Genomic DNA, 72089 nt, shown 5'->3' with positions numbered 1-72089 from the left:
GCCTGTTTTGCAGAGCCGGACACGTTTTCTGTGTTCGAGGACTACTTTGAAGTATTCGGAGGAGGAACCCGTCTTGAAATGCCGAAGACAATCTACGCACCGGACACATCATCATTGAAGCCTGGTTCAGGGGCTACTAGGGGAGTCCTGGATTAAGGGGTCCTCGGGCGTCCGGGCTATGTGATATGGGCCGGACTAATGGGCCATGGAGATACAAGACGAAAGACTTTCCCTGTGTCGGGATGGGACTCTCCTTGGCGTGGAAGGCAAGCTTAGCATGCGAATATGAAGATTCCTTTCCCTGTAAACCGACTCTGTACAACCCTAGGTCCGTCCGGTGTATATATAAACCGAAGGGTTTAGTCCATAGAGGCAGTCATAATCATACAGGCTAGACAATTAGGGTTTAGCCATTACGATCTCGTGGTAGATCAACTCTTGTAACCCCTATATTCATCAAAGTCAATCAAGTAGGACATAGGGTATTACCTCCATCAAGAGGGCCCGAACCTGGGTAAACATCGTGTCCCTGTCTCCTGTTACCATCGATTCTTAGACGCACAGTTCGGGACCCCCTACCGGTTTTGACACCGACACTATGTCCATGGCTCATGCTCATGTATTGTGTGAAAGTTGAAAAGGTTTGAGAACATCAAAAGTATGAAACAATTGCTTGGCCTGTCATCGGGGTTGTGCATGATTTGAGTACTTTGTGTGATGAAGATGGAGCATAGCCAGAGTATATGATTTTGTAGGGATAAGCTTTCTTTGGCCATGTTATTTTGAGAAGACATGATTGCTTTGTTAGTGTGCTTGAAGTATTACCGTTTTTATGACAATATTAAACTTTTGTTTTGAATCTTATTGATCTGAATATTCTTCCCACAATAGAGAGGATTACATGGATAAATATGTTAGTTAGCATTCCACATCAAAAATTCTATTTTTATCCTTTACCTACTCAAGGACGAGCAGGAATTAAGCTTGGGGATGCTTGATACGTCTCCAACGTATGGGTTATGATACGTCTCCGTCATATCTACTTTTCCAAACACTTTTGCCCTTGTTTTGGACTCTAACTTGCATGATTTGAATGGAACTAACCCGGGCTGACAATGTTTTCAGCAGAATTGCCATGGTGTTATTTATGTGCAGAAACAAAAGTTCTCGGAATGACCTGAAACTCCACGGGGCGTATTTCTGGAAATAATAAAAAAATACTGGCAAAAGATCCAGGCCAGGGGGCCCACACCCTAGCCATGAGGGTGGGGGCACGCCTGCCCCCCTGGGCGTGCCCCCTACCTCATGGGCCCCCTGGAGCTCCTCCGACCTCAACTCCAACTCTATATATTCGTGTTCGGAGAGAAAAAAATCAGAGAGAAAGATTCATCGCGTTTTACGATACGGAACCGCCGCCAAGCCCTAGACTCTCTCGGGAGGGCTGATTTGGAGTCCGTTCGGGGCTCCAGAGAGGGGAATCCGTCGCCATCGTCATCATCAACCATCCTCCATCACCAATTTCATGATGCTCACCGCCATGCGTGAGTAATTCCATCGCAGGCTTGCTGGACGGTGATGGGTTGGATGAGATTTATCATGTAATCTAGTTAGTTTTGTTAGGGTTTGATCCCTAGTATCCACTATGTTCTGACACTGATGTTGCTATGACTTTGCTATGCTTAATGCTTGTCACTAGGGCCCAAGTGCCATGATTTCAGATCTGAACCTATTATGTTTTCATGAATATATGTGAGTTCTTGATCCTATCTTGCAAGTCTATAGTCACCTACTATGTGTTATGATCCGGCAACCCCGAAGTGAAAATAATCGGGACCACTTCCGGTGATGACCGTAGTTTGAGGAGTTCATGTATTCACTATGTGTTAATGATTTGGTCTGGTACTCTATTAAAAGGAGGCCTTAATATCCCTTAGTTTCCGCTAGGACCCCGCTGCCACGGGAGGGTAGGACAAAAGATGTCATGCAAGTTTTTTTCCATAAGCACGTATGACTATATTCGGAATACATGCCTACATTACATTGATGAATTGGAGCTAGTTCTATGTCACCCTAGGTTATGACTGTTACATGATGAACCACATCCGGCATAATTCTCTATCACCGATCCATTGCCTACGAGCTTTCCATATATTGTTCTTTGCTTATTTACTTTTCCATTGCTATTGTTGCAATCACTACAAAATACCAAAAACATTACTTTTGCTACCGTTACTTTTGCTATCGTTACCACTACTATCATATTACTTTGCTACTAAATACTTTGCTACAGATATTAAGTTTCCAGGTGTGGTTGAATTGACAACTCAACTGCTAATACGTGAGAATATTCTTTGGCCCCCCTTGTGTTGAATCAATAAATTTGGGTTGAATACTCTACCCCAGAAAACTGTTGCGATCCCCTATACTTGTGGGTTATCAAGACTATTTTCTGGCGCCGGTTCCGGGGAGCATAGCTCTATTCTTTGAGTCACTTGGGATTTATATTTGCTTATCATTATGAAGAACTTGAGAGATCCAAAAACCAAGATTTATCCCTCAACTACGAGGGGAGGTAAGGACCTGCCATCTAGCTCTGCACTTGATTCACCTTCTGTTTTGAGTAAGCTTGCGACACCTAAACCTGCTTCTGCTATTGATTCTGATATGTCACATATTATTGATGATGCCACTTCTGCTATGCATGATACTTATGATGAAACTACTTCTATGGCTGATACTACTGTGCCACTTGGTGAATTTCTTGATGAACAACTTGCTAGGGCTAGAGAGAATGAAATTATTGAAACCGATAATACTGATGAAAGTGATTATGAAGGCTCTCCTAATAAATATGAATTACCTGTTGTGTCTGAGGGCTATGTTATGGATGAAGAAACTAAAAGAGACTTTCTTGCTTGCAATGATAGAAGTGATCTTAAGAAATTATTAGCTAAGCTTAAACAAAAAACTCTGAATGCTAGAATGAAATGTGATCCTGCTTATGCTACTTCACCTATCTTTGTTACTGATAAGGATTATGAATTCTCTATTCATCCTGATATAATTACTTTGGTTGAATCTGATCCTTTTTATGGGTATGAATCTGAAACTGTTGTGGCACATCTTACTAAATTAAATGATATAGCTACCCTGTTGACTAATGATGAGAGAACTCGCTACTTTTATATCCTTAAAATATTCCCGTTCTCATTAAAGGGTGATGCTAAGATATAGTTTAATTCTCTTGATCCTGGTTGTGTGTGTAGTCCCCAGGATATGATTTATTACTTCTCTGCTAAATATTTCCCTACTCATAAGAAACAAGCTGCCTTAAGGGATATATATAATTTTGTGCAAATTGAAGAAGAGAGTCTCCCACAAGCTTGGGGGAGGCTTCTCCAATTACTTAATGCTTTGCCTGATCATCCTCTCAAGAAAAATGAAATACTTGATATCTTTTATAATGGACTAACCGATGCTTCCAGAGATTACCTAGATAGTTGTGCTGGTTCTGTTTTCAGGGAAAGAACATCGGATGAAGCTGAAATTCTATAATATGTTGACAAATGAAAATGGTTGGACACCTCCTGAGCCAACTCCTGAGCCTATTCCTAAACCAACTCCGAAGAAAAGAGGTGTTCTATTTCTCAGTCCTGAGGATATGCAAGAGGCAAAGAAATCCATGAAAGAAAAGGGTATTAAAGCTGAAGATGTTAAGAATTTACCTCCTATTGAAGAAATACATGGTCTTAATTTACCGCCTGTTGAAGCAATATATGGTTTTAATCCATCACCTATTGAAGAAACACATGGTCTTGATAACCCGGCACAAGTAGTAAAGGTAAATTATCTCTATAGATATGATAAAGCTGAAATCCCATTTACCAAGTTTGCTAGCCCATGCTTAGATGAATTTGATAAATTTATGGTTAAGCAAGAAGACTTCAATGCTTATTTCGGTAGAGAATTAAAACGCAGTGCTGATATGCTTGAACACTTGGGTGATTACATGGCTAATGTCAAAGGTGAACTTAAACTTATTAGTAAACATGCTTCTATGGTTACCACTCAAGTAGAACAAGTACTTAAAGCTCAAAATGATTTGCTCAATGAATTGAATAGTAAGAATAATGACTATGCTGTTAGAGTGGCTACTAGAACTGGTAAAATGACTCAGGAACCTTTGAATCCTGAAGGCCACCCTAAGAGAATTGAGCAAGATTCTCAGAGAAATAATATAGATGCACCTAGTCCTTCTAAGAGGAAGAAAAAGAAAAATGATAGGACTTTTCATGCTTCTAGTGAACCTATTGCTGAAACACCTGAGAATCCAAATGATATTTCTATTTCTGATGCTGAAACACAATCTGGTAATGAACCTGAAACTAGTGATAATGTTAATGATAATGTTCATGTTGATGCTCAACCTAGCAATGATAATGACATAGAAATTTAACCTGCTGTTGATCTTGATAACCCACAATCAAAGAATCAACGTTATGATAAGAGAGACTTTGTTGCTAGGAAACATGGTAAGGAAAGAGAACCATGGGTTCAGAAACCCATGCCTTTTCCTCCTAAGCCATCCAAGAAAAAGGATGATGAGGATTTTGAGCGCTTTGCTGAAATGATTAGACCTATCTTTTTGCGTATGCGATTAACTGATATGCTCAAAATGAATCCTTATGCTAAGTACATGAAAGATATTGTTACTAAAAAAAGAAAGATACCGGAAGCTGAAATTTCCACCATGCTTGCTAATTATACTTTTAAAGGTGGAATACCAAAGAAACTTGGAGATCCAGGAGTACCCACTATACCATGCTCCATTAAAAGAAACTATGTTAAAGCTGCTTTATGTGATCTTGGAGTCGGTGTTAGTGTTATGCCTCTCTCTTTATATCGTAGACTTGATTTGAATAAGTTGACACCTACCGAAATATCTTTGCAAATGGCTAATAAATCAACTGCTATACCTGTCGGTATTTGTGAGGATGTGCCTGTTGTGGTTGCTAACGTTACTATTTTAACGGACTTTGTTATTCTTGATATTCCCGAGGACGATAGTATGTCTATTATTCTTGGAAGACCCCTTTTGAATGCTGTAGGGACTGTTATTGATTGCACCAAAGGCAATGTCACTTTTCATGTTAATGGTAATGAGCATACGGTACACTTTCCGAGGAAACAACCTCAAGTCCACAGTATCAATTCTATTGGCAAAATTCCATCAATTATTTTTGGAGGTTTTGAATTTCCTCTTCCTACTGTCAAGAAGAAATACGATATTATTATTGTTGGGGATGTGCATATCCCCGTTGAGGTAACCTAGTGTTATTCGAAAATTCTCCGGTTCCATGTTATTCGGAATGAGTTTGTTAACAAGACTTGATCAACCTTGTTAATGGATTCCTTTTGATGATCATGAGATGGATGAATTTAGAAAACAGAACTCTCTGTACCCTCCTTTTACTTTCTATTATTTATATTAAATAAAATAAAAATAGTATTTTCTGTCTGTTATCTGAATTATCCGTGCAATATAAAAATACCCCGAAAATAAAAGTTCTCCAAATGCCCTGAAATTTAAATATGATTTTTTTCTGAAATATTTGAGAATATTTGGCACTGAGAACACAACAAGGGGGCATCCACCTGGCCACGAGGGTGGAGGGCGCGCCCCCTGCCTCATGGGCCCATGGTGGCCCTCCTCCACTTATTCCTGCACCCACACACTCCTTCTTGCTCCCACAAACACCATTATCCAGCTCAAGCATGAGTTCTAGCTCATTTTGCTGCGATTTTTGATCTCCTTGCTCAAAGCACCTCTCACAAAACTGCTTTGGGGGATTGTTCCTTGGTATGTGACTCCTCCATTGGTCCAATTAGTTTTTGTTCTAGTGATTTATTCATTGCAAATTTTGCTGCCTAGGTGACCATGTTCTTGAGCTTGCATGTCAAATTTATGTGGTTCCAAGTAGTTTTGATGCATGATATAGGCTCTAGGCACTTTTAGGAGTAGTTGTTATCAATTTTGTTGAGTTTGGTTCACTTTTATTTTGAAGCTACTAAAAATTTCAGAAATTTTTCAGAGGAAGAAATATGTTTAGGAAAATGTACCAAGGTGGTTCTTCAAGGAAACAAGGACCCAGGCTTGCAATGTGTGATGTTGATGATGAGCCACCAAGGGACGCTCCAGTGCGGCCTTGTGAATGGCCTTCAGAGGACTTCATGGATCGAGCAGGAATTAAGGAAGAATTTAACGCATATTTGCGTAACGCTGATCTTGTGAGCTTCGAGGAAGAAAAATTCCGTCAGTACCACTATCTCACTAGTTCCTTTGTGAGGAGGTTTGAATTTTCATCTTCACATAATTCTCAAACTGTCTTGTTTGATCTTTATGAAAATTCTTACGCTATGGACTTAGAGGACTTTACCACTGCTTGCAAACTTCCACAATGTGGTAGTACTAGTGAACCTCGCAAATCTGAATTTAGAGATTTTCTTGGTAGTATAACTGTGGGGGAATCTAGAGATATAGCACAAGCTACCATAGGGAGCATTCACTTTCCTGCTGTACATTATTTTGCTCTCTTCATAGGTAGATGCATTAACGGTAAAGATGAAGCATGTCACATGTGTGTCCCTGACCTCAGTATTCTTAGGAGTGCTGTGTTAGGAGATAAATCTTATAATTTGGAAGCCATTGTTGCACATAGGTTGCATCTTAATAGATTTAATGGAGATTTCTTTGGTGGAATTTATGCAACCCGCATAGCTAATTTTCTTGGTATAACCATACGTGAAGATGATATTGAGTTGCCCCCTGCTTATTTGGATTATGAGGCTATGGTTCGTCATCAGTTTGTTGAGAGGAACGATCAGTTCCTCCAGTACCGACCAATTTTTGACAGACGACGCGCCTATCACGTCGCTCTCCCTGCTTCTACTTTCTTTGACTTTCAGGAAATAGGAGATATTTTATAACCAGAGAGGAGGTGGAAGAGTATAAGAGGAGAGCTGAGATAGCTCGCCTCCAAGCTGCAGCCCACGATGCAATGACTGATGCATCTCAGTACGACCCCAACTATTACTATGGATATCCGCTAGGCCAATCGTGGCCATAGACCAACTTAGGCCAAAAGCCTAAGCTTGGGGGGTACGTATTTCTCACCGACATTACATTTATGTTCACACACTCATTGCTAGATGTCGGTGCTCATACTTTTTCATTGTAATATCCATGCTAGTTTATTTCCTTTTTATGCTTTCTTCTTATGTGTTTAATAAACCTTAAGAAAAACCAAAAAAATTAGTTGTAGCTTTTAGCTAGTTTTAATTTCTATGCTTGTAGTAATTAAAAATAAAATCCAAAAAGATTTCCTCTTCTTCTTTTGCTTGTTGGGAGCTTTCTTGTGTAAATAGTTTTATTTCTTTTCTTTTCTTTGGGGGTCGATAGGAGAAGACCATGATTAAATTGTTGAAGTGGCTCTTATATGCATTATTATTGATCTGACAAAAGAGCCCATATTGCCTTGTCTTCTCCTGTTTATTGAATACTTGCAGATTCTAGCATAGTCCAATGCACGCGCACTATTATTATTATCCACATCGTTTGGTCGTGCAAGTGAAAGGCAATAATGATGATTATATGATGAACTTATTGAGATGAGAAAAGCTGGTATGAACTCGACCTCTCTTGTTTTTGTAAATATGGTTAGTTCATCGTTCCTGATTTAGCCTATTATGAATAAACATGTTTGCAATGACAATTAGAGATTATAGTTGCTTATGCCATGCTTAATTAGCTAGGAGCTTATAATGGTTTAGCTTGCGTGCCAACATGCTATTAAAATGGTTGTGATGTGGTATGATAGGGTGGTATCCTCTTTTGAACGATTCGAGTGGCTTGACTTGGCACATGTTCACGCATGTAATTGAAACAAAATCAACATAGCCTCTATGATATTTATGTTCATGGTGCATTATATCCTACTCATGCTTGCATTCGGTGTTGATTAATTTTAATGCATGTTCATGACTGTTGTCGCTCTCTAGCTGGCCGTTTCCCAGTCTTTTTCTAGCCTTCACCTGTACTAAGCGGGAATACTGCTTGTGCATCCCATCCCATAAACCCCAAAGTTATGCCATATGAGTCCACCATACCTACCTATATACGGTATCTACCTACCGTTCCAAGTAAATTTGTATGTGCCAAACTCTAAACTTTCAAATAAATATCCTGTTTTGTATGCTCGAATAGCTCATGTATCAACTAGGGTTGTCCGTATCTTCCATGTTAGGCGGGTTATTCTCAAGAGGAGTGGACTCCGCTCCTCACTCATGAGAAAATGGCTGGTCACCGGGATGCCCAGTCCCATGCTTTATGCAAATCCAATCAAAATAACTGCAAACAAAACTCCGCCTGGGACTCTTGTTAGTTGGAGGCACTCGTTGTTTCGAGCAAGCCATGGATTGATGCTTGTTGGTGGAGGGGGAGTATAAACTTTACCATTCTGTTTGGGAACCACCTATAATATGTGTAGCATGGAAGATATCGCCATCTCTTGGTTGTTATGTTGACAATGAAAGTATACCGCTCAAAATATTATTCATCTTTATTTCAAAACCGTGGTCTGGCACCTCTACAAATCCCTGCTTCCCTCTGCGAAGGTCCTATCTATTTACTTTTATGTTGAGTCATCATCCTCTTATTAAAAAGCACCAGTTGGAGAGCACCACTGTCATTTGCATTCCTTACTGTTAGTTTACATTGAGTATGACTTGACTGGATCTCTTTTACCATGAATTACAATGTCTAGTCAGTCCTTGATCTTTAAAGGTGCTCTCCATTTATGTTTTGCGGTCTTAGAAAGGGCTAGCGAGATACCATCTTGTTATATCATATTATGATTATTTTAAGAAAGTGTTGTCATCCGAGATTTATTATTATTGCTCGCTAGTTGATTATGCTATTGATATGAGTAAACATGAGACCTAAGAGTTATTGTGAATATGGTTAGTTCATAATCTTTGCTGAAAACTTGAATGCTGGCTTTACATATTTACAACAACAAGAGCAAACAGAGTTTGTAAAAGTTTTTCTTTATCATTTTCAGTTTGTCAACTGAATTGCTTGAGGACAAGCAAAGGTTTAAGCTTGGGGGAGTTGATACGTCTCCATCGTATCTACTTTTCCAAACACTTTTGCCCTTATTTTGGACTCTAACTTGCATGATTTGAATGGAACTAACCCGGACAGACGCTATTTTCAGCAGAATTGCCATGGTGTTATTTATGTGCAGAAACAAAAGTTCTTGGAATGACCTAAAACTCCACGGAGTGTATTTTTGGAAATAATAAAAAATACTGGCAAAAGATCAAGGCCAAGGGGCCCACACCCTAGCCACGAGGGTGGGGGAGCGCCCCCTACCTCATGGGCCCCCTGGAGCACCTCCGACCTCAACTCCAACCCTATATATTCGTGTTCAGAGAGAAAAAAATCAGAGAGAAAGATTCATCGCGTTTTATGATACGGAGCCGCCGCCAAGCCCTAAACTCTCTCGGGAGGGCTGATCAGGAGTCCGTTCGGGGCTCCAGAGAGGGGAATCCGTCGCCATCGTCATCATCAACCATCCTCCATCACCAATTTCATGATGCTCACCGCTGTGTGTGAGTAATTCTATCGTAGGCTTGCTGGACGGTGATGGGTTGGATGAGATTTATCATGTAATCGAGTTAGTTTTGTTAGGGTTTGATCCCTAGTATCCACTATGTTCTGAGATTGATGTTGCTATGACTTTGCTATGCTTAATGCTTGTCACTAGGGCCCGAGTGCCATGATTTCAGATCTGAACCTATTATGTTTTCATGAATATATGTGAGTTCTTGATCCTATGTTGCTAGTCTATAGTCACCTACTATGTGTTATGATCCGGCAACCCCAAAGTGACAATAATCGGGACCACTTCCGGTGATGACCGTAGTTTGAGGAGTTCATGTATTCACTATGTGTTAATGCTTTGGTCTGGTGCTCTATTAAAAGGAGGCCTTAATATCCCTTAGTTTCCGCTAGGACCCCGCTGCCACGGGAGGGTAGGACAAAAGATGTCATGCAAGTTCTTTTCCATAAGCATGTATGACTATATTCGGAATACATGCCTACATTACATTGATGAATTGGAGCTACTTCTGTGTCACCCTAGGTTATGACTATTACATGATGAACCCCATCTGGCATAATTCTCTATCACCGATCCATTGCCTATGAGCTTTCCATATATTGGTCTTCGCTTATTTACTTTTTCGTTGCTATTGTTACAATCACTACAAAATACCAAAAACATTACTTTTGCTACCGTTACTTTTGTTATCGTTACCACTACTATCATATTACTTTGCTACTAAATACTTTGCTGCAAATATTAAGTTTCTAGGTGTGGTTGAATTGACAACTCAGCTGCTAATACTTGAGAATATTCTTTAGCTCCCCTTGTGTCGAATCAATAAATTTGGGTTGAATACTCTACCCTCGAAAACTGTTGCGATCCCCTATACTTGTGGGTTATCAGGTTGGCACACGTTTCCGTCTTGACTCTTCGGTAGAAACTTTGGGGCACTCTTTGAAGTTCTTTGTGTTGGTTGAATAGATGAATCTGAGATTGTGTGATGCATATCGTATAATCATACACGCAGATACTTGATGTGACATTGGAGTATCTATGTGACATTAGGGTTTTGGTTGATTTGTGTCTTAAGGTGTTATTCTAGTACGAACTCTAGGATAGATCAAACGGAAAGAATAGCTTCGTGTTATTTTACTACGGGCTCTTGAATAGATCGACCAGAAAGGATAACTTTGAGGTAGTTTCGTACCCTACAATAATCTCTTCGTTTGTTCTCCGCTATTAGTGACTTTGGAGTGACTCTTTGTTGCATGTTGAGGGATTGTTATATGATCCAATTATGTTATTATTGTTGAGAGAGCTTGCACTAGTGAAAGTACGAACCCTAGGCCTTGTTTCAATGCATTGCAATACCGTTTTCGCTCACTTTTATCATTAGTTACCTTGCTGTTTTTATATTTTTAGATTACAAAAACCTATATCTACCGTCCATATTGCACTTGTATCACCATCTCTTCGCCGAACTAGTGCACCTATACAATTTACCATTGTATTGTGTGTGTTGGGGACACAAGAGACTCTTTGCTATTTGGTTGCAGGGTTGTTTGAGAGAGACCAACTTCATCCTACGCCTCCCACGGATTAATAAACCTTATGTCGTCCACTTGAGGGAAATTTGCTACTGTCCTACAAACCTTTGCACTTGGAGGCCCAACAACGTCTACAAGAAGAAGGTTGTGTGGTAGACATCAATGGTTCATGGCAAATTTAAGTCATTGATCACGCATTTTTAAAGTAAGACGGTGAATTTCTTCTTAATTATGAACCATGTCAAAATTATTTTGCGGATAATCAAATTTTAGTAATTCACCATGGCAATTTTAGTTTATTAATTTCCTTTTATGTCAAAATTTACTTTAAACATACAAAAAAGGTAGTTGAAACATAGCATGGCAACTTTAATGTAAACACCATGGCAATTTATGTGCAATAGACATGACAACTTTTAACAAAAAAAGTTGTCAACATATTGATATGAGATCTAGTTTCGAAGATCTCGTCGCGACGGATTTAATGGTGAAAACAGATTTCAATCGGACTTTTCATTTAAAAGATTAAACATTTTTAAAACTAGAAATCCCAAAAGATACCCACATGCATGCAGTGACCATGGAAATCTGTTTTGTTATAAAGACGTGCAGTTCGCCTCCCTCCCTGCCGCACATGTGGCAGATATCAGCGTCCAAGTATCCCAAAACCACATTCATAGACACTAACTGTAAGCTCAGATCTGAAACTGATTTCTGAACTCCGCCCATAGCAACATTCAAACCATTTTGCTTTACTCCAACAGTGGGTACCTCAGTTTGTAGAATAGTCATATCGAAGCGAAGAGATGATGTTCCTTTCCGATAATCAAGTACATCCTTCATCATGGCCAGGAGATCCCGGACAATGAGAGGACTATAGCTTTCAAACTCGCCCTATTTTCGCCTTCTTGCTTCGACAAAAATCAAGAGCTATTATACCAGTAATTTTAATCCCACCTCTTCAAAATGCAAATGTCATGGGTAATCTGTACGCACAGATGGCTCTTCAAGCTCGTCCGCGAGAAACGATCGTTCTCCAATACCTGGTGCCGCCGCCGATTCTCCAGGGAGGTAGCCCATACCATTCAGAACAAACTTGTGAGAAACCAGTTGACAACTAGTGAAACACTGAACCACAAATGCAACTCCTAAACATTGAACCACTAGTATTGAACAGATGCAGGGATATTAACAGGCACCGCTTCTCATAGATCGCAAAAACTAACCTAAAGGTTAGTTGATGACGACATCAATACCACTATTACACCCACAACCCCTGCTGCTATACATACTGTACCAATTACTAGACCTCGCGCATGCCAATTAAATTACTAGGTACTTTCTTTTCTTGGTAATGATTCTAATGTTCATGAGAATATGATGCTGTCTAAATTGGGTATATTTGTTTTGCTTACAAATGAAGGGCCTATCTTGGAGAAGGATGAACATTGGAGGAAGAACAAGCATGGAGATGATCGCAAGCGCAAGGGGAACAAGGACAGAGTTTCAAGTGATGATTTCGGGACTTTGAAGCCACCGTAATGAGTGCATGAAGGCTTGGACGAAATATACAAGATGCCACTTCACAAATTTCGTCTAGAGGCTATTATAGGTGCTGCGTCACCTTATTATTGGGCCAGGCCCATGTAATTTTGAAATACAGAAGTATAGGCTGTTTTTAGAGTCCGTATGTGTGCAGAAAAGAGAGTTAGGGTTGGTTTCGGACCCCTCCTACAAGGGGCCACGAAATTTCCCCTCTCTTCCTCCATATATACAGCCCTTAGGGCGTCGTTTAGACTTTAGATTTTGTTTAGATTAAAAGTTCACCATAGCTGCAACTTCGCGTACTTCGTTTGTGTTCAACGACTAGACCAAGGCGTCACAGAACCCTACCTTGATCAATAAAGCTTTCATCTTATATTCGCAATATCCATATTGCAATCTTAGTTTCTTGCTTGTTCTTCGTTTGCTTGTAGGAAATAGACCCTCGTGGTCAGGTTGATCGTGCTCCGGCGTGGTCAATAACCTCTCGGAATTGGTTTAGTGATTGATAAGGCGCGACATCCTCGCACGTTCGTAGTTGGATCATCAAAGTCTACTCCACCATAAACAATAGCCGCCATCTCATCAAAAGATGGAACACCTTTGCATCTCTCAAGTGGTATCAGATTTTCAGGTTGCTCGATGAGATTTTACAATTTTTCGTACTTTAGATCGAGTCTGTTCTTCGTACCTACAGTCCGTCTGTTCTTCGTACCTACAGTCCATGAAAAAGCCAAAAAAATAGGGTTAGTTCATTATATCCAAACCAATCTGAGCCTTTGCATAATCTTTTTAGGATTTTGCATTGTTGAATTTGTAGTTGCATCGTCGTGTCTAGTTGTTGGTTTTAGCATCTAGTCCTTTAGAGTTTCGAGTTCTGTCACAGTTGTCACGCCGCCGCCGCACCATCTTCGTCGCTACTGCCACCACCACTGCTACCATATACCACCGCCGCTGCCATATCCGACCACCACTGCCATATACCACCACCGCTACCATGTCTGACCACCACTGCCATATACCACCACTACAAAAAAATACACTTCCGTGATGATGCGTGTTTGTCACAGTAGGTCGCTTTTTTTTGTCATGCATGTACATCCATGACAAATTTATGACAGAATCAAGATAGTCATACCTGTGCTGTCGTAGAAGTGTTACATGACATTACCAAAATTATCATCACGGAAGTTTCCACTTCAATGACAATAAATCGCGTGTCACAGAAGTGCTTTCGTCAAGGGTGACCGACATGTGGCATCCACCGTAATGGAACGCTGTTAAGCTATCGGGTTAGGTTTTGGATCCGATAACCCGTTAACAGCCCCGACCAATGGGAAATTTCCACATGTAAAATTCTTATTGGCCGGACGAAACACGTTTCAGCTCGTTAGTGGGTCAGATAGGCGCCTATGATATGTCGACATGTGGCACGGCCCAACCAGTTTAAATGGGCCGGCCCAACTGAAGGCCCACAAGATTTTGCGGACCATAATGGGCCGGCCCAGCTAGAGGCCCACGAGATTTTGTGGACCGTAATGGGCTGGCCCAGCTAAAGGCCCACAAGATTTTGCGGGCCATAATGGGCCGGCCCAGGTAAAGCCCACAAGATTCTTGCGGGTCATAATGGGCCGGCCCAGCTAAAGGCCCACGAGATTTCACCGACATTAATGGGCCGGCCCAGCTATAGGCCCACAAGATTTTGAGGACCCTAGTAGGCCGGCCCATTAACTGGCTGCCATGTTTTGGGCCAAATGCCGGCCCATATTTGATCTGGTTCATTAATGGCCTGCCACGCTCCGGGCCTAATAGTGGCCCATATGAGATCCGGCCCGTTAAAAGCCTACCACGTTCTGGGCCAAATTACGGCCCAGATCAGGTCCGGCCCTTTAAGAGGCTTTGGGCTCAATTATGGCCCATATCAGATTCGGCCCGTCAACTGGACAATATGCTTTTGGGCCCACTTGCTAAAGGCCCACTTAGTAATTCGGCTTGATATTAGTTTTGGCCTGTTAAGGGCCCATTTAACATTTCGGCCCTATATTAATTTCGGCCTGTTAAAAGCCAGTCATATAGTTGGGCCTAACTACGGCCCTGTTTGCATCCGGCCTGCTCACAGCCGATATCTGATTGGGCCAAACAAGGACCAAGACAATTTTGGCCTGTTAAAAGCCCGTGATTTGATTCGCACAATCATGGGCCGGGGTTCATTTCATGCTGCTGCGTAACTAGTATGAATTAAGAACAAAGCTACTCTATACAAGAAAGAAATTACGGCATAGTAACTTAGAATAAACCTACACTATACAATAAAGGGTTTAAGGTATATTACATCCACTGGGCATTGAAGTTCACCACCAGTGATCATAAAGCGCAATGTAGAAGCAAATTACAAAAACTGGGCACCATTGCAGCATAACAAAATAATACTAAACCGAGACCACTTCCAAGACAGTTCAAGAAAGGTTAGCCTTGCGGGGGAACTGCTGCGCAAGCTGCTGAGCAAGGCTGTGAGACCGGGCTAGCATGTCGGTCATAGCTTCCAGGTGTAGCTGTTTAGCGATGAGGTTCTCATTGGTGTTCTCCGCAATCTTTCTTAGAGATAGGACTTCAAGTCGAAGTTGAGTTGCAGAATGCCTTTCTGCTAGAACTTGGGACTGAAGAAGTCGAACTGATTCAGACAACGAATTCTGTGAGCTTGTCTGACTGTTAGTGTCAAGTAACTTGAACACTGCATCAAGACAAGACTTTGGGGTTGTCTCGCTATCTTCAAGATGTTTTGCCTTCTTTGCTGCAATATATGTTGGGTTTGTCTCACAGCCTTCAGCAGAATTGTGCATGCCATCAGGCATATCACCCTGAAACAAAGCAGAGAGATGATAGGTTTTCCACATGTATAAACAAAGATGATAACTGTTCTGTCAATTCTATCCAATTTCAAATTAGAAAATAAAGAGTATGTTCAAAATATCAATAGCATAATTTGGCATTGTTCATAATGCGGGGAGCTTCACCACACTACTGGATTACCATGTCAACATAACAAGCATAGATGAAGGGCAAATAAAATCATTGTATCTATTTTGGATAATGTGCATGGCATGTTGTTCATATCATCAGCCACATCAGTAAGATAAAATAGGAGATGACAAGGTGCAAACGTGGGCTGCTTCACCACACACTGGATTATAGATCCACAAAAACAAGCATACATATAGGGAGTATTAAGTAATGTGCATGGTATGCATAAGGAATTTGGTTTTACAAGTAAAACTTAGAACTTACGGTTCTTACGAACATGCATTTTGGTAGAAACAACAAACTAAATAGCAATAAACGATAGGGAGTATGAGCAAATTAAACAGCAGTTGAGGATAAAGGGTTTAGAAGGATTGACTTACATTAACAGTTAACACTGGCTTCATAATGCCCTTCTCCATGTCAAGGGAAGGATAAATCAAGAATTTCAGAACAGAATCTTCTTCATAAGCATTGCTTGTACTCTACATTTTGTAGAGAGTAATCATAGATATGATAATACTGGAAGGGGTAGAGGATAATGAAGATAAGATGCAGATTGATGCTACATAATCAACTACCAATCCCTGGAAGTACAAGCGTTACAGGACAAAATGTACTGACAAGAGAAATGGGCTACACTTCTGCACTGGCATTGTCTGTGTATTCTACTTGTTGGTAAGATTAAATATAGATCTGATCTTTTTTAGTAAATGGTGGGCGAGGGAGATAACATGCAGAATGCTACAAAATGAACCAATCCCTCTTCCCATAATACAAGAGTGTTTTGAACACTGGTGTACTGTACGAAACGTTCTTATATTATGGGACGGAGGGAGTAGCTGTTAATGTAAGTATAGTGATAGACCACGTTCAGTCCTTACAAGAGGACTGCAGAGCTAAACCTCTTCAAAAGCATTGGGTTGATTCTAAATTTATGTAAGAGTCTGTACGGATCTTATAATGTCCACCAAATGGACGATTACGAGGCTAACATGTGCAGTGATGCTACATAATCAAACAGCTATGAAAGTAAATATGGTCATACAAGGCAAGAGGTACTCACAAGAGCAATGCAGTGTGCAGTATAGTTGCGAGATTCTGTGGTCCCTTGAGAACGAATGTTCTTCTGCTAACAGTTTTCGTACAACTGAGACATTAAGGCAAATGCAGAAATGTAGTTCAAATTGTGATGTGATATCATAGACAGTACCTTACGCTGCAGCCGAGACCAATGTGTAACAAGATTATTCCAGTCACCGTCGGATAAATGTAGCACTGTAGACTTTATAGAAATTTTGTTCAGAGGCTTGCCATCGAAGTGCGCTTGCCTTAGGTAGGAACGATACTTCATCAATGAGTGCTTGAAAAGCGCAAACAACCCTTGCTCGTCATCACAATCCAGTTTGCGCCTCGCCTATTTAAAAGAATGAAATCTGGTGTCTTCTGTCAGCAGAAACATATGCAGTAATGACCATGAATAACATTAGTACATTACTTACGCGTAAGTTGCGGAGGAAGACTGGAAATTGTTCTCTGTCTGCGGTATGATCTTTCCATGAAGGAAAGATGCGCACAAAGTTCCTGACAACAACATAAGCTTCGTCTTCTAAAACTGGGAAGAAATGGAACAGGGGTCCTATTTGCTGCAATTGGGGCTCTCTCTGGTTCGAAAAGGGATTTGGAAACTGGATTTGGTGTACTCTTTGCTGGAATGGGGGTTTTGCGTCGTACAGCTGGTGCTATGTCAACTGGCATAATCATACTGTTTGCTGCAGTTGGAGTCTGCTGAGTTGGGGCATCAGAAATGACCAGTGTAGTAGGGCTAGAGTCTGCTAGAGTTGGGGTATTTTGTGGGTCAGGTGATATTGCAACTACACCTAATGGGCTATTTGATTTATCAGGTGCCTCTACCTTTTCCAAATACTTTGCTTGTGCTCCTCCACGATCAGCAATCGCCCTCTTCCTTTTGAACGTCTGATACACAAGAACAACATTTGAATGGATAAATATGGTATGATGACAGATGGAATATGTACTGAAAATGGATAGGCAGGGCGCATTCACATACACGATGCGTAAACTAAGCTAATGGCAGTTCAACAAAGTAGAAGCAATGCAAAGCATCAGTTGCAAGATATGTGCGAGCAATGTAACCTTGGAAAGTTAGAGCAAGTACCTTGATGGGTGAATAAGATAGGGCATCTTCCTATGACTCCTCCACTAGGGAGCTACATTGACTTAGGTCTCCCTCTAGCTCAGAATCACTGTTAGGATCATATTCTGAGCATGAATCTGTAGGTGGAGAGTGTTTGCATTGCATTGCATCCAGACTTGATTTCAGTCCCTTAATGCCAAGTTTGATAGCCATGGCATTGTTCTGCTTTATTCTTTTCATGCGCGCAAGCTCATAATCATTATGATGCTGTTCAGAATCTGAGATTCATGAAAACATAAAAAGTAGTCAGATTATCTATGGAATGCATTGCGGTTTTAACTCGGAGAGTGTCTCCCTATAAACCCCTGCATATGCAAAGTTCACCTCTCCAACCGTGCTGACCAGACCACACACAGAGATACACACCCGAGCGGTGAACATGCATTTTCAAAACTAATTTAGGGACATTTAGCTGACCAATTAAACAACTCTATTTTAATAATATCATATTCGTATTTGAACAACTAAGCTTGTTTAGCTTGATGGGTGGAGCAGTGTTATTATGAAACGAAGCACGCATTCTGATCGTATAGTGATCATAAAAGGGGGAAACTCTAAGCATATATTTTTTAGCAAAAGAGGGTTTCCCCTCTGATTTGTATTAAAGAAACCACCACGGAACCAACATGATCAATTAAACCCTAAGCATGATCAATTAAACCGTATTATGGTTGTGCCATGGCAGATTTGAAGCTGCAAACCGGAGAAATGATATTTAGCATCCATTGTTTGCTTCGAACTAAGAACTAAATTCTAAGAGATGAAAAGAAAGTAGAGTAACCAAGTTAAGATCTATTTTCTGGTTGAGATCAAAAAGTTGAGGAGATATGAAGTACCACCTCTCTTGCGGCGCTGTGTAGGCATCGGGGGTGCGATGGCTGTCGGTGGCGTTGAAGCAGATCTGCGACGGTAGACGGGTGCATCGTGGGATAAGTCCCGTTGCGGTGGAAGAGAAGGTCATGTGAGCGGCCCCGGCAAAGAGGACGACGGCGCCGATGAAGCGAGAGGACGCGATGCAAGGCTATTGGTCTGTCGCCATGGATGAGAAACGTCCATCTCTAGTAGTGGACGACGCGGTCTTGGTAGGCGCTCCGGCATGGTGGAGGACGGTGGCGATGGATGTGGTGGAGGACGGCGGCGATGGATGGGGTGGCGGACGGAGGCTGGTGTGGGAATGGGGTGTTCTAGCACGGACGGTGTATGAATGGGAAAATGGAGGGAGAGGTACGGGGAACCATGTTTTTGGGACGCGCCTGTCTGAAATATGGGGAAGTTATGAACTTATCCCCCATTTCAAATTTGGACGTCTCGTTGGTTGGGGATAGGACGGTAATCTCGCATCTCCCAAATATTTGCCGGTAACTATTTCAGGCGAGGAGAGGGTGTTTTGCCGCCCACGGTGTATGAACGGGGCTGACAGGTAGGGCGGTTGTGTCACGTCTGATGGAAGTTACACATCTGCCCCTATTTAAAATATTAGCCTACATCTATTTCGGACGAGGAGAGTTTGTTTTCCCGCCAACCATGTATGAATGGGGAATGGAGGGAGAAACAGAGGTCTTTCGGACGAGCTTGAATCAAATGAGTTTTGCCGCCCATGTTTGACGCCCACCGTGTCGGAATGGGCTCAGAGGCGGTCGTGTCACGTCTAATTGAAGTTACTAACCTACCCCTATTTAGAGCAGTGGAAATCGGGCCGATGGATTGTCCGTGTAATGGGTAGATAGTAATTTCCATCTCCCAAACACTTGGCTTCGGGCAGCCGATGTGGGAGTGGACATTTTGCTGTTTCTTTCGAATTTTGGGACAATAAGCATCCACGTTTACCCTGGCAACTAAATTCGAATCCATTTTGTATTCCTATATGAATCTTTATAAATCATTCTATGTGTTTTTATATATCTTCAAAAGGACGAAAAAGATGTATTCCACTGTCATATATGAATATGGTTTACAAATGCCGATACTCAAATTCAGAAACTAGAATCTAGTTTAAGGTGAATTCGAATATTTGGAACACTTCATGTCCAACTCAAATGTCACACACAGCATAATGTGTACTCCCATTTAGATATGTACACAAGCGATGTATCAAGATTCAAATACCGAGTCAATCAACCAAGAATGTACGGAACTAACAGACATATAAACACTTATAGAGTATATGGATCAATAATATCAACTAACATACATAAGCCAGGCCGCTGTACTTTTTTTGGCTACAACATCATCCTTTTTTTAGCCAGCATCTTGGCCCTTTGCGATGCGTGCCACTTATGGTCCATCTATACTAGTATTGTTGAATGCACATTCACCCCGATTGGCATATTTGTAGGTCTGGCACAGCAATCCAAATGAAATGTCTCCGAGTCTTATCAATTAATACAAACTTGTGCTCAAATAAAATTACAAACAAAAAAACAAAAAAACAATTATTACATGATCTCTAAAACAAATGGTTTGATTGATTACATGAACAGACAACACAAAGGTTATTCAACTATGGAAAGAACATTTCACCTATGATTTACCAAGTAGGAATTTAATTTCCTTTTTTCCTTCAGGACCTTAACAATCTGGTCAGTCTCAGCTTGCTTCATTTTGAAATCCACCAAATATTTAATGGTTGTCTTGAGTACTGCTTGTGATTGTGCTATTTGCTTCCTCAACATGTCAACTTCATCTCTAAGTGCGGAAGCAGAATCTCTTTCTACCACTAGTTTAGCCTCTAGAGCATCAGCAGTTGGCAATTCATAATGCACGATTGGGCCGGTGCCACTGCTGTGGGATGATGCAACTTCCATGGGGACCTCACTCTTTGATCTTGGGCTAACCTGTTTTGCCATTAAAGTTCCGATTGGATTCAGAAAAGTTGAAGTTAGCAAAACATCTCAACTGGGAGTTATAACAGCAAACCAGTTAAACAAACAAGGAATTAAAGAGTTTCAATTGGATGCTGAAAAGTAGTTATTAACATCATTGTAACCCGCTGTTGCAGCAGCAAAGCAGTTAAACAAACAAGTAGATATTTAAGTTAAGGCAAACAGGTAATTCTTAACAGTAAGTATCAAACACACAGATAGGCGCGGTCTACAATATGATTAACAGGTTGTGCCATTATGTAATCAGTAGCAAACTAAATTAAGCCAAGCAACATAATTGAACAATTTTGCAATAAGTCGCTAACTAAAATTCCGAGAAGCAGGTAACTGAACTTACGCTAGTTCTTTGTACAGGCACACTGCAACTTCTTTTTCGCTTACATGGTTGTACGAAGGAGTCCATGGCATAAATTGCTTGGATACGTAGTCCCAATACTTCTTTCTTCCCACACTGCATGGGTAAGTCGAATGGTTAATCTGGTAAGATGGTGCGTCCTTGATATGTTATATGAGGACGTGTAGTCAGACTAGTTGTAGCCAAACACATCACACTGGCTTTTACTGCATATTTCATGCGATTACTTTTGGCATATCGAGATCTAAGCAATCTACAATAGGATGAAAAGACTGGCATCCTTCACATTATTGGCGAACTCAGTTCATAGAAACAAGCAATTCAACCATTCTGTGGGTAAATCAAAAGCGCCACTGGAATATTTTTCACTATCCAATCATACACGCAAAAAGGGGCGACGCCACCATAGGGGCTGGTATGGGCAGCCGCCTCAGGTGGCTGGAAAGTGTGCACCTAGTTTGAGTCGTCTAGGTTGGCCCACGCTAGTTTTGTTCGTCCCAACGCACGAGCAGGCAATGTAAAAAATGAAAAAAAATCAATTTGGATGGGCCAATAACACAAGTGCAAGGCAGGCCCTATAGTAGGCTCGCGGCCCAAACGAGTGCCTCCCATATCGATCGACAGCAGGAAAAATCCCAATTCATTCACTCCAGCCTCCAGTCTAGTTCGCTCCTAACCTAGCCGCCGATGGACAGACCGACACAGCACTTCCTCGCGCCCTCATTGGAGGGCGGTCGCCGGGCTTCAAGCGAACGGAAGGACAAGAAGATGAAGATCCAACCCTGGGTGTAGCCTGCGTGGGAGGCAGCGGCGGCAGCACGGGCATGGCATCGAGCGTGCGCAAATGGACAGTCGCTAATTGCAAGAGTAGCATGCGCAACGAGCAGGTACATCACATCCCTGATTATATCTAATTCAACTCTTCAATTTCTGGCCAATAGTTAAAACTAACGGTGTTGTAAAACTGCTTGTATGTAGGGAATCTATGACAAAATGAAACCAATTTCTACTTATTTTATAACTCCCCCAATCAATAATAAACTGACTGAATCTGATGTGTCTAATCAAGTTTCCGGTGCAAAGATACAAGCCCATGTTGTTCTTGAGCCTGAAGTGTCTAATGAACAGACTGCTAATGAAGGATTTGATGCAAACATTTTACATGCTCCTGGTGATGAACATATAGTGTCTAATGAGGGATCTAATGCAAGCATTTTGCAAGCTCATTGAAGGATTTAGTGTCTAATGATGATCTACTATGTTGAGAGAGATGGAGATTTGCAGGCATTGATGACAAGCAAATTATAGTGCATTTTCATAGCTTGAGGAAACATCGAGGCCATCTACCAGAAAGTCCCCGTATCATGACAACATAGCATAAATACTTTTCTAATCTGTTGTTTGAAACTATTGGCATACTTGTGCAGGATAGATATATTGATATGCAGTTTGCGCACTGGTTATACGTGCAATTACACTTCGATATTTTCAGCCAGAGAACGAATAATTCAAGCAGGTACAGACCATGTTTGTAGTCCTTGTACACCATGTTGCATTTTGTGTTTTTTGGTGCTTGCATCATTTAGTGTTTATAATCTGAACTACTTTGGATCATTAGCTGGTTTTCAAAGTGCATGTAGCTTCACATTTCTCAAGTTATGTTGATTTCTGGAGTGCAAGTGCCTTCGTATTTTTTAAGTTAAATGTTCGCCCCTGGTAACTTGAATTCATGGATCAGCCACTGCACACAAATCATACATGAATGCCAGTACGAATTAAATGATATGCAGGGACTTACGCTAGCTCGTTGTACAGGCTCACTGCAACTCTGCTTGCGCTTGGGATGTTCCATGTACAAGTCCATGTTACCACTTGCTTGGATGTGCAGGCCTTGTGCTCCTTGCATCCCCCTCTGCATTTTTGACACGGCGAATCGTTGATCAAATAAGAGGAATCGACCTTGATGTTGTACCGGAGGACAGATACTCACAAGGTTATACGGGTGTGCAAGATGTGTACCAGATCCCGTAGCGCCATCATGCTTCGCTAAAATATGGATTTGCTTGTTTCAGATGATATCTCCAGAAGAAATAAGAGTTAAGGTCAGAGTTGCATAGGCGTGTAAGCTAAGAGAGCAGTGAAAGGATATCCAAACATCGTCGGAACAGTGCACAAGGGAGTGATGTGTGGATACCTAGTTCGGGTCGGCGTTTGGGCATGCTCGCCTAGCTAGAGTGCGGGTCACTTCAGAGTCGTTGAGGGTGATGCGCTGGCGTTGGCTGGCCGCGCACGGATGCAGATCTTGAGTGGTAGCGGAGCACTACGATGCGGTGGACGAGACCGTTGGTGAAGCCCCAACGGCCTTGGGGGGCGGAGGTGTGACGATGTGCTCGGTGAAGTAGCCCCGGTGAGCTGGGAGACGACGTCGGTGAAGCGCACCTGATGTGGTGGAACTCGGTGTCTGTGAGGCACGTCGGTTGCGGCGGTCGACATTGTCGGTGGACCACCCGGTGCGGTGGACGAGGGCGTAGATGAGGTAGCTCCGGTGCAGTGGTGAAGCGTGACCGTCGTCTTCGTCGTCGTCGTCCGGCACAGAGGTGGGGAATGGTGGGGAAAGAGACGAGACGAGGCGCGATTCGAGGGTTGGCAGCGAATTAGGGATTTGAGCAATCTGGGCGCGGAAGGGGGCGGTGGAGAAGAGAGATTTTGCAGGGCTGGAATTGGGGCCGCCAGATATTTCAATCCGAAACATGGAAGCGCGAACTTATATTGTCGTCGTCCTTTTTGGGGGGGAGGGGGTGGGTGGCTGGGTGCTACGCGTCCGTCCGACACACGCAACCACCCCGACAGGACTATGCTTCGGTGCCTTAAGGCACCTGCCTTTGTGTCCATGACATATGGGCCCAACAGGTGGCTGGCCCACATGTTAGTGACGCAAAGGCAGTCGCCTTTAAGGCACCGAAGCAGCGTCCACAACGACACGACCCTGGTTTGCCTGGTGCGCCTACATTTGAGAATGCAAACGAATCTTCTTTCATTTGCAAACGAATCTGTATGTATTACCATGCTCGTGTTTTCCTTGCAATAATTAGTCATTCGAAACGAGATACTCCATCCATTCACTTTTGTAAGTCATTTCAAACAACTTAAAATGAACTGTTTTGCACATTGTCTGGAATGTCTTCAAGGTCTTATAAAAGTGAATAGAGGGAGTACTATAAATTAATTAATGAGGAGTTATTTGAAAAAAAATCAAAACGGTACCCACGCTAATGTGGATTAGAGTGTGTCTCACATAATTAGTTATTTGAATTAGAGTGTGTGTCACGTAGTTAGTTATTTGAATTAGAGCGTGTGTCACGTAGCGATCTCCAATTCTAACGTGGATTTCGCATTTCACTGTATCCACGCTACTTTTTTAATACAAATGCATATGTATATGATGAACACCATGGTAGTGAGAAAACTTTTGGATGGATTCAAACATATGACCTACAAAATAGCACAACAAACTGAGTCAATGTCAACTTTTTGAAACTTAGTATGGCACGAATTCGAAATAATTATCCGTATGCCTGCTCCTCGGTTCAAATCTTACAATGTACACCGAATTGAAACATCGATATTAAGTCTCATACTATGTACATTCAAATGTTGTTTTTAGCCCCCCCCCCCCCCGCACAAATGCTACATACTTCCTGTATCGGTCAATCTTCCTCTCCTAACCACCTTAGGAAGCTATCGGTTTCCAACACACGTTCATTCTTTCTCTCCATGTTTCGATCTCTAAGTCTCTCAACTACACAACCCCTTTTCCCACTCTGTTACCAAATGTATTTACCTCACACACCCGCCCTTGCACCCCATGCCGAGCTCTCTCCCCCCCCTCTCCCTCTCACCCTCTCGCTCTAAATACATGCATTGCCTATCTAGCCCCCCAACCTCTCGTGCATGCGCATGCACGCACGTTGTATATCTAGGTCACTCCCTCGAGATTGTCTCACTCTTTCTTCCGCACGGCGGGCCACACTCGCTCAATCTCGCTCTCTTTATCCGAGTCTCGTTTAACCTCATTTTCTTTCACACACAAATGATATATCTCCCTGTTCGTGCCTCAATCGACACACTCTATACTCTCTCACACAGATTGTCTATCTAGGTCAGTCCATCCAAGCCGCCACCACTCTTTCGACCTCATGGTGTTGTAACACCCTGGATGTAATTTTCCCAATTTGTACTCCAACTCTTGTCGTTTCCGGTGTTAAGTTATTTTATTTTCTCGGGTTCGGGTTCTTTGTCTCCGTGTGTTGTATCATTGTCAGGCATCTCATATCATGTCATCTTGTGCATTGCATTTGCATGCGTGTTCATCTCATGCATTCGAGCATTTTCCCCGTTGTCCATTTTGCATTCCGGCGCTTCGTTCTCCTCCGGTGGTCAATTCTACCTTTCTTTCGTGTATGGGGATTAAACATTTCCGGATTGGACCGAGACTTGCCAAGCGGCCTTGGTTTACTACCGGTAGACCGCCTATCAAGTTTCGTACAATTTGGACTTCGTTTGATACTCCAACGGTTAACCGAGGGACCGAAAAGGCCTCATGTGTGTTGCAGCCCAACACCCCTCCAATTTGACCCAAAACCCACCTAAGCTTTCTCCATCATCTAGAGCGTTCGATCACGATCGCGTGGCCGAAAACCGCACCTCATTTGGACTCTCCTAGCTCCCTCTATGCCTATAAATAGGTCCTCCTCGAAAATCTCGGATCCCCCTCCCCGAAACCCTAAAAATCCACCTCGCGCCGCGCCGGACGTGTCCGTTCAGGCCGGACACGCCGCCGCCGCCCGCCCGCGCCTATCAGACGCCGCCACGTGTCCACGCCGCCGCCTCCCACTACGCGGCCCGGGAAGCCCAAGGCCGGCCCCCACGGGCCCAGTCGCCGCCGCCCGCACCCGCGTCGCCCCGCCGCCGTCTCCTCCCGAGCCGGCGCCGCGCCCCGCCGCCTCCGCCGCGAGCGCCGCCGCCCGCCAACGCCGCGGCCGCGCCGCCCCTGCCTCCCCAACGCCGCGGCCGCGCCGCCCTTGCCTCCCCGCGCCGGGCCAGGCCGCTCCCTCGCCTCGGCCTCTCCCTCCTACTCCGGCGCCGCCCTGCACCCTCCTCCGGCGAGCTTCGGATCCGGCCGGCTACAGTGCCCCGACCGCGCCTCGATTTCCGCGCTGGGTCAAACCCTAGATCTCTGGGTGATTTTTTTTCACCAAGTCCCGGAGATTTTCTAGTCCAAGTGCTCATGTTCATAGCACCATAACTTTGCATCCGTAGCTCCGATTCATGCATATAGCATATCAAAATGTTCAACTCAGAGAGTACATTCATTTCATTCCATTGCATATTTTCATTTGAGTTCATCTTGATGCCCGAAATGCTGTTAGAAGTGGGCTACTTGAGATAATTGTCAGATCTGCTACTCCATTTAGGTTTTTGTCATTTTTTCCATGATTAACGTGTGCATGATATGCCCTGATGTTCTACATATGTTTTGTTAAGGGTTTTGTCATCTTTCCAGAGGTGCAACCCATGTATTTTTGTGATGAGTATGGTGACTAGTGCAAGCTTGCAAAGCGAGGCACTCGGTAATTCTGTTTTCAGGGACTTAGCAATTCCACTAAGTCCTGGAACTTGTTTATCACATATTGCCTTATGTTCCTGTTGTTTCCTAGTGATCCGTGCCTCTTTTGAGGATGATCAGTAAGGATGTTTTGTTAATCTTGTAGTGCTCTATCCATCCATGTCTTTGTTTGCAATTATGGAGCACCCTAGCTTGAGTCAATCGAGCTCTACTTTTGCTACTTCGTGAATCTGGGCAGATTGTCAACTTGTTTGCAATTTTGCCAATGATGTTGTAGTTGATCCGTGCATGCTATGCTATTGTTCTTGCCATGTCTAGCTTGCATTTTGAGTGTTCTTGATAGATGTATGCTTGTCTTGCCATGACTTGCTCCGTAGTGAGTGCATCGAGCTCGTAAACATGCCCACTTGAGATATGTTTCAGCATGTGCCAGTTTTCACTAAGTCTGAAAACTGATTATGTTTTTGCTATGTTCATATGCTTGCAATTGTATTTTCTGATCCCTTTTGGCTCAAGGTCACTAAGGGACTTTTGTTAAGCTATTTGAGTAGCTCCATGCCATGTTTTACTTTGCCATGTTCAGGTCCTGTAGCATGTAGTTTTGTTGCTCCGAAGAGTGCTACCTGATCTGAAATTCCAGACAAGTGTTAATTTCACTAAGTCTGATATCTGTTTTCCATATGCATTTTTGCCATGCTTGTTTGAACCTGTTAATGGATGATTGGCCATAGCTTAGTGCTAGACTTTTGTTAAGATTCTTGAATGCATCCCTGCCATGTATTTTGTTGTCATGTTTGGGTGCTGTAGCATGTTCATCTCATTGCATTTAGATGGCTACTTGCTGTAAATCGCAGACCGGTGTCATTTTTGAATCGCTTGCCATTTCCAAACCGTAACTCCGATTCCGGTGTTCTTTATATAGTTTTCAAGAGATTTCATCTCATCTTTCCAGTGGCACACTTGGATTTACAAGTTAAGGCCAGTTTCATGCATTTCCTGTCATATCTTGCATTATGCATCCCGCATAGCATACCATCTTTGCATCGTTTTGTTTGAGTCTTGCACGTGGTTGATTGTGCCTTTGTTGCTTGTTTGTCTTGTTGGGTAGAGCCGGGAGACGAGTTCGCTAGCGAGGAGCCCGTTGAGTTTGCTTTCGAGGATCCAGTCAACTCTGACAACTGTGCAGGCAAGATGATCATACCCTCGAAATCACTACTATCCTTGCTATGCTAGTTTGCTCGCTCTTTTGCTATGCCAATGCTATGATGCCTACCAATTGCTTTCAAGCCTCCCAAAAATTGCCATGTCAAACCTCTAACCCACCATGTCCTAGCAAACCGTTGATTGGCTATGTTACCGCTTTGCTCAGCCCCTCTTATAGCGTTGCTAGTTGCAGGTGAAGATTGGAGGTCGTTCCTTGTTGGAACATTTACTTACTTGTTGGGATATCATTATACTGCTATGTTATCTTAATGCATCTATATACTTGGTAAAGGGTGGAAGGCTCGGCCTCTCGTCTAGTGTTTTGTTCCACTCTTGCCGCTCTAGTTTCCGTCATATCGGTGTTATGTTCCCGGATTATGCGTTCCTTACGCGGTTGGGTTATAATGGGAACCCCTTGATAGTTCGCCTTGATTAAAGCTTTTCCAGCAATGCCCAACCTTGGTTTTACCATTCGCCACCTAGCCTCTTTTTCCCTTGGGTTTCCGGAGCCCGAGGGTCATCTTATTTAACCCCCCCCCCCGGGCCAGTGCTCCTCTGAGTGTTGGTCCGACCAAGTAGACTGCGGGGCCACCTCAGGGCAACTTGAGGTTTGGTTTTACTCGTAGGATGTCTCATCTGAGTGTGCCCTGAGAACGAGATATGTGCAGCTCCTATCGGGATTTGTCGGCACATTCGGGCGGTGTTGCTGGTCTTGTTTTAACCTGTCGAAGTGTCTTGAAGAACCAAGAAACCGAGTCTGATCGGAACGTCTTGGGAGGAGGTCTATTCCTTCATTGACCGTGAGAGCTTGTCATGGGCTAAGTTGGGACTCCCCTGCGGGGATTTGAACTTTCGAAAGCCGTGCCCGCGGTTATGGGCAGATGGGAATTTGTTAATGTCCGGTTGTAGATAACTTGAACCTTAACTTAATTAAAATGGATCAACCGAGTGTGTTACCGTGATGGCGTCTTCTCGGCGGAGTCCGGGAAGTGGACACGGTGTTGGAGTAACGTTTGCGCAGGTTGTTCTCTAGTTTCTCGCTCGCGCTTTGCCTCCTCTTCTCGCTCTCTTTTGCGAAGTAGGCAATGCAGTTGACGGGTGACCTTGACGAGCGGTGACCGCGGGAATTGAACCGTGCTCGGCACGGTAGGTAACGTTGTTTAGTTACTAAAGCATCCCTCTATTGTTCATCGGTAGTCATTATGGACCGGAGACATGAGGGGAATTTCCTAGGGCTGGAATGCTGGCCTCCAGATATTTCAACTTGAAACGCTAAGGCTCGACTGGTTGGGGTAATGGGGTTGCCTAATGTGCGTACCACACACGCCACCGAAGGACATGAGCCCGCTTTTTTTAGGATCAACACGAGCCAAGGTCTGGCTGGTACGCCGTTGGGTCCTACCATTCGAGAATACGAAAGGAACCTTTTAAATTGCCGAACAAATCTATGTGTATTACAATACCCGTATTTTCCTTGCAAATACTAATCTCAACGTGGTAATTGATTTATGACGAGTTGTTGAATTAGAGTGAGTTTGTGATATAGTGATCTCAACGTGGATTTCACATTTCATGGTATCCCTACTAAGTTTTCCAATGCAAATTCAAATTTAAAAGATGAACAACATGGAGGTGAGAAAACTTTGTATGTATCAAGCATATGACCACACACACACACCGAGAGACACACACGCACGAACACAACAACAATCCAATAAGTATAGTGCATCTATTTTTCCAAACCATGCATGTATGACACGAATTCAAAAATACTCCTTCTATTCCTAAATATTAGTCTTTTAGAGAGTTCAACAAGTGACTACATACGGAGCAAAATGAGTGAATCTAGACTCTAAAATATGTCTATATACATCTGTATGTGCCAGTCCATTTGAAGCCTCTAAAAAGACTAATATTTGGGAATGAAGGGAGTAAAATGTAAGACATCCATGGTCCTCAGTTCAATATTTAAAATGAACATGAAACTGAAACATGAATATTAAGTCTATTACTACAGTACATGCAAATGTTCTGTTTAGGCGGAGCTATGATTGTCGGGGGTCAACCCCTCGACCTTAGATAAAATTGTGGAGCTCTGTTTAGGGTTGTTTAGATTATATTTGTCCCCACCCTCCCAGCCACCGATTGGTTGTGCACCCCCACCCCTCCTCCATGGGAGAATATCATGTGCCCCCATACCTTAGATGCTATATGCCGATACGAGTTGCTTGGAGCTTGTAGATGTGAGATATAGCAGTTCACATGATGTGTCTTAATATTTCTGCAGGAAACCTTGATGAGTTTGAGAATTGCACACAATTTGTACAAAAACTACTTAGATGCCCTTTGATCCCATATCCAACGACCTCGAAGCTCGTATCACCGTAGCATCTAAGATGAAGGAGGACATCATATTCTCCTGTATGTAAGAATATCATGTGCTACCATACCTTAGATGCTTTGGTGATACAAGCTCTTCGGAGGCGTTGGATTTGTGACCCAACACCTCCTCGGTGGTTCGAATGGTTTTTTGCAGAAAAGCCCCAAAAGAGTTCGGCCACTGCTTACAAGCACAAAGACTGCTCAGATGCCATTGGATCTTAGATCAAACGACCTCCAAGCTCGTATCACCATAGCATCCAAGCTGCGATAGCACCTTATGTTTTCTCGCACGGGAGAGTATGAGGTGCTCCCGCACCGTAGATTCTATGGTGATACGAGTTCACTGAGATCTAATGGCCCACAATAGGAGGTTTGAATGTTTTTGCAATATATGGCTGATAGAGTTTGGGAAATGCGCAGAAAGTACAAGTACTACGCATGTGCCATCTGATCACTGATCATACGACCTAGATGCTCATATCACCGTAGCGGGTAATTAAGCTACGGGGAGCACCTAATATGAGCATCGGGGAGCCGTTGGATCGAAGATGCAGCGGCACACACGAGGCCTGAATGTTTTATTTGCAAAAAAAACTTTGGAGAGTTTGGAAATTGCGCATAATTACAAAGACTACTCCCAAGCCATTGGATCTCACTTCCAACGGTGTAAAAACTCGTATCACCATAGTATCTAAGCTGCGGGGTGGATGTGATATTCTATGTCGTTGTCATTTTTGTTCGTAAACTTGCAAAATACGTGTAACTCGTGTCGTTACTTGTCTAACCGCGCAAAGTGTTTGTTCAAAAAAACCATCCTACACTGAAATATCGGAACAACACACGAGGGTCCCACTTGTCATTAATCAAATTTGGACCTAAAACTAACAAATCTGAAAGACGAGATTCGAACTGGCAACCTGGACTACAAAGCGTAAGTTGATAGCCTGAAAAAACGAACGGTTGTTGGCTTTGTCCCATAACTTGATTTTATTTATACAGTACTTTCGTTGAGTAGAGTAGAGGGAGTGCCTCGTCAACACGTGCATGACCGTTGTCTCACTTACTGGTGGGTCCTAGGTCTGCGATCTCAATCTCTCTTCTCTCCATCGTCTAACCTTTGCACGGGCACACACGAAGAGCGGCGCTAGCTTGCCGTGGTGTTATTACAACTAAAAAAGCTTGGAAAATAGAAGAATCGCCTAGAACAAGAGACGTTGTGGCTGGTCGAGACGGAGCTAACCACATCTATCCTCCGTGCCATGTTTGCATGATGAAGCTGTGTGGCTAGTGGGGTGTTTTCGACCGACTGGCTGGGTCCCGAGGTCGAACCATAGGAACTACGTCTGATACAATATATTTTTACACACACATTTTTCCTCCGTGCCGAGACGTGGCACATCCTACCGCGCGGTTTCGGGGTCCTCCCGGGTGGTGCACGCACATATTCTTCCTAACGTGGGATGTCCTACCGCGCGTTTTCTGGGTCCTCCTCGGTCGTAGCACTGAAGCAAGTAAATGAGTCGTCAAATCACGAAAGACCACCTTTCCCGCCGAGTACATCAGTGAAGCATGGTGGCTAGCTAGTTGGGCTAGTTCGACCAATTAGCTAGGCCGCCGCCACATTTGTTTTTTCACCCCTTTTTTATCTACTTGCCGGCAGGTAAATATAAATATCCACCGTGGCGTTGCTCTGGTGTTTGGGTGCGGCAGGATTTTTATTTTTTTGATTGGCGGGAGCAGGCGCGGCAGGATTTTTAATTTTTTGATTGACGGGAGCAGGCGCGGCAACAATTAGTCACGATGACTCCGCCTGTAAAAACCCACCGCTCCCTGATGTGAGAAGTCGTCAACTGGTGTTTTACCGTGGTGAAAACCAAAAGATTCCCTGCTCCCTCCGCCTTCCCATAGATTGCATTGCCTTTCAACCGTTTCGCCCCCTTTGCTTCCTCTCCCCATTGCTTCTACCTGGTGCCATGGCGGCGCAGCAAATCATGGAGTTCGAGGTGAGGCTCCTGACACAGGAGCTCCATGCCAAGGATGCGGAGCTCAGGGCCAAGGACGTGGAGCTCCGTGAGCTCAAGGAGGAGAGGAGTGCCATGCTCCTCCGTTATGTGCGGGAGTTCACGGAGCTTCAAACGCGGTAGGCGTCCACCACAAAGATGCTTGAGGCATCGGCGGCGTTGCTGCAGAAAGCGGGAGATACGATAGGCCGTCAGGGGAGCCGGCTGGAGCGCGAGCGAGCCAATCGTGACGAGGTCCAGGATCGCCTCAGCCACTTGGTGAACCAAGTTGCCACGCACGTGTTGCGGCTGCGCGATGCCTACCATCGTGCCAGCGCGATGATGCCGGCCGTCGGGCTAAACCCATTCGACCACCCGGTCGACTTCAACGAGCTGCGGCTTCGTGACCTGGTCTCCTTCTTCACCTATATCTCTGAGGAGCTGAGCCGTCTCCGCGCGATGGTGGGGGCTGAGCTGGACAAGGAGGGGTTGCGGGCTGCCGTCGCCGTTGTCGGGCGAATCCTTTCAGGGCTCCGTCACCGGAATCCATTCGTGACATTGGACGCCGTCTTTGATGAGCTGGCTCCCGTCGACTGGGAGCGGGCTCTGCGGGCGGTTGCACCCTGCATCACCAACGTCGTGCGCCTCGAGAAGCAGAGGGACTTCGGTGGTGTTTAGGCGCCCTCTGCATGGGCATGTCCATGTCTCGGGGCAACATGACCGTTGGATCAAACTCAGACGGTGCAGATCAGTCACTGTAGCACAAAGCGTGTGGGTGTGTTTGGTTGCATTCTCATCTCAATATAGTTGTTTCCTCTTCGTGTAATTGTTACATATAGGAGTAGTTGACATGCGGACAACATCATTTGTTATCGTCATATCTTACTACACTAGCAACAAGATTGTGTAGTACTGACGTATGAACCACTGCACATGCCTAGTAGTGGAGCACTGTGTATGTTCAAGTGGCTGCCGTGTTTCGCACTCCTCCATCGTAAGAGTGGAAACGCTTGTTGTAATCATTTTTTCTTTTGAAAAACAGTGGACACGCTCTACCGTGCGGATCCTCCTCCAGCCATGCACTAAATTACTCACTTTCACCGACGTGTGGGACAGCCAGCATCGGGGTCCACCAACCATGCACTAAATTACTCCGTAGTAGAGTGATGGTAGACTACCCCGATCGAAGCGCCGCAGTAATGCCCAATGAGCCGTCAAATCACAAAACCCCTCCTTTCCAGCAGTAAGTTGGACGGATGAAGCAACCATCATTTCACTCTTCTCTCTCAGCTTCCTCTCTACCCAACCCTCGCTTCCGCCTCATCTTGTTCCTCATTTCTTCAAGAAAACCCCGACCTGCTTCTGCCATTGTTCTTCTCTCCCAAAGAAGGAAAGGTGAGCGCATCAATGGTGTTGATTCTGGCCAAGGCCCGGTCTTGCAACCCCGAGACTGATCCTATAACTCCCTCTCTTTTCTTCTTTTGGGTTTGTGATTATGGTTTCTTTTCTTTTATTTCTATTTGACAGTTTCTTGATAGACGCTGGAGCACCGGCCAAAGTGATGTCTATGGCTCTGGCCAAAACCGTCGAGGCTCATGGTACGAAGAAGCGCAAGCACCCCGCCGAGACTACTGCAGACAAGCTCAAAGCCATCGCCCTGTCCAAGCCCCCCTCTCCGGGATCCCTCATTAAGCAAGTCCAGGTAATATCTCTTCTTGACGATCTTTTTCTCGATCTTGATCGTGTTTTTTCATCTAACACGCAGTAGTAGTACTAGTAGTACAACTTTCTGGGTGATCTTGCATGTGATTTTTGTGTGCCAAATGACGGTTCTAAATTCCTCTTTTGACCAAAACATGCGAGAGGTTGACACTGATTTCTTATAGATTACTTTCAACTACTCCCTCTGTCCCAAATTTCTTGTCTTAGATTTGTCTAGATAGGGATGTATCTAATACTAAAATGTGACTTGATACATCCGTATCAAGACAAATCTAAGACAAGAATTTTGGGACGGAGGGAGTACTTTATGAACATCAATGCTACCTTTTAAGAGGGTATATTTGCCTCAGTAACTTGTGTTATGGATTTTGCATGTAATCCCTCTGCTCTCATGCCTTTGAAGACATGTTCTAGTGTCTTTGTTCACTCATTTCTGTGCGTATATGTAGTCATATATGGAGTATAATATCGAAAATCATCTTATATTTCTGAACGGATGTAGTAATAAAATATGGTTTCTGTTTGAATTAGAACCAGGTCCGCGGTGGAGATGAAGTTCTCAAAGTCATGCCGTGTGAACTGGAACACCTGATGATGAGTTCTACTGCTGAACTATCTAGCTGCTGTGTCCTTGTCGCCACATGTCCTGAACTAGTGTTTTCCTGTAGCATTGTTGTCAGACGTGTTCTCAAGGCTGTACTTGACCACAACAATTTCCTGGTTGTGCCTTCGATTACGAAGGGTGTGGTTCTTGTAAAGCTTCCCAACAAATCTGATGCGGTCTGTCTTCATCATCATGTTTATGAGTGGAAAGACCACTCTGTTAGGTTCTCCAAGGTTGACAAGATGGTGATGGTGCGTGTAGACATCTCACACGAAGTCCATGGCCTAGTCAGTTATGCGGGGTTCATCCTGTAGGTCGGTGGCAAGAAATAGTCTGCAGAGTTTAGTTAGTGCAACTTTGCTTGTCTGTAGTAAGTACTATTGTTCAGTACTTGATTTGTGTTTGTGAACCCTGTATTGTTTATTAGTACTGCCGCTTTTGGTGTGTGGTCAGTCCTGAGAACGGTCTATGTTAATGTCTGTCCACTCGATTCAGTCTGTATATTTTGAAGTATCCAAATCATATTTTTTGTGAGGACGGTTTATCAATTATGGTTACACTCCAATATCTGTATGCATTGTAGGGTTTATCGCACCCACCAGGATTTCCAGTCCCATGGATGTTCGATCCATACGATTTGTCACAACCTTTGGACTGTCCTGCTTGTGGGAGTAGGCAGGGCCCCTGCATGCCACGCGTAGTTGGACGATCAATCTTCTGTTTAGTACTTCAACATAGTGATTTCCTAGTAAGGATTCACTCGTGTCACATCAAGTAAATCTTATTGATTTACTGTCTAAATCTTATTGATTTAATGTCATGTTTTCTTTCTTTTCCTGCAATTTTACGATGCAGGTTTTTCCATGTGACATTCATCACAGAATAAACCGTTTGGTTTGCTCTACGATGGCTATTTTTGCAGGTTTCATTTCTTATGTCGTGTCAGTAACGAAGGCACTGTCCATCACTTATATTACTGGAAAAAATTGGATCAGTCTGTTGTCTGAGTACAAGCTGAATCCCTATGATGAACTGCAGTTTGGTTTAACAAAAACGCCACAATTAGTCCTTCTCGCGTTTAAAAGAAATGAAGAAAAAAACTGGATCACGGTCACGGATCCTAGTCAAGTTAGAAAGCTGATCATAGCAGACCAGACACGATTGCCGCTGTCTCGCACAGATCGAGCACCGGCAGTTGCTCTAGCGCTGACAGCGGCAGGAGCTCAGTTTGATCCAGCTGAGGATTGGGCACCGACCGCATCAGCGGATCAGTCTGATCTACCGGAGGATCGGTCATCGACACCGGCACCTGCTCCGACACCGGCACCAGCTCTACAAGGAGCACCATCTCCGGCAGCAGCGGCGGCTTCAGCACCTGCACCAACACTTGCACTTGCATCTGCTCCGGCCCGTGCAGTTGCACCGGCAACAGACTGGGCTACAGTTCGCACTTCATATACCAAAGTCCTTACAAAAACCGACATGTCCACCTTGTTGGTAAGCACTGGCCGTCCAAGTGCTTCGTTCTTTTTTCTTTCCATGTTGTTTCACATGATTCACTGTGTTGATCTAACTGTTTGGGTATGTCTTCTTGTTTGCAAACAGAGAATTCCTAGAGCAATGAGGGAGTCGTTCAACAATCCGGGCGACCGCGGCCAAGTTTCTCTTACCATGCGCAACCTTGGTGTGAATGAACCTGCTCAATATACCGTAAGTACAAAGGATGGTCGCATGATGATTGATGCTAAAGGATGGTCAAGGTTCAAATCTAAATCATATCTTGCGGTAGGGGATGATGTCAAAATCGAACTTTCTTAGCAAGGAGAGCTGGTCCAAATCAACTTTGAAATTAGCAGCACGCAACTGCCGAACTGATCTATCCTCCGAGAGATTTTGATGTAATAATCTGGCATGCTGAAACAAGTGTCCAGTGTGTATAAGTAGTACGACAGTATTATTTATCACATGGTATATCGTTGATAGAATTGCAACTCTGATTGCTGGTTAGGAACTGTCGTTCGATTTCATTCCAACAGCTGTCGTGCTTTATTCAATTTTGTGTACTCGCCTTGCAACAGCATCTAAAACCAGCGTCGTACCGATCGCTTGCAATATGAAAAGCGCTGAGGTAGAACACATGGGCCCCCAAACATGCAGGGTCGACCTACGGCCCAAAGTCCAGAACCGTGAGCCTATCTGAGTATTATATTCTCAGCTGAACCCCCATAAAACCCCCATAATTCCCGTGCGTTGCAGAGGGAGTATATTTCTCGGCAAGGTGAGCCTGTGATATAAAAGATTTGTATATTTCTTTACAGAGGGAGTATCTCTCTGTCAAAATATATATTTATGTGTAACTAGTTACTCCTGTCTTTCTACTTCCTTTTGCTGATATGTGGGGCAACCGGCAACGGGGTCCACGTGCCATATGCACAAATTAGAGTGCACAACTTCACGGTAGACACACCCCGGTTGTAGCGCCGCAGTAATGCCCAATGAGCCGTCAAATCACAACCCCCCCCCTTCCAGCTTTAGCAGTAAGCTGGACGGACGAAGCGGCAATATTTCACTAGGCCTGAAAACCCTTCTCCCCCGTCTGCTTGTTCAGAGAAAACCCCCTCTCGGCGATTGCATAGGGTTTTCTCATGGAGAACTAGGTATGAATTCTTCATCCATCCCCGATAAACCCAAGTCCCTTGGTCGCAGGTAATCCTAGGATGGCGGCCGCCGCCGTTGATGCATTTTTCTTCCTACTGAATCTAGTGTGTTTCATTTGCAGTGCCCAAAGTGCGAGTACCCTACAGGTTTCTGCGCCCTCGGCGAGACGCCACACTTGTTCCTTCTCATCCTAACACAGCATTTTGAAACGCGCACAGTATGTTCCTAGAATCCTCTTTTCTATCCAGGAGGGTGGGGTTTTTTTGAACATGCTGTGTTCTCATATTATTTTTCCTGCAGTGTATTATTTGCTCTTCCAGAACACATGTACTCAAGATGCTCGGCCTTGCCATAACTGAATACACTAGTTTAATGGTCACAGTGAAGACAAGCCATGGATATAAGTTCTGAGATGGGTTCATGAACCAAGAAGACCGCTGCTTTTTTATGGCCGAACTTGGATAAACTTTCTCAAGTGTTACAGACTGAAAGTTGGCGCACGAATGTTGATGGAAATAGCAGAACCTGGTCTCATCTTCACTGCGATCTTCCACCCCGACGTCGTTCCAATTGTTCATCCATGTTAGTTTTGTATCTGGTTCTTGCTTGTTGCCTCGATTACTTCTTAATCCACCTATTTTGTCTAACTAATCACAATTTAACTTTAGAAGTAGCAACGAATCTCTCACGAAGATGCTACTTTTAACTAATATTTTCTTATAATTGGTGGCACGTGTAGGTTTCTTCAGAGTTAAGCAGTCTGCTCGTTTGTTACTCTGTAATAACTCGGCTGTTACTAATGGCACTGAAGTTGACTGGATCGACATCCACAAGTTCCTACACTTTATTGATCATCTTGAGGTCCTTGTGGGGTGTTTCAATGGTGGAAGGCCACATGGGATATGTGTGCCACTGCTGCACTCGTTGAACAGGTCCAACTGTGTCGAGAAACTTATGGTACGAGCTATTTTCTGTTATATATGTTGTTCATAAACTATTGCTTATACACAGTTTTACAGCTGTGATCTTCTTGAAACAGGAACTGCCGAGTTCTATTGTTCCTATACAGATGCCTGACCATGGTCGGGTCAGACTTGCGCTTGGTCACAACATGATGTATATGTCGACCTACTCAATTCCCCTTGGAGGTGAAAAGATACTTATTCATGGGTGGTCTCAAATAATGAAGGCCCGTCCATCTGGGAGAATAGGACAGAAGATTATGTTCATGCTTTTCCATGGCTCTAAAGCGAATATCCTATTTATTGACCACGTTGCGAGATGAAGCCACTTCCAGAAGGTTGTGGATGCGCGGGGTGGCGCCTGGACCTTGTCCTGGGGCTTTGCGGCCTCACCCTTGGTTAACTGTAGGCAAAGTAGCAATGTTCGAGGCGTGCTTTGTACGGTTGAACCTGTATAAGTACTCATACTGCTTTCAGCTTTGGTTGTTAAGTGCCCCTGATGGTTTCAGTTAAGGTTGTTAAGTACTCCTGCTGCTTTTACAGTCTGTCATGTTTCTTCAGTCCTGTCTTCATCCAGCCGCCAAAACCAAACCAGCGCCGGGGGGGCCGCCTGCTTCCGCCTCCCACGGCTGGTTGCGCCTCAGCGCACGCATCGCCGCCCCACCGTCTCCTAAATCGTTAACACCGACGTCCTCCGCGAGCTTTGGTGCGCTCATCGAGGCGCCGCCCTCTAGCGTTGTCAACATGGTCAACAAACAACAGGAATCGGCAGAAGTACGTGGAGAGGATGACAGTAGGGGCCCACCACGTCAGCGTATGGAAAAATAAAATGCTTCCTCCTAGTGTTTTCCTGACATCTGGGACCCACAACATTGTGAGCGTATATAGTCAATAGACAAGAGAACAGCACAAGATCGGCTGACACCTGGGACGTAGCTACTCGAGCAGTATTTTTTTGTTTGGTATTGTTGAGACGGAGCAGGGTTTGAACTGGGCTGTGGCCCGTCTAGCCCAGGCTTATATTTTATGTTCACCATGTGACCAGCCCAACTATTTTTTTTGTGAAAATGAGCCCAGTTTATTTTTTCTGAAGAATACCCAATCCAGGCCTACTTATTTTTCTACGCCCTGATGGGCCGCAACTCTTTCAAGACGCCTGCAAATCTTGAAAGTAATATGAAATGGGTTGTAAATATAAAAACAGATGACAAATTGGCAATTACTTTATAATTTCTGAATTTTATCACATTTTCAGATTCCTATTTCACTGGGCATTAACCTAATTTCAATATATCTTCAAAGTACTTTAAATCTGGCTGGACATTTCGGTATTAAAAATAGTTTGGAACCGACAGAAATATGCAAAATTGGCCCTGGCCAACCAAAAAAATGACTGCAATAAATTGCATAAGAAGTTTCCATGAGCTATATATAAATTATTATATATAGCCCTGGTGCGCTCGGCGCGGCGTGGTTAACGTGGTCAAGGAACGGCTTCCATCGGACGTGGACTGTACGTGGAGAAGCTGACAGCTGGGTCCACGGCCGCAGTAAGGAAGTGCCTCCTTATTACGTGCAAAATAATTATTCCTCCACCTGACAGCAGGGACCCACCGAACGGGCCACCAGTATTTTGCGAAAAAAAATTGTTTCCCCCTGACCGCTGGGACCCACCGGACGGGCCACCGTATTTCGCGAAAAAAAACGTTCCCCCCGCTGTCAGCTCGGACCCACCGGAAGTGCCTCCTTATTACGCACAAAAAAATGAATACTCCCCCAGCTAGCTGGGACCCACCTTGGTGGGAGGCTGACTTGTGGTCCTACTAAGTTGACGGGGACGAAGGGCTTTGTCAACTTAGTCAATATGAACGATTCTAGCTCCATTGACCGTACGATGTCCATCCAACGGCCGTAGTGCTTCTTCAACCTCTGGTCTTCTTGCTCCAGCCGCCCAAAGCAGCGCCGGTCGTGCCGCATGCTCCTGCCTCCCACGGCCGGCTGTGCTGCCGCAGAGGCCTCACCGCCCCCTACTATTCCCACCGCTGGCCAGGCCCTGCGGCGGCGGCAGCCTCACACCGCAGCCGAACTAGTGAACCCTCGTACTCCTCCCCCCGCGCGCGCGGGCTTCCACTGCCGCGTCTTCCCCGGCTCCCCATCGTCCCCTTCCTAGGCCTCACCATCGTCCACCGCCCTGGTGCTCTCGGCGCGGCGTGGTCAACGTGGTCAAGGAACGACTTCCATCGGACATGGACTGTACGTGGAGAGGCTGACAGCTGGGTCCACGGCGGCAACAAGGAAGTGCCTCCTTATTACGCGGAAAATAATGATTCCTCCACCTGACAGCATGGACCCACCGGACGGGCCACCGTATTTCGCAAAAAAAATGTTTCCCCCCTAACTGCTGGGACCCACCAGCTACACCTTCGCACGCAAGGAAGTGCGTCCGGGCAAAAAAACGATTTGCCCCCCTAACTGCTGGGACCCACCAGCTACATCTTCGCACGCAAGGAAGTGCGTCTGGGCAAAAAAAACCAAAACGATTCGCCCCCCTGACTGCTGGGACCCACCAGCCCCCCGATCGCTGGGACCCACTAGCTACATCTTCGCATGCAAGGAAGTGCGTCCGGGCAAAAAAAAACGATTCACCCCCTGACTGCTGGGACCCACCAGCTACATCTTCGCAGGCAAGGAAGTGCCTGACAGTCGGGACCCACCTGGTCGAAGCGTATGTAGCGTTGACATTCTGGTCGCGAACGTGTACGTACATACTGGTCGATGTAGAGGCACGCACGTGTCGTAGTAGAGGCGCGCACGTAGCATGTACACGTACGTACAGCGGCCAGGGTGCAAGAAAGAAAATACGGCCACGTATGTGTACATATGGGCGGGGTCTCGAACGCGTACTCGCGCATATGTACGGCGAGGGCTCGTGTACATGGCTGGGTCGGAACGGAGAAACAGCGTCGTCGTCGTGTTCAGGGGTCGGAACGGAATGCGTGGTCGTGTTCATCAGGAGGGCTTGGACGGAAGAGGCGATGGAAACAAGGCCTGGCGTACCGCACAACGGAGGAAAAGGACCTCCTACGGTCGAAACGGGGGTCCTGTTGATCGGGATGGATGTGGCGTACCGCAAAACGGAGGAAACGGACCTCCTACGGTCGAAAAGGGGGTCCTGTTAATCGGGAGGGGTGTGGCGTACCGCAAAGCGGAGGAAACGGACCTCCTACGGTCGAAACATGGGTCCTGTTGATCGGGAGGGGTGTGGCGTACCGCAAAACGGAGGAAACGGACTTGTGTTGGAGCACTACGGTCGAAACGGGGGTCCTGTTCATCGGGAGGGGTGTGGCGTACCGCAAAACGGGACTCCACGGGATACTGTTCATCTCCACCATCAACCCCCTCCAGCCTCCACGAGCTACTGTTCATCAACCGTCGACCTCCTCCAGCCTCCACAAGCTCCTGTTCATCCAGCCTCCACCGCGCGCTACTCCACCGGCTACTGTTCAACCACCCCTCCGCCGTCTACTGTTCATCCAGCCCTCCACACCATGGGGTCCTATTCAACCACCCCTCCACGGGCACCCCTCCACCATCTACTGTTCATCCTGCCCTCCACACCACGGGGTCCTGTTCATCCACCCCTCCACGGGCACCCCTCCACTGTCTACTGTTCATCCAGCCCTCCACCACACCACCGGGTCCTGTTCATCCAGAGGCAACGCCACCGCTCACTGTTCATCCAACCCCCCCCCCCCCCCCCCCCCCCCCCCCCCCCGCAACGCTCACTGTTCATCCCATCGATCGGCTTCAGTTAGCAGCAGTAGCCAAGGAATCGCTCGATCGGGTTCAGTTACCAGCCATCGATCGATCGGGTTCAGTAACGTGTAGCCTACAGTGCAATCACTCGGGTTCAGTTAGAGCCCAACGCCTCGCTCGGGTTCAGTTAGAGCCAACGCCTCGCACACACGCGCGTGCGTGTACGAGAGAAACGCACATCGCTCGGCCCCCGACCTCCCACCGTAACCGGGAACTCCCCGAAATTTTCCTCCCCCTCGCTTCTACCACGGTTTTTTCCGTCATGGACGGCCCAAAGAATGTCATGCAGCTGCGTCTCCGGCCCGCCCAGGACGTGATTTTTTGTCATAGAAGTAGGAGCCCACCACATCTATGATGATACCGGGTTTTGTCACAATTATCGTCATAGAAGTGTCATATGTATGACAGAAAAAAAATTCGTTTGGCCCCAAAATGTCACGGATGTATCTTTTTTTTTGTAGTGCACCACCCCTGCCATATACCACCACCCCTGCCATATACCACCACCACTGCCATATAGCACCAGCCCTGCCATATCCTACGACCATATATGCCCCACCAATCTAAGTTCTTTTCATATTAGGTTTGTTTTTGAGATCCATCTATTTTCCGATTCGTCTTTCCTTGCCTGAGTAGGTTTTGGAAAAAAAAGAACAAAAGTCTAGAGACCCCATGGCAGTTTTTAGGACAAAATTTCAGCAATCGAAAATATTTTTACCCTATCCTATTTTTAGGTCCCAAGGAGCGTTTTGAGACACTCGCCATCATAGTGATTTTTTGTCGCACTTTTTCGTCGTCGCTACCCTACTTTCCAAAAAAATAGTCAAAAAATGTTGTGCATATCCTATTATTTTGACTTGGGAAGAGTTTTAAGATACTCGCCATTATAGTGATTTTTCGCAAAAAAGGAGCGCAAAAAAGAGCGAAAAAAATCCAGAGTGTGCTTATCCCTTGTTTACGTGCCGCGCCGTGATTTTGTTAGTGTTCTAGGCTCACGTCTCTAGTACGGTCTAGCCTACGACCAGCACAATACCGTCGTTGAGTGTTTATTCTATTGGGGAATGCAGTAATTTCAAAAAAAATCCTACGCACACGCAAGATCTATCATGGTTATGCATAGCAACGAGAGGGGAAGATTGTTGTCCACGTACCCTCGTAGACCGTAAGCGGAAGCGTTATGACAACGCGGTTGATGTAGTTGAACATCTTCACGATCCGACCGATCCTAGCACCGAAGGTACGACACCTCCGTGATCTGCACACGTTCAGCTCGGTGACGTCCCGCGAACTCTAGATCCAGCTGAGAGTCGAGGGAGAGTTTCGTCAGCACGACGGCGTTATGACGGTGATGATGAAGCTACCGGAACAGGGCTTCGCCTAAGCACTGCAACGATATGACCGAGGTGGATTACGGTGGAGGGGGGCACTGCACACGACTAAGACAATTGTCAACTTGTGTGTTCTAGGGTGCCCCCTGCCCCCGTATATAAATGAGCAAAGGGAGGGGGGCGGTGGGCTCATAGGGTGTGCCCCAAGGGGGGAATCCTACTCCTACTAGGAGTAGGCTCCCCCTTTCCTAGTCCAACTAGGAGGGGAAGGAAAGAGGAGTAGGGGAGAAGGAAAGAGAGGGACGGCCCCCCAAGCCCTAAACCAATTAGGTTTGGGCCTAGGGGGCGCGCCCCACAGCTCCCTTGCCGCCTCTATTTCCACTAAGGCCCATGAAGGCCCATTGACCCCCCCCCTCGGGGGGGGGGGGGGGGGTTCCGGTAACTCCCCGGTATTCTGGTATTTATCCAATGACCCCGGAACCTTTCCGGTGTCCGAATATAACCTTCCAATATATCAATCTTTATGTCTCGACCATTTCGAGACTCCTTGTCGATGTCAAAACCGGCAGATCTCGGGTAGGGGGTCCCGAACTGTGCGTCTAAGGCAGATGGTAACAGGAGGCAGGGGACATGATGTTTACCCAGGTTTGGGCCCTCTTGATGGAGGTAAAACCCTACGTCCTGCTTGATTGTTCTTGATGATATGAGTATTACAAGAGTTGATCTACCACGAGATCAGAGAGGCTAAACCCTAGAAGCTAGCCTATGGTATGATTGTATGTTGTCCTACGGACTAAAACCCTCCGGTTTATATAGACACCGGAGGGGGCTACGGTTACACAAGGTCGGTTACAAAGGAGGAGATATACATATCCGTATTGCCTAGCTTGCCTTCCGCGCCAAGTAAAGTCCCATCCGGACACGGGACGAAGTCTTCAATCTTGTATCTTCATAGTCCAACAGTCCGGCCAAAGGATATAGTCCGGCTATCCGGAGAGCCCCTAATCCAGGACTGCCTCAGTAGCCCCTAAACCAGGCCTCAATGATGATGAGTCCAGCGCGCAGTGTTGTCTTCGGCATTGCAAGGCGGGTTCCTCCTCCGAATACACCACGGAAGAGTTTGAATACAAGGATAGTGTCTGACCCTGCAAAATAAGTTCCACATACCACTGTAGAGAGAATAATATTTCCACAAATCTAATCTGCTGACACGTTTTGACAGCATGACATCACGCCACGGCTCGGTCATCATTTGAACCGTTTTTCTTCAACCAGACCCGCACATAACGCGAGGCGGTTTCCTTGACACGTCTCGTCAAAGCAGAGATCGTGTTCCCCTTATCACGGGATTATCATCAATACAAACGTGGGTAACCCAACCATGCCTGTTGGTATGACTCCTAGATCTTAGGTAAGTCTCAAACGACCATGAGGAGGACGCCTGATATTCACCCCCTTTATAAAGGGACAAGGCTTTTTATTTTTTCCCGCCCGCGTTCAATCGAATCCTTCCCCCGCCTCGAGTTCCAACACCCAAAGCTCAAGTCAGGTGCTTCAGACCTTCAATCATGTCGGGATCCAGCGTTCAAGGCCGGTGGATGCCTTCCTCCATCACGGAGGAGGACATCAAGAAGTTGAGGGAGGCCAGATATCTGACCGCCGAAATTTCGCATAGGCTGCCCGCCCGAGGGCAGGTCGTCCCTACTCCCGAACCCAACGAGAGCGTTCTGTTTGTCTCCCACTTCCCCCGAGGACTAGGCCTCGCTCTGGATCCCTTTGTTAGGGGTCTTATGTTCTATTACGGGCTGGATTTTCACGATCTGGCCCCGGATTCCCTTCTTCACATTTTGTCATTTATCATCGTATGTGAGGCCTTCCTCCACATTACCCCTCACTTCGGCCTGTGGCTCAAGACCTTTTATGTGAAGCCGAAGATGGTCGAGGGGCAGTACGCAGCGTGTGGAGGTGCTTTAATAAGCAAAATTGCTGACGCTCCATGGCCAAAGGGTTCCTTTCCAGAGGTGTCCGGATTGTGGCAGCGGGAGTGGTTTTACGTCACAGCTCCCTGAAGTGCCAAATGGGTAGCTGCCCCCACCTTTCACTCGGGCCCCCCACCACAACTGATGTCATGGATCAGCAGGGGGCTGAGCTGGGGTCCAGCCAAGGACGTGCCAATACTGCAGAGCCGTATCCGAGATCTCTTCGGGGGAGATTTCAGTCTGGTTATGATAATGCAAGTTATGCTGGTTCGCCGAGTCCAGCCTTGCAAACGACGGCCCCTCCGCATGTGGGAATTCAACCCGGAAGGACCACGCACTATTCAGCATTTCCTCGGCATGACGCACGAGGAGATGTACAAATCGTTCTTCGGACCCCTAATAGAGTGTCCGGACACTACCGAGGACGTGGGCCTGAGCTGCAACCGCCCCGCTGACCAAGTAAGTAATCCCATGGACGAACACACTGTCCTTTTATTTATCATGACATTATTATGACGAATCGCTCTTTGACCAGGACTGGATAACAAAGGCGAATATGATCCGGTGTTCGGCCCCCCTTCCTGAGGGCTTGGACAATCCGGTGCTGGAAAAGATGCTCGAGCCAGCACCTTGTCTAGGGCCTTCAAAGGAATATGAAGGGGGAATAAAGAGGGCGAAAGCGGGCCTCCATCGCTACCTATTCCAATCGAGGGAATGAGCGCCTTCACGAGGGAGGATAACCAAGGGGAAGAATCTGACATTCTCTCACCCCAGGGAAGGAAGAGGACTACCTCTGAAGATCCGGAAACTAAGGTTTCCAAACGAGAGAAGAAATCTCCGCCAGAGGGCCCTGCCTCGAAGGGTATTCTTGCCGCACAACGTCCGCACGGGGATCAACCCTCTACCGAGCTGTAAGTAATCAAAAAGTACTTAATAGTGAAGATATCCTACCTTACTTCCGAAGACAATAACCGATGCTTATAAATTGTAGTCTGGATCGCAGCTCTTCTCGATAGAGTTCATCTTGGGGGGATCTTCTTCCGGAGATGATGGAGAGCGAAACGCCTCCCCTGGACTCCCCAGCTCAAGAAGCGGGCGACCTTGAAGTGTCATCGCGAAGGGTATCTCCGGATCCACTAGGGCCAGAGGATAACCCTTTGGCTGCCCAGAATCCCCAGTATCTGGCTCCTGAGGGGAGCGACAGCAAGGGTCCGTATAGTGTGCGGTCGGACGCGCTGAAGGATCTTCTGGGGCAAGCTGTCATCTCGTAAGCGCATCGTACGCTAATGGGTACGGTAATTGAAAGGATTTCATCCGCTGAAAGCGGTTTGCACAAAGCTTTTATGAGTCTGCTGAAAGGCTTCGAGGTACGTGAAATAATGTATGCCTTTAACGGTACCGCATACGCTAGGTATGCCCATGCAGATAGTAGCCCCTAAGACTCTGGTTGTCGTCAAGAACAGTGGCAAACACAGGATCATAGTCCCAGGTAATAACCAGACCGCCTTTATGTGCAGGTGGTTGAAGCGCCGGTGGCTAGCCGGACTGATGGGTTTGCCGAACTAAAGCGGCAACTGGATGCGGCAGATGCCGACATTGTGCTTGTCAACAAGCGGCTTGACGAGGCACAGGGTGAGTGATTTTTCTGGTGATCGTCACATAATAAGAGCAGCATGATGCCAGTATCTTTAATATGTTGTGACTACAGATGGAGCTGCCACCATGGAGACCCTTCCGGCGGAGCTTGCCTGAGCCAAGGAGCAAGCAAGGAGTAGCTATGCGGCCGCTTTAATGGCGGCCGAAGAGTTAAGGGCCGAACAGGCCGCGCATTGCGAGAGCAAGGAAAAAATAGCCAAGATGGTTGTAGAGTTAAAAGATGCTGTTGAGCGTTACCAGCTTCTTGAAGAAGAAAACCGGGCGAAGGCGACGGACTTGGAGAGGGCCCGGGTGGCTGCCAAGGAAGCCCGCTCCAAAATTAGAGCAATGAAGGAGGAGCTGAATCAAGCTGCAGATATCGTGTCTGGGAAGCCCTTCTTGTTGTGGACTAAGTTCGGAGATCCGAAGTATGCTCCTCTGGACTGGCTATGGAGTTCTGCGGATGCGTACATGGATTTGGCTGCAAGTGCTGCTGATGCAGCCGAGTACTTCAAGGATCAGAAAGGTCCCAAAGTGGAAAAGCTATTCTGGTCACAGTTTCACGCTCTAGTCCGTCCGCTGCTGCTAAATGAGCGATTGACCGGTTGGGCCGAGCTCCATAGGTTGTCCGGACTTGCCATGAGGTCCGTTGTGGATCACCTGTGGCCGGGAGGGCCAAGGCCGAATAGCTACTTTAGCTTAGTGCAATAATTCCTTGATGTTGTGCCATGCATCGATGCTGTAAAGATATCGGCGTGCATAGAAGGTGCGCGGATGGCCCTTGCCCATGTCAAAACATATTGGGCGGAGATGGAGGCCACCACTGTTACGGCACAGGGTTCGGCCATAGGCCGAGTGGCTGCCGAGCACTACTTTGAAGAAGTCCTTGAAGGCGCTCGTTCGATAGAGGCTCAGTGCTCGAAGAATATTATTTTCCAGTGACATGTAGTCCCATTGTACAAACAATGTTTTTCTGAATTAATCAAGGCTGTATTTATACTTTTGCCCGAAAGTACTATGATGCCTCCTGTGCGGCCGTTTATGTATATATGTATATAACCTGAAAGTTCGCAGTCGTCGGCTTTCGCCCCCACGCATATAATGCGGGGGTGTTCACAAAAGATGCATATCCACACTTGATTCAACGTCTTGGTCCGTTAAGGAGGCGATAGCGTAGCGAACTAGGCAATCGAACTATATTGCTTTAACACTTTCACTTAGCCATAGGAGTTTGACAGTGGGGCTACTATATAGCCCCTGGTACTTCTGCGCTCGTCCGAATACGGGGCACGTTCGTACATGACTGAGAAACGGCCCTTCGTTAATGCGGAGGAATCTCAAAGATTCCGATTAGTCATTGAGTGGTTGACCAGTCTCTCACTATATCATGACAGTCAGTTTTCGGCTTTCTCTACTGAGGTGCTCATCCGGATGAACCAGGGCACAATCGCAGTAGTTCTCCCAGTGCTACCTTAGCCGATATAACGGAATGTAAGGTACCAAAACGTGGGAGCTGGGCAAACCCAACATTTGACCAAAGACATGATTCGGAGCTGATGCATATAGGGCCAAACTCGCGACGCCGAACACTCCCTAAGGTGTTTGGTCTTTATAACATATACCGGGCTAAACAATGCCCTTTATAAGAAACCCCATGTGTCTAGGTACGTGCAAAATCCTGGCGTGGCCACATGCCAATAACGCCGGCATCCTTCTCGGTTGTGTGGAGTATCCGGAGGATGTGAGCAACAAGAGACAGTAAAAAGGTTTACGCAGGGCCTTAATCTAAAAAGAAACCTTTGGCGGGTCCCTGCTGCACGTCTGCGCCTGTATCTCCGTTGTGCCGTGTCCTGGACGGGTGTAGCACGATTGTCACCTGCAAAAGGAAAGAACTTAGGTGAAAGTTGTCGTGCCAAAAGGAAGAATGAATTATCAAAATTCCAGAGAGGCCTAGTTGAGCCGGGCTGGCCCTGGTTACACGCGGGAAGCCCCTGGTATCGTTTTATGAGGGTTCGAAAACCAATCTCATGCATGTATGATGGAACGCCGGACTCGTCTAACCGTGTCTGTGGTCTTGATGACCTGCCATTTTTCCTGGTTGGTGAGGTCGTCTAGTGTGCGGCTGTTAGAGCCGCCGCGTCCTCTTTCATACATAAAGAACGGTTGGTGTTTCCGCTAACTGTAATGACGCCTCGTGGACCGGGCATCTTGAGCTTGAGAAAAGCATAATGCGGTATTGCGTTAAAATGAGCGAAAGCCGCCCTTCCGAGTAGTGCTTGAAAATCACTTCGGAATGGAGCAATGTGAAAAGTTAACGTTTCACTTCGGAAGTTATCGGGAGAACCGAATACCACCTCTAGTAGTAGAGAGCCCGTGCAGTGGGCCTCTTGGCTTGGTATTACTCCCTTGAAGGTAGTATTACTGTGGCTTATTTGTGTCGGGTCTATCCCCATTTTGCGGACCGTGTCCTGATATATCAGATTTAGATCAATGCCGCCATCCATGAGGACCCTTGTGAAATGGTACCCATTTATTATTGGGTCTAACACCAAGGCCGTCAGTCCTTCGCGCCGGATATGTGTATTGTGATCCCTACGATCAAGAGTGATCGGGCGGGCCAACCAGGGGTTGGACCTAGGGGTGACGGGCTCTATGGCGCGTGTGCATCGGAGTGCGTGATTGCTTCTCCTCTTTGTCACATGGATCACATTTACTGTTTTAACCTCTGGTGGGAACTTTTTCTGTCCTCCGGTGCTTTGCTGGCGAGGTTCATCCTCGTCTTCGCTTGGTGTCTCTTCCCCTTTGTGTTCGGCGTTTAGCTTACCGGCCTACTTGAAAACCCAACATTCTCTATGGGTATGATTTGCAGGTTTGTCTGGGGTGCCGTGAATCTGACAGAGTTTGTCAAGAATTTTGTTTAGGCCAGATTGTCCTTCTCTAATGCCTTTGAAAGGCTTTTTCCGCTGACCTGGTTGGGAGCCCCTGAATCCGGCGTTTACCGCCGTGCTATCTGGGCTACCTTCTTTATTTCGACGCTTGTTTTTGTTGCGTGGTGGTTTACCATTGCCATCCCTTACTTCGGATGTGCTTGGGTTGCTGGTGCTGCTACGGGCCAACTAGTTGTCCTCGCCTGCACAAAAGCGGGTCCTGAGGCTTGTTAGGGCTGCCATTGTTCTCGGTTTTTCTTGACCGAGGTGTCTGGCGAGCCATTTGTCTCGGACGCTGTGTTTAAAAGTTGCTAAGGCTTCGGCGTCCGGACAGTCGACTATTTGGTTCTTGGTGAGGAACCTGTTCCAAAGCTTTCGGGCGGACTCTCCGGACTGTTGGATTATATGACTTAAATCATTTGCATCCGGAGGTCGGACATAAGTCCCTTGAAAATTGGCCCGGAAAGCGTCCTCGAGCTCCTCCCAACTTCCAATTGAGTTTTCGGGGAGGCTTTTCAGCCAGTGCCTAGCTGGCCCTTTAAGCTTGAGGGGCAAGTATTTAATGGCATGGAGATCGTCTCCACGAGCCATATGAATATGGAGGATAAAGTCCTCTATCCAGACTCCCGGGTCTGTGATTCCATCGTACGCCTCTATGTTCATTGGTTTGAATCCCTCTAGGAATTCGTGACCAGCACCTCATCAGTGAAACATAGTGGGTGTGCGGCACCCCTGTATTGGGATGCACCATAGTGTTCGGACGGTTGTAGTATTCAGTGTTGGTTGTGTACCGTAGCGCGCTTCCTAGATCCATAGATAGATCTGGTCGCGCCGGGTTTTTGACGCAAGTTCTCACGTAGAACGTGTGTTGACTTATGCGTGATTTTGCTATCCGCTCTATCGCGTTCATAGGGTGGTGGATCCGGCTGGTTGGCCATATCACTTTTCGGTTGTATGGGCTCTAAGGCCTCATCGTCGAATTCCGGTAATAGCTTACGCTTTGGATAGCTATTTGGATGGTAACTTCCACCATACTTTGTTACTTTGTTCCACTTGCTGTTGAGCGTATCTTGTGCGACCTTGAGCCTTTGCTTCTGTTTCTTCAGGCTTCTCGCTGTGGCAGTAAGCCTTCTGCGGAGGTTCTCTTGCTCCAAGTGTGTTTCCGGGATGATGGGTGCATCCTCGTCCGGACTGTTTTCTTCCCTAGACGGGGATTGATGAGGCTTATCTTTGGCGTCATCGTGTTCGGACGTCGGATCCGTACTATGTTTACACTTTGCATCTTGATCATTTTCTGCCACCGGGGTGGTGCAGTTGTCGTCTCTTCCAGAGTCACGTGGACTATTATTATCGCTGTTTTTGCTATGGCGGGACCTAGAGCGGCGCTGCTGACGTCGGCGCTTGGGTTGCTTCTTGGAGGGGTCATCCTCCGCTTTCTCATCGTCATTGGCTTCGTTGGGGGTGTCCACCATGTATATGTCATGTGATGAAGTAGCGGTCCAGCGCCCTGTGGGCGATGGTTCCGGTTTGTCTCCTGCATCGTCGTCCATACCGTTGATGTCTTCGGAGTCGAAGTCGAGCATGTCGGTTAAGTCATCAATAGTGGCTACTAAGTGGGTGGTGGGTGGGCAGCAAATTTCTTCGTCATCCGCATCCCATTCTAGCCGGACATAGTTCGGCCAGGGTTCTCCTGACAGGAAGAGGGACCTTAATGAATTTAGCACATCTCCGAAAGGTGAGTGCTGAAAGATATCCACGCAGGTGAACTCCATGATCGGTACCCCGTCGGTTTTGACCCGTCAGTTTTGACAGGCACAGATGTAGGCGGCTCAGAGTCCGTGGCTGGGGATAAATCCAGTGGTTCGGCGACACGGCTCTCGTACGGGGTGAAGTCAGTGTCCAGCTCTATCGCCACTGAGAGTGCGGCCTCCATGGCGGGGTCCATCCCTCCGCTCTCGGATGGCGTGACTTGCTCTGGATTAAAGGCCGGAGTAGCTGCGGATGCGATCTCCCGAACATTGTCTGACGGTAGAGTTATGTCTTGCTCATCGTGACTGCGCGTCGCGTCCGGCATGGGCTCGAATCCGCTGAAGATCAAGTCTCCGTGAATATCGGCCGTGTAATTCAAGTTTCCAAATCTGACCTGATGGCCAGGGGCGTAGCTCTCCATCTGCTCCAGATGGCCAAGCGAATTGGTCCGCAGTGCAAAGCCACTGAATACGAAGATCTATCCGGGGAGGAAAGCCTCACCCTGGACCGCATCGCTAGCGATGATGGAAGGAGCCATCAAGCCTTATGGTGACGACACAATGGAAATCTCAATGAAAGCACCAATGTCGGTGTCAAAACCGGTGGATCTCAGGTAAGGGGTCCCGAACTGTGCGTCTAAGGCGGATGGTAACAGGAGGCAGGGGACATGATGTTTACCCAGGTTCGGGCCCTCTTGATGGAGGTAAAACCCTACGTCTTGCTTGATTGTTCTTGATGATATGAGTATTACAAGAGTTGATCTACCACGAGATCAGAGAGGCTAAACCCTAGAAGCTAGCCTATGGTATGATTGTATGTTGTCCTATGGACTAAAACCCTCTGGTTTATATACACACCGGAGGGGGCTAGGGTTACACAAGGTCGGTTACAAAGGAGGAGATATACATATCTGTATTGCCTAGCTTGCCTTCCACGCCAAGTAATGTCCCATCCGGACACGGGACAAAGTCTTCAATCTTGTATCTTCATAGTCCAACAGTCTGGCCAAAGGATATAGTCCGGCTGTCCGGAGACCCCCTAATCCAGGACTCCCTCACTCCTCGTCATGTCTGTGATCTCATCCGGGACTCCGAACAACCTTCGGTACATCAAAACACATAAACTCATAATACAGATCGTCATCGAACGTTAAGCGTGCGGACCCTACGGGTTCGAGAACTATGTAGACATGACCGAGACTCATCTCTGGTCAATAACCAATAGCGGAACCTGGATGCTCATATTGGCTCCTACATATTCTACGAAGATCTTTATTGGTCAAACCGCATAAGAACATACGCGGTTCCCTTTGTCATCGGTATGTTACTTGTCCGAGATTCGATCGTCGGTATCTCAATACCTAGTTCAATCTCGTTACCAGCAAGTCTCTTTACTCGTTCCATAATGCAACATCCCGTAACTAACTCATTAGTCACATTGCTTGCAAGGCTTATAGTGATGTGTATTACCGAGAGGGCCCAGAGATACCTCTCCGATACACGGAGTGACAAATCCTAATCTCGATCTATGCCAATTCAACAAACACCATCGGAGACACCTGTAGAGCATCCTTATAGTCACCCAGTTATGTTGTGATGTTTTATAGCACACTAAGTGTTCCTCCGGTATTCGGGAGTTGCATAATCTCATAGTCATAGGAACATGTATAAGTTATGAAGAAAGCAATAGCAACAAACTAAACGATCATCGTGCTAAGCTAACGGATGGGTCAAGTCAATCACATCATTCTCTAATGATGTGATCCCGTTAATCAAATGACAACTCTTTGTCCATGGCTAGGAAACTTAACCATCTTTGATTAATGAGCTAGTCAAGTAGAGGCATACTAGTGACACTCAGTTTGTCTATGTATTCACACATGTACTAGGTTTCCGGTTAATACAATTCTAGCATGAATAATAAACATTTATCATGATATAAGGAAATATAAATAACAACTTTATTATTGCCTCTAGGGCATAATTCCTTCATATTCAACTTTGCATCTTTGAATTGGTTATTACTGACACTTTTTGCTACCATATTATAAGCCTTCCCAGGTCCACATACATCTACGTCGTGCGTTTGACTCTCCCTGGTAATTCTCTATCCAAGCTTTGAGAGTTTTGGCTACAACGGTTGCCAATCACCACCTGTTGCTTGGTAAGAACTGGTAAGAATTTGAGATTCGCTTGACGGATTTGTGACTTTCCACAACACCACCACCACTTCCTAGCAGTCTATAGGACATATTCTTGTGTTTTTATCTTGCTGCTAACCATGCCAGGATCACAAGCGGATGAGCTGGTCTGGGAGAACATGACGAACAAGGAGCTCCATCATAAATTCCAGGAAATGTTGGGTCAACGGGTAGAAGACGTGATGGCCAGTTTTGGCAAGGCATTAGCGAGGATTGATGACGTTGAGAAGAAAATTGACAACAACTTGGATGCCAAGTTTGCTGAAGTGCTTGCGCATCTACCTCCACCTACTCCCTCTACTGCACCATTGCAACAACAACAACAACAACAACAACAACAACAACAACCTCCACGTTGCGAAATAGCCCTCCGCGGAGCGGGCCATGTTAATCTTTTGCCTGGACAAAATTCTCATGCCGCTGCTACTGTTGTTGATGCTTCTATAGCTCTTGCTGCTACTGCAGAGGTGTAGGACTATTACGAGGATGAGGTTGATCAAAATCAGAACTACATGCAACCACCAGCACCAGGTCGACCTCAAGCATATAATCACAATGGTAGGGCTACATCACCACCTCAGGTACAGGATTATGACCATATTCCTAAACTAAAATTGAATATTCCAACGTTTGGGGGTAGATACATTCCTGATGTATATTTGACTTGGGAGTTAGAAACTGAACAACGGTTCACATGCTTACAATATCCTGAGCAAAGATGTGTTGCTGATGTTGTTTGTGAATTCACTAGTTTTGCTTCTGTTTGGTGGTCTAAATATTGTAGATTATATCATGATAATATTCCTACTAATTGGGCTACTTTGGAAACTGCTATGCGTACTCGTTGGGCTCCACCATATTATCAACATGAATTGCTTCAAAAATTGCAGCGCTTAAGACAAGGAAAATATTTTGTAGAAGAATATTACCAGGAATTACAAACTGGCATGATTAGATGTGGTATTGTTGAGGAGAATGAAGCTATGCTTGCATGTCTTATGGGTGGATTAAATAGAGAGATTCATACTATTCTAGAGTATAAGGAGTATAATAATATCACTCGTTTATTCCATCTTGCTTGTAAAGCTAAACGTGAAGTGCAGGATCGACATGCACTGGTGCGAACTAACTTTTCTGTAAGTCGACCTTCATCGTGGACACCGCATGCATCCTCTACTTCCACACATTCTACTGCACCGACACCTCCATCAGCTGTCACCTCCAGCCATCAACCTGGCAATCAAGTCGGGTTTGGCCGGGTCGACCTATACCAGACCCATGCCCGACTCCACTATCGGGTCAATCATCAACCCATCACCCTACCCATGGGTCCAGAACGGGACCCATGCCCGAACCCACCGGGTAACCCGACCCAGTCGGGCACCCATCGGGTATGGCAGCACAGGCCATTTCAAATAATAGTTTATGATCAATTTTTCTTGCCCAACATTTTAAGGCAGGGTCTTTCAACCCAAACTATTTGTCATTTAATAACAAAGCGTTTATGCCATACGCCACAACCAGTAACTAGGTAGCCAGCCTCCTCCTAGTTGTATAGTGCTGCAGATGCTTTCATTCTTCCTAGCTGGTCGAGGTGGTACTAAACTATGCACCTGTGAGGTAGTAGTGTGGTGCGGCTAGTTATCTGCATGGGCCAATCTCAAAACAAATTTTGTCCCAGTGTGAATGAAAAAAGGAGCAATGCCCAGGGTTTGGGCTCGTCTTGGACCCCCAGTTAACTGCATGTGAAAGCACTTGGGCTGCATGTTGTGGGCTGACCAAAGATTACTCTATTTTGCTGGGAAAGCTGGCAGCTAGTTCTGAACTATATAGTGCAGGCTAGTCGATGATATTTTTAGAGAAAAATGTCTATATAAAGTGACTTTATTCAAATAACAATCAGCATGTAAAACAAATAAATATGATTATTAATATTAATCGGGTGACCCATCGGGTGACCCATGGGCACAAACCTGCGCCCATACCCTACCCACTACTAAACGGGTTACCCATGGACAAGACCCATGGGTGAAGATGGCGACCCATACCCTACCCATTCGGGTAGGGTGCCCATGGGCGGCCAAACCCATGGGTTGGATTGCCGGGTTGAGCCGTGATACAAGGAAACAGGCACAACCATCACTATCTGCCAAGAGCACACCTACCGGGCCTGCACAGAGTTCTTCTTCCATGCATGGCATCAATAGGGCACACAAGTGATATTATTTGTCGTTGTTGTAAGGGAAGAGGTCATTATGCGAGAGAATGCAAATATCAGCGTGTGATAGTTGCTACTAAGGATGGTGGGTATGAGTCCGCTAGTGACTATGATGAGGAGACTTTGTCTCTTATTACAAGTGAAGAACACGGTGGAGATGATTCTGATCATGAGACGCAATACATGGCTGCTGAAGATGCTGACAGGTATGAAAGTTTAGTTGCTCAACGTGTTTTGAGTGTGCAGGCCACACAAGCTGAGAAAAATCAGAGGCATGATTTGTTCCATATAAAGGAAGTTGTGAAGGAACGTTCTGTTCGTGTCATCATAGATGGAGGGAGCGGCAAAAATTTAGCTAGCATGGAGATGGTGGAGAAGCTATCTCTCACCACAAGACCACATCCACATCCTTACTACATCCAATGGTTCAACAACAGCAGCAAGGTTAAGGTAACGTGTACTGTTCGTGTGCATTTTAGTATCTCTACATATGCTGATTATGTTGATTGTGATGCGGTACCCATGCAAGCATGTTCCTTATTACTTGGTAGACCATGGCAATTTGATAAAAATTCTGTAGACCATGGTAGAAACAATCAATATAATCTTGTTCATAAGGATAAACATATTACTTTGCTTCCAATCCTGATTCCATTTTGAAAGATGATATTAATAGAGCTAATAAAGAAAAACAAGAGAAAAATAAGAGTGAAAATCAGATTGTGGCAAAAGAATTTGAGCAACCAATGAAGCCTAATAGTAAACCATCTAGTGTTGCTTCTGAAATTAAATTGAAAAATGCATGTTTACTTGCCACCAAATATGATATTGATGAGCTAGGTTTTAGCAAATCCGTTTGCTATGCTTTTGTGTGCAAAGAGGCATTATTTCCATTTGAGGGTGTGCCTTCCTCTTTGCCTCCTGTTATCACTAACATTTTGCAGGAGTTAGCTGATGTCTTTTCACAAGATGTGCCACCGGGATTACCACCTATTCAAGGGATTGAGCATCAGATTGACTTAATTCCTGGTGCATCGCTACCCAACCGTGCACCATACCGTACCAATCCAGAGGAGACAAAGGAGATTATGCGTTAGGTCCAGGAGCTGCTCAACAAAGGTGTGTGAATCCCTTAGTCCTTGTGTTGTTCCAATTATTCTAGTGCCAAAAAAGGATGGTACATCATGTATGTGTGTTGATTGTACATGCATTAATAATATTACTATTCGTTATCGTCATCCTATTCCTAGGCTAGATGATATGCTTGATGAATTGAGTGGCTCTACAATATTCTCCAAAGTTGATTTGCGTAGTGGATACCATCAAATTTATATGAAATTGGGAGATGAATGGAAAACAACATTTAAAACTAAGTTTGGTTTATATGAGTGGTTAGTCATGACTTTTGGGTTAACTAATGCACCTAGTACTTTCATGAGATTAATGAACGAAGCTTTACGTGCTTTTACTGGATGATTTGTGGTAGTCTTATTTTGATGATATACTGATTTATAGCAAATCTTTGGAAGAACATTTGGGACATTTACATGTTGTTTTTATTGCTCTACATGATGCACTTTTGTCTGGTAACCTTGGGAAGTGCACCTTTTGCATCGATCCAGTATCTTTTCTTGGCTATTTTGTTACTCCACAGGGAATTGAAGTTGATAAATCCAATATTGAAACTATTGTGAGTTGGCCGTAGCACAAAACGGTCACACATGTGAGGAGTTTCCTTGGCCTCACTGGTTTCTATAGGCGTTTTGTGAGAGATTTCAGCACCATTGCTGCACCTCTCAATGAGCTTACAAAGAAGGATGTGCCTTTTGTTTGGGGTACCACACAGAAAGAAGTCTTCACGGTGTTGAAAGATAAGTTGAGACATGCTCCTTTACTCCAACTTCCTGATTTTAATAAGACTTTTGAGCTTGAATGTGATGCTAGTGTAATTGGATTAGGAGGTGTGTTATTACAAGATGGCAAACATGTTGCATACTTTTCTGAAAAATTGAGTGGGCCTAGTCTGAATTATTCTACTTATGATAAATAATTATATGCTCTTGTTCGGACTTTAGAGACATGGCAACATTATTTATGGCCCAAAGAATTTGTTATACATTTTGATCATGAATCTTTGAAACATATTAAAAGTCAAGATAAACTGAATCATAGTATTGCTAAATGGGTTGAATTCATTGAGACTTTCCCTTATGTCATTAAACACAAGAAGGGTAAAGAAAATGTTATTGTTGATGCATTGTCTTGTCGCTATACTATGCTTTCACAACTTGACTTCAAAATATTTGGTTTGGAGACCATCAAAGATCAATATGTGCATGATGCTGATTTTAAAGATGTAATGCAGAATTGTAAAGAAGGAAGAACATGGAACAAGTTCATCGTTAATGATAGATTTGTGTTCCGTGCTAACAAGCTATGCATTCCAGCTAGCTCCATTCGTCTTTTGTTGTTGCAGGAGGCGCATGGGAGGATTAATGGGACACTTTGGAGTGAAGAAGACGGAGGACGTACTTGCTACACATTTCTTTTGGCGAAAGATGATACGAGATGTAGAGCGTTTTGTTGCTCGCTGCACTACATGTCAAAAAGCTAAGTCATGACTCAGTCCTCATGATTTATATATGTCTTTGCCTGTACCTAGAGTTCCTTGGGAGGATATATCTATGGATTTTATTTTAGGATTACCTCGAACAAAGAAGGGGAGGGATAGCATATTTGTTATCGTGGATAGATTCTTAAAAATGGCACACTTTATACCATGTCATAAAAGCGATGATGTCATTAATGTTGCTGATTTGTTCTTTCGTGAAATTATTCACTTGCATGGTGTGCCAAATACTATTGTTTCAGATCGTGATACTAATTTTTTTGCCACTTTTGGAGATGTTTATGGGCTAAGTTGGGGACTAAACTGCTTTTTAGTACTACTTGTCACCCCCAAACTGATGGACAAACTGAAGTAGTCAATAGAACATTATCTACTATGCTTAGGGCTGTTTTGAAGAATAATAAGAAAATATGGGAAGAATGCTTGCCTCGTATTGAATTTGCTTATAATCGTCCGTTGCATTATACTACTAAGATGTGCCCTTTTGAAATTGTGTATGGTTTCCTACCTCGTGCACCTATTGATTTGTTGCCTCTTCCATCTTCGGAGAAGGTTAATATTGATGTTAAACAACGTGCTGAATTGATATTAAAAATGCATGAGTTAACTAAGTAAAACATTGAGTGTATGAATGCTAAATATAAACTTGCTGAATATAAGGATAGAAAACATGTTGTGTTTGCACCTGGAGATCTTGTTTGTTTACATTTGCATAAGGATAGATTTCCTGATTTGCGCAAGTCAAAGCTAATGCCATGTGCTGATGGTCCTTTTAAGGTGTTAGAGAAAATAAATGATAATGCATATAAACTTGAACTGCCTGCAGATTTTGGGGTTAGTCCCACTTTTAACATTGCAGATCGAAGCCTTATTTGGATGAGGAAGATAAGTTTCCGTCGAGGACGACTTCATTTCAAGAAGGGGAGGATGATGAGGACATCAATACCATTGTTACACCAATAGCCCTTGCTGCTATACATACTGGACTAATTACTAGAGCTCGTGCACGCCAATTAAATTACTAGGCACTTTCGTTTCTTGGTAATGATTCTAATGTTCATGAGAATATGATGCTACCTAAATTGGATACATTTGTTTTGCTTACAAATGAAGGGCCTAGCTTGGAGAATGATGAACATTGGAACAAGAACAAGCATGAAGATGTTCGCACGTGCAAGGGGAACAAGAACGGAATTTCAAGTGATGATTGTAGGACTTTGAAGCCACCGTAATGAGTGCATGAAGGCTTGAACGAAATATACAAGATGCCACTTCACAAATTTCGACCAAAGTCTATTATAGGTGTTGCGTCACCTTATTATTGGGCTAGGCCCATGTAATTTTGAAATACAGAAGTATAAGTTGTTTTTAGAGTCTGTATGTGTGGGGAAAAGAGAGCTCGGGTTGGTTTTGGACCCCTCCTACAAGGGGCCACGAAATTCCCCCGCTCTTCCTCCATATATACAGCTCTTAGGGCTCATTTAGACTTTGGGTTTTGTTTAGATTAAAAGTTTGCCATAGCTGCAACTTCGCGTACTTCGTTTGTGTTCAACGACCAGACCAAGACGTCCCAGAACCCCACCTTGATCAATAAAGCTTTCATCTTATATTCGCAATATCCAGATTGCAATCGTAGTTTATTGCTTGTTCTTAGTTTGCTTGCAGGAAATAGAACCTCGTGGTCAGGTTGATCGTGCTCCGGCATGGTTAATAATCTCTCGGAGTTGGTTTAGCGATTGCTAAGGCGCGACGTCCTCGCACGTTCGTAGTCGGATCGTCAAAGTCTATGTTAGGATTAATTAATATGTATTAATTAATGGGTTAATCCCTGCTTTATAGGAACCGGTGTTAGTTGTCTTTTGGCAATAGTCGCGACAGTTGCTCCCATCCTCCTATATGGGCGCCTATTGAGAAGCATCCCTTGGCTTTGTATAAATAGTAGCGCTCTCATCAATAAAGACATCTATTCTCATTACTGCTTTCCATCGATCGAGTCTCTCTCGTTTCCAACTTCAAACACGTTATCAGCCCGTTGCTCTTCGTTGAGAGAAATAGGCCATGCCCGAGACGGCGGTTACGCCTCATAGAGAACCCCCACGGCGGTCTTCAGGCGGAGCCGACAGCGACAGGGCCAAGTAGGCCGCGAGTGTAACGCCCCAAGGCCGGAGCTTCAGATGCCTTCCAGGGTTTCCGGGTTTCGTTGTGTGATTTGTTTCGTCTGTTGCATTCATCTTTGCATCATGTGCATTGCACCATCCTTGTTGTTTCCATGTCCATCATGTGCATTGTCATATTCATGCATGTTGCATTGTTGGATGATCCATGTATGATTATGCATCATCACCACCTCCTTCCTTCTTTCTTTCATTTTGGCAAGTGACCTTTTCCCCTCCTCCATAAATGTGCATTCTTTTCCTGATGCTAGTTCACCATGCCTAAACCCTCTCTGCCAATTTTCAGCTCATTTGAAGATGTTTTGGTTGGGTTCAAAAATGCGTCAAGTTTTAATTTAATTCAAACTTGCATTATTTTTCTACCCCTAAAAATTGCCAAAGCAATTTATTCAAATAGTGCATAAAACCAGGAGTTCGTGGATATGTTTATATCTCGCGTTTTCCTTCCCATAACCCCTGGTCTTTCTCTTAAATTATGTTTATTTTATTTATTTGAATAAACAGTAATTTAAAGAGAGAGAGAGGGAGAGCCAAACCAGCCCATCTGGGGTCTTCAACCAGTAGCAGCACTGGGCCGGCCTCTAAGGCCCATCCACTTCCGAGGCCCAGGCGCCCCCCACTCTAACCCTAGCACCATGGCCCGATCCCCTTTTCCCTCATCTCTCTCCCTCCCGTAGCGCCGCCAGGAGCCTCGTTCCCCATCTCCCTCCAGCGCTCTGCTCGTCCCGATCCCCCTCGTCTCCCTTTCCTCCCCTCCACCTCGAGCCAGGGGAGAAGCCCCCCGCCCAATCTCCTCCAGCACAGCCGGCGTCGACCGAGCCTTCCCCGGCGCACCCCTCCTCCTCCCTCACGCCGATCCCCATGGCTCGCCCCACTGCCACGCGCCGCCTCCCTTTGTTCCTCGACTCTAGGCCCCACTTGAAGGGAGAGAAAGAACGCCTGCTTTGTCCTCATTCGCCCTTTGCACCCCCTCGTCGCCTGGAGTCCCAGCCACCGACAACCGGAAAGCCCGCTGTCGGCCAGTGATGCCCGCACGAGCGCCCAACGCCGTCTTGCGCCGCCCTCGCCTGCAGCCGCTGCAGCCTCCGAACGACGTCAAGCGCACCACTCTCCGTCGTGGTCGTTCCCTCTCCAGCGCTGTGTAGGCTGGAGGCTCTGCCGCAGCCGCCAACCTCCCGCGAACCCTGCCTCCGCACCCGAGCTGCTCAGCCCTGCTTCGCCTTGCCACCGTGAGCACCAGATGCTCCGGTGAGCCCGCGCTAGCCAGCAACCTCCTGCTGCCCTTTCCCCATGCTTCTACCACTCCTGCGAGCACCCCATCTGTGAAACCTGCCACCGTCGGAGGCGACCAGTTCATCGTGTCCTTTTGAACACTATCAACCGAGGCCTTTTTGGTGTTGTTCTGGATCTCGCCAAGGCCTTCTTGTATTTGGATTTCGGCAAGCAGCATGAGGACCGAGGACTCGGAGCAACCGGTCCTTCAAGTTTCTCAGAGACCACGCGGATTCGCCAAGTACCACGACATCCGGAGCCCCTTGGAAACGTCAAGTTCGACTATCATAGCGCCGAAGACCTTGGATGCTCGAACGAGTACCGAACGAAACACCAAGTACCACTATCGCCGAGTACGACTACTTTCATGATGATACGAGAACAACTACTGTCGACCCTCGAAGCCTCCGTGGATGTCAAGTCCCTCGCCGTGATCCCAAACATCTACGAAAAATTGTGCAACTAAGAACGTGAACGACTACCGTGCCAAGATCACGAGTACCTCTACCGTTGTCATGTACCCCTACTTCCACTATGAACATCCCGAGAACGTCTACTTCCTCTACTTTGCACCGAATGAGAACCGTCCCGATTGCACGCTTCGAAGGTATAACCCCGAGACGACGGCCCGTGAACGAATGCATGTGTTGTTTGAGGTGCATGTTTGGATGTTGTATCCTCCCGTGATCGTTAGATGTTTCCCTCGCTTGGCACCGTCGTCGACCCGTGGGAACCAGGTTACCGGGATCACCCCACCATCTTGCACGACACGCTCCCGTCACACTTGTCCTTTGCATCGGTATCTCAATCGAGTTACCAGAACCGGAACGCTTCCATGGCACCGTTTTCGTTATCGTTGTCGTGGCACCCCTTATGTTTTCGCCACGATGACAATGCTTCATATCATGCTCTTATCAACTTTTCCAAATTGCATAAAACTTGCTCATGTCATCCGCATCATGTTAATAACATTTAAATGGTTAAAATTGTTGTTTGCATTAAATTTCTAAATGCACATGAGGATTTACCGGAATTGTTGTTTGATGTTTCCGGCCTCATTTAAAATGTTTAACTGTGTATTTTACTCATGTTTCACCTCTTGCCATGTTAACCAACATTTAATATTGTTGAGTACCTAACCGGGAGTGAACTAAATAATTGATGTGGTGTTTCATCAATATGCAACTCGTTGCATATTAAGCTCCACTTAATTTGTAGTGTTGTTTGTGCACTTTGCCATGCCATGCCTCATTAAACCAGACATGCATCATACTTGTCTGCGCATCGTGCCATGCTTATGTGATGATTGTTTACTATGTTGTTTGCTTTCTTTCCGGTGTTGCTTCTTCGGGTTAGTTCCGATAACGTCGTGTTTGTGAGGACTCGTTCATCTACGTTCGTTTGTCTTATTCATGGACTCGTTCTTCTTCCTTGCAGGATTTCAGGCAAGATGACCATACCCTCGAAATCACTTCTATCTTTGCTGCTAGTTGCTCGCTCTTTTGCTATGACTATGCTGCAATACCTACCACATGTTTTACCATGCCTCCCATATTGTTAAGTCAAGCCTCAAACCCACCTTTTCCTAGCAAACCGTTGTTTGGCTATGTTACTGCTTTGCTCAGCCCCTCTTATAGCATTGCTAGTTGCAGGTGAAGATGAGGAGTGAAGTTTGTTCCATGTTGGAACATGGATTTGTTGGGATATCACAATATCTCTTATTTTAATTAATGCATCTATATACTTGGTAAAGGGTGGAAGGCTCGGCCTTATGCCTGGTGTTTTGTTCCACTCTTGCTGCCCTAGTTTCCGTCATATCGGTGTTATGTTCCCGGATTTTGCGTTCCTTACGCGGTTGGGTTATAATGGGAACCCCTTGACAGTTCGCCTTGAATAAAACTCCTCCAGCAAGGCCCAACATTGGTTTTACCATTCGCCACCTAGCCTTTTCTTTCCCTTGGGTAGGCCTGCCCAAGGGTCATCTTTATTTTAACCCCCCTGGGCCAGTGCTCCTCTGAGTGTTGGTCTGAAATGGGCAGCCTGCGGGGCCACCTCGGGGCAACTCGAGGGCTGGTTTTACTCGTAGCTTGACCTATCTGGTGTGCCCTGAGAACGAGATATGTGTAGCTCCTATCGGGATTTGTAGGCACATCTGGGTGGCTTTGCTGGACTTGTTTTACCATTGTCGAGGATGTCTTGTAACCGGGATGCCGAGTCTGATCGGATTGTCTTGGGAGAAGGAATATCCTTCGTTGACCGTGAGAGCTTGTGATGGGCTAAGTTGGGACACCCCTGCAGGGATTGAACTTTCGAAAGCCGTGCCCGCGGTTATGGGCAGATGGGAATTTGTTAACTGGCCTTTGTAGAAAACCTGAAAACTTAACTTAATTAAAATGCATCAACCGCGTGTGTAACCGTGATGGTCTCTTCTCGGCGGAGTCCGAGAAGTGAACACGGTGTTGGAGTAATGCTTGACGTAGATTGTTCTAGGATCACTTTTCTTGATCATAATTGTTTAACCGTGCCTTTGCCTTCTCTTCTCGCTCTCTTTTGCATTATGTTAGCCACCAAATATGCTAGTCGCTTGCTGCAGCTCCACCTCTTACTTTTACCCTTCCTATAAGCTTAAATAGTCTTGATCGCGAGGGTGTGAGATTGCTGAGTCCCCAGTGACTCACAGATACTTCCAAAACCAGTTTGCAGGTGCCGATGATACCGTGCAGGTGACGCAACCGAGTTCAAGGAGGAGCTTGATGAAGATATCGTTATTGTGTTGTTTCGTTCCAGTTGTATCAGTAGTGGAGCCCAGTTGGGTGCGATCGGGGACTTTGTTGCATTTGGGGTTGTTCTTTATTTTGGTTCCGTAGTCGGACCTTGATTTTACCTGGTTGTTGTGTAATGCTATATTCATGTATTTATGTAAACGTGGCGAGTGTAAGCCAACTATGTACTCTTTTCCCTTATGTATTACATGGGTTGTGTGAAGATTACATCTCACTTGCGATATTGCTTTCAATGCGGCTATGCCTCTAACTCATGCTTCGACACGTGGGGAGATATAGCCGCATCGAGGGCGTTACAAGTTGGTAGTCAGAGCCTTCCCCGACTTAGGAGCCCCCTGCTTGATCGAATCGCTAGCGTTGTTGATTCTAGAAAAATGTTTTAAGTCATTTAGGATTATGTATATCAGAGAGTAGGATTGCTTTTACTCCTCAGTCCCTTCGTCGCTCTGGTGAGGCCTCCTAACGTAGAGTTTTGACTCTTCTCTTCTCAAATTTCACTAAAAAAAATTTAGGATCACGCGGGTATCTTGGAATCGTTCTGATGGTTTTGTGACGAGAACATTGTTCTTGGTGCCTCCTGACATTTAGGGGTTGTGGCAGTGTCCCGGGGAGTTGAGCTCCGAGGTGTTGTCGTCACAATTTTATCGTTGCAGTTCTGGAATACCTGAGTTTCGCCAACATCGAAAATCTCTTTTATGCAGTTGTTGGTGAGATAACCTTGACGCCACCCAGTACTGGGGCGGGAGTTCGGGAGTATTGCCATAACTCGTATAACGGATGCTTTTCAAAGGTTGAGGTAAACGATTTCCGAAGGTTTCTTGGTTATGTGTTGAAGGATGGATACAGCTGGATGTAGGATTTGCTAGTTTTGGGTGAGATATTATGCTTCCCCTGTATCCCCAACACCTGATTGCATAACCGGAAAGTTTCGGGAGTTTATAAGTGGGAATTCAAGTAGCTCTTAGGATATCTTTCCGACAGATGTATGATATGAAATTGGGGTTCGACGTCTAGTGGTCTGCTTATCCACGGTTAATTTTACAGTGGTCTCGTTGTGTCTTAAAGAGTCCTTGGCTATGCTGACTCGAGGACGTTTCGTATGTCATGTGCACTGCCTTGTACATGATGGTGCTGTACGATCGAGCCTGTGTGGGCCCCACCACGATAACTTCGGACTAAATCTCTATCATATGTTTGTTCCGGCTTATTCTGCAAGCCAATCCTTTGTTTTGTTTTTGTTGTGGTATTCGAGTTGCTTCGAAGTCAAGTGTTGATTCCATACCTTTCCTAAGTGGTGTTCTCATACTTCTATGTGAATACCAATCCTTCTTGATAATCGAGATTGTCATGTTAATTCTTTTTCAACCAGCGTGTTTCTCTCAAGTGGATCCGATCATTTCAACATCTGCAAGATCAATTATCAGTTCTTCTCATCGGTGTTTGTTTCATCCGTTCCAAGTTGCCTTTGTTTTATCACGTGTTGAGATTAATTATGTCCATTTGCAATGAAGATTTTTAATCTCTTGCAAAGATAAATTCAGTACCTCTCTGCAGTACTGTTTCTCCGTTGAGTACGAGGTATTCCGGAATACTTCTATGATGTATCTATTTCCATGTTAAACACATGTCAAGATTAATACGTCTATTTGTAATTGAGATTTTCAATTTCTTGCAAATACAGATGCAAAATTCAAAGTGATTTCTTCAAATTGATGTTTTGGGATCACGAGGTAGTGTGTAGATTTATCTACCACTACTATTAAGCCTATATTTTGTCATTTTTGACATTATGCTTTATAAAGTGCTCTCCCACACATTTTACTAAGTCGTGACATAAGGCATTACGAGTGAGTGTCTACTGATTTCATCAGATTATACTCTCCAGTGCTGCGAGATTTACTCCATTTTGGAGATTATCTTCAAGGTGTAATATTTAGCAATTTGAGATTCACACTAATGGTTTCAAGATAACTTCTTGAAATATCCATTGATTTTGATAAGTCCATTACAACATCAACCATGATGGTCTTTAATTTACTGGTTGTAAATTAATTATCTCTGGTTTACCCATAGAGGTAACATATGGCTATAGAGTTTGAGGCATTCGCCCTCAATGGACACCACTGCCCTATCTGGGCCATGGGCATCATGACCACTCTTGTGTCTCGTTGGATAATGTGTGCAATCCTGGATTCACCTCTTGTCAGGATCTCACCGCTAACAAAAAATGGTGTCTTATATATCATAAGACATTAGATTTAGATCCCAGCATCTGGTTATTCTGTATCAGCAATTCCTGGGATACAATGAACCTCAATGGCAAAGGTTTGAAGCTCACTTGAACCTTCAACCTGACATCACCAGCAGTGATGGGACCCTATGGGTACGGAGAATATGATGGTTGAATATGACTCAACTAACATGTTTGAAGACTTTGTCTAGTCTCTCAATCTCCTGAGTGGTCAACATAATTTATGTCCATTTATGATGTTCTAATAAAAACATAAGTATTGTTGTCATCATATATTATTGTATCAGCACTTTGGTACAAATACATTTGTATGTATTCTATATATCTGAGTGATTTTCATATTGAGAATCTTCATGTCTATATATAGATTTCTACGGGGGTCAATCTGATGAAAGATGAGTTGTGCCTTGTGGACATATGCACCACGAACTCTATACTCGGGGAAGTAAAATGTTTCCACTCTCGTTGGGAGAAAAGGAGATATTTTAAAATCGCTAGCCGCGATGAGGTATTTGGTGGCTCAACTCGACTCATATTTACTGTCCATGTGGGTACTCGAGTAACGTCAGGATGCTTTATTGCTTTCGGGTTTAACTCATACCCTACTAAACTATAGAGGTATCCGTCAAAATAGTTTCCATAGTGAAACTTATGATGACAACAAAGAGGAATATCTTCTAGTTACCATAAACAACGGATATGGCAAGCACATTCTCTATGTATCATCATGGTTGTACTACACATACTACAAAACCCGTAGCACATGTTGTGTATGAGATAGTTTCCAGAGTGTCTTTTGCATGACAACCTTGGCATTCCTGCTTTGGTCATCATTGACACTGAGTTGAAACTAAAACTATCAGCAATTCCAATAGTTTATGTTTATTATGATGCTAAATTCTAATAATATTTGGATTTTATGTGCACTACAAGTGACACAGGGAAGCTAATTTTAAGGCTCGCACACCTTAAAGTCTACGCCGAACCACTCAGACTCCTTGAATGCATCAAGTCGAGGTAAGTGGCTCTTCCCAGCCATTGAGTAGACTATTCAGGTATTCCATGGTTCTAAAAGACATATCTACATGATGGTCTTAAGTGTGTGCTTTATTCACACGAAACCATTGGCTCATTATCATGACATCGATTTCAAGCAAATCGAATGGATAATATTGCAGAATTCTCCTTGAGGGCCTTCTCTATGGCCTTTGGATTGAAGTTTAGCAATTTGTCCTAATGTCTAGACTCAAAATGGTTTGGTAGAATCCTGTCCAAAGAGTTAAGCGCATTGCATTATCTTTACTTTGGAATTGCAACTTACCAACTTTACGTTGGAGTCATGTAGTTTTACACGCTCATGACAGAACTACATAATCTTATTCCCCTCTATCTTTGATATGTGGATATTGATGAAGGTGTGTACCTGGGGTAGGAGCACGGACCCGTCCCAAAGAGTCCTACCCAAGGACATCCCTAGAAGAAATCACCCATCAATCGACTTGAAGGTACTCCACTCGACGGGTTCAAGACACTCGACCAAGAAGCTACCACTCGACCTTGAAGCTATTCACTCGACTGCCAGGAGATCTACAGTCACTCCGTAGGCAAACGGTCAGCTGTTAAGTAGTCTTCATGGTCATTACAGCACTTTATTAGAGGCGTTACCAGTAACGCCCCATCTTAAATGTACTTTAAACCCTGCATTACTGAGGGCAAGAGGGGGCCGGAGAACTCTATATAAGCCACCCCCCTCCTCAGTAGGAAGGGTTCGCACCCCTGTAATCTATACACGCATAATCCAGTCGACCACCTCCGGGCTCCGAGACGTAGGGCTATTACTTCCTCCGAGAAGGGCCTGAACTCGTAAACCTCGCGTGTAACAACTTCCCAATAGCTAGGATCTCGCCTCTCCATACTCACCCCCCTACATCACTGTCAGAGTTAGAACCACGACAGATATCTACCAAGTATTTCCTATCTGCGGTAATTCGGTTGCATACCGATATCACCACCCAGCATACATCATTGGCCCCTCAACATATAGTTGGGATCTTGATACGTCTTCGTCGTATCTATAATTTTTGATTGTTCCATGCCAATATTCTACAACTTTCATATACTTTTGGCAACTTTTTATACTATTTTTGGGACTAACATATTGATCCAGTGCCTAGTGCCAGTTCCTGTTTGTTGCATGTTTTTTGTTTCGCAGAATATCCATATCAAACGGAGTCCAAACGGGATAGAAACTGACGGAGATTTTTTTTGGAATATATATGATTTTTTGGAAGAAAAATCCACGCGAGACGGTGCCTGAGGGGGCCACGAGGTAGGGGGCGCGCCCCTGACCCTCGTGGCCACCCCGTAAGGTGGTTGGTGCCCTTCTTTCGCTGCAAGAAAGCTAATATCCGGATAGAGATCGTGTTAAAATTTCAGCCCAATCGGAGTTACAGATCTCCGGAATATAAGAAAGGGTGAAAGGGTAGAATCTGGGAACGCAGAAATAGAGAGACAGATCCAATCTCGGAGGGGCTCTCGCCCCTCCCACGCCATGGAGGCCAAGGACCAGAGGGGAAACCCTTCTCCCATCTAGGGAGGAGGTCAAAGAAGAAGAAGACGAAGGGGGACCCTCTCCCCTTCTCTTCCGATGGCGCTGGAACGCTGCCATGGCCATCATCATCACCGCAATCTTCACCAACGACTTCACCGCCATCATCACCAACTCTTCCCCCCTCTGTGCAGCAGTGTAACCTCTCTCTTACCCGCTGCAATCTCTACTTAAACATGGTGCTCAACATTTTATATTATTTCCCAATGATGTATGGCTATCCTATGATGTTTGAGTAGATCCGTTTTGTCCTATGGGCTATTTGATGATCAAGATTGGTTTGAGTTGCATGTTTTATTATTGGTGCTATCCTATGGTGCTCTCTGTGTCGCGCAAGCATGAGAGATCCCCGCTGTAGGGTGTTGCAATACGTTCATGATTCGCTTATAGTGGGTTGCGTGAGTGACTGAAACACAAACCCGAGTAAGGGGTTGTTGCGTATGGGATAAAGAGGACTTGATGCTTTAATGCTATGGTTGGGTTTTACCTTAATGATCTTTAGTAGTTGCGGATGCTTGCTAGAGTTACAATCATAAGTGCATATGATCCAAGTAGAGAAAGTATGTTAGCTTATGCCTCTCCCTCATATAAAATTGCAATGGTGATTACCGGTCTAGTTATCGATTGCCTAGGGATAAATAACTTTCTCGTAACAACAAGCTCTCTACTAAAACTAATTTAGTTGTGTCTTTATCTAAACAGCCCCTACTTTTTATTTACGTACTCTTTATTATCTTGCAAACCTATCCAACAACACCTACATAATACTTCTAGTTTCATACTTGTTCTAGGTAAAGCGAACGTCAAGCATGCGTAGAGTTGTATCGGTGGTCGATAGAACTTGAGGGAATATTTGTTCTGCCTTTAGCTCCTCGTTGGGTTCGACACTCTTACTTATCGAAAATTGTTGTGATCCCCTATACTTGTGGGTTATCAAGAGATCTATGTGAGGAATAATTGTATTTCCGTCAATACCTCAAGCCCCTCGCATGGGGAGTTATTCAAGGCCAGTATGCTGATTCAATGAGGAACATTTCCAGGCATTAGGGGGAGATTTAAAGTACCATAAAGAATACCAGGAAATTAGTGCAATGTCCAAAAAAATTCTGCCTCAAATCCACCTACTCAAAGATCTGAACTATGTGTTCAGAAGATTTGCAACACATTGCAAATAACATGCCAGATTCATTTACTGACTATAAAGGTGTCACACAATCCTACAATCCTGCAAAAGTACGCCTGAAAGAGTGGAGGTACCAGCAAGATCCACTCCACTCCCTGTTCAAAGCAACAGGGGGAGATGTATGGCAGAAATACATCAGGATTCAGCTTCTCGCAAGCAAGGATATCAAGGCCTCTGAATCAGTAAATGCAGGTCAACTTCACGTTGACAGACACCTAATGGGTAGTATACACCCAGTGGATGGGAAACCTCCACCAACCCAGGTCATAGTGCACACAATGACCGGGACATCAGAATACCCGACTCAATCACATTGGGAAATCATGAGCAGTCACTATGGGTAACGATATTTCCATCAACTATATATTGATATATAGATTCTGGAGAATCATACAACCGGAAGTCTACAATTGTCGACATACATTTCTCAACTAGATTGCAAAAACCTTTCAAATGATTGAGATCCAAATACCATGGCCATGGCAAAGTGTGAACAACACTCGGACTGAACTCAAGCAAAGGATATAATCTAGGTAAAAATGATCTTGCTCAATAATGGGAAGGTATTCATAAGCAATACCTACACCAGTTTTCTTCTAGAAACAGAATTGAGAACAACGAGGTGGTGAAACAAAGAGCAAGTATTGTAGCACAAGGGTTCACGCAGATACCCAACTATTCTTCAGAGGTGGAATCTCATTCTGATAACTTATATCATTGGCAATTCAAAATCATCTATCTCTGCAATTGATAGATGTAGTGATTACATATCCATGTAGATCACTAGATTCAGATATAGATGGTTCCCGGCAGAACCTCAATTCTAAATCGAAGTATAAAATGCAACATACATTGTGTAAAATCAATACGTCACCATATGACTTATTATTATCGTTGGTACATTTGGTACAACCGACGTAGTGAGTTCCTTATTCACAAGGATTACTCCT

The sequence above is a fragment of the Triticum urartu genome, chromosome 5, assembly GCF_003073215.2.
Source record: "Triticum urartu cultivar G1812 chromosome 5, Tu2.1, whole genome shotgun sequence".
Lineage (NCBI taxonomy): Eukaryota > Viridiplantae > Streptophyta > Magnoliopsida > Poales > Poaceae > Triticum > Triticum urartu.
Note: the sequence above shows the minus strand (reverse complement) of the source record.